Consider the following 60948-nt stretch of genomic DNA (forward strand, 5'->3'; position numbering starts at 1 on the left):
TGTAGTATACAATATACATGATATATATATATATGTACTTATGAATATAATTATTTTCTGTGATTGTATCTTACATTAGTTTGTAGGATCCTTTACTATAGATAATTTAGCTGATCTGTAACAATAACATCTTCATGCCTTATATATCATGTACTGTAGTACGCCGCTAGATTAAAACTGACGTGGAAAGGTAACACATGGCCAGCGAAAGCTCTTTTTTGAGAGCCCAGGTGGTCGTGTGGTCTAGCGGGACGGCTGCAGTGCAGGCGATTTGGTGTCACGATATCACAGTAGCATGGGTATGAATCCCGGCGGGGGAAGAACCAAATTTTGCGAAAGCAAATTTACAGATCTACCATTGTTGGGTTGATGTTTAGACGAGTTGTATATACATTATGTACACAGCCATGTATCACCATCATTGAAGGCGATCCAATGGATACACCTGTTGTAGAGTTGTCACTGACTCAGACGTACTTATAATATATCGTAATAGTCGTGTAAAAATATGGGTTGTAACTTTGTCTTTTATCTTCCCTTTTTTATGACAGTTTTGACTGAGTACGCATGTACCATATATGTTGAATCCAATAACCTCAACAACAGTATTTGTCCATTTGATAATGTTCAGATACTTTTTTGAATTTTAGATGTGATAGTGAAGATGGCTGTAAACTAAGAGACGATTTATTTAGAACTGGATTAAAACATTGTACGTTGTTTATTTGTCTATGAGTCTATCTATCTATACATAAACCTTTCAATCAATCTTTCAATCTGTTGATCTTTATTTCCATCGATTTTGTGTTTATTTGTCTGTCAGTCGTAACTACTCATTTCTGTTTATTTAATGAATGGCTATTATTTATTTTGAATTTATTGAACCATAAAACTAATTTTTGACTCTTCACATTGAATAATCCGCGAAGCGGATTATGTAAAATTTTATGTTTTATGGTTCAATAAAATCAAAATAAATGATTGCCATTCATTATAAATAAATATTTATCAAAAATAAGTCTTAAAGAACTTTTTATATTATTTATATTAACAATAACAACGTACACACAAATTGGCGTATGAATATACAACGTTAGAGTGGGCGTGTCGCCATAAAAATTGACAACATTGAAAATAAAACTAATAATTTAACCAATCAGAAGACGGTAAATACACCAAATTTATTTATATATCGTTTATTCATATATCAACCTCAGTTAATTTACCTAAATATGACTACTGCAATTTAAATCTGTTATTTATATTATCATGAAATGTTTTAGATTATACTAGAATAAAAAGAAAAATGAATATAATACTTTTTAGCTACCTTGATCTCAACAGTGGAATCTATTGGCAACGTTTCTTACACTAGTCCCAACCGACGTCAATCTACGGTATCTCTGTACGAAAGTACATCGTCTAAAGGTAAATTACTTCATTTATAGATAATTTATACAGTATACCGATGATGTTATCCTAAATGGTACCAATAGATCGTACAAACGAATCTAAATAATCGCATTAGTTACAAATAGACCACACGACCACCTGGGCTCTCAAAAAAAGAGCTTTCGCTGGCCATGTGTTACCTTTCCACGTCAGTTTTAATCTAGCGGCGTACTACAGTACATGATATATAAGGCATGGAGATTTTATTGTTACAGATCAGCTAAATTATCTATGGTAAAGGATCCTACAAACTAATGTAAGATACAGTCACAGAAAATAATATGCCGCATGTGGAGCAGGATCTGCTTACCCTTCCGGAGCACCTGAGATCACCCCTAGTTTTTGGTGGGGTTCGTGTTGTTTATTCTTTAGTTTTCTATGTTGTGTCATGTGTACTATTGTTTTTCTGTTTGTCTTTTTCATTTTTAGCCATGGCGTTGTCAGTTTGTTTTAGATTTATGAGTTTGACTGTCCCTTTGGTATCTTTCGTCCCTCTTTTACAATGCACCAGTGCATTACGTAATGTTATTTTCCATTCATTCACAAAAATCCCACTTGATTTGTGTTGTAGAATTACACGAATGTGTTCGTGTATAATTTATTTGTCATTGTAAGTGAAATCTTTTAAGTAATTGAAGTAGTTTTTTTCAAACGGTGGTGTTATTATTCGATTATACAGGTTTTGTTATGCAGATCATGCCAGTAAAATCAGATGACTCGTAATTAAAGGAATGCGTCAGCTACAATTGAACTGCACATCACGGTGGGATACACTTTTCTGTTTATTCTAAAAAAATATCCTTTGATTTGTATTTGACCGTATTTTCCAATTATATTTAGCTAAGACGTTATGCCACCTGTAAAGTTAAAAGTAATTGTCCGTGATTTGAACCGTTCAGGTAGTTCGTTTATTATGGAAAAATTCAAGCTGGTAAATACCATTGCCCAAATAGTAGCCATTTGAATGCCGATTTCATTGTACAATTTAATAAATAAATACGTTATCGATCAGAAATCAAAAATGGTGAGGATGTATTCCTAGAAGTATAAGTATTAAAGTCAAGATCACGTACCATAAATGCTAGTTCCATTCTTAACTAAAAGTTCATATATATAAAGACTATATACATAGTTGGTTAGGGGCGACGTGATTAATGTAATTTCCTTCTTAAATCAGATTGTAATTGACTATTATTAAAATTGACAATATTTAATAATGGTTTAACGTTTTTTATAGACACAACGAAAGCACCGAAGTCTACTTTACAACATGTTTTACATACAAATCTGATGTTAGAGCAAAGTAGTGTTACTATGATAGAACATATTGACATGAAAGCTAATAAATTCAAACCAAATAATGCTAACAGAATTCGAACGGTACAAAAAAGAAAAACGTTTTGATCATCAAACAAGATCTTTACATCATTTTCAACATTTTTTTAAATGTATCGATACGGTAGTTGTTATATACGTTGCATGTTAGGGAATCATAACTTACTGTAGCAACTTATCAAGGCTTTCTACAACTGATAAGATTATATGAGGCGGCATTTATACATTAAACCTCTGACATCGACGATGGTGATATTAATGCACCTTTTTGTAAAAAATGGTAATGGTAGTTATATTTCTAATTTGATTTGTGTATCATATCAGTTCCATTGTTCTGATTTAAAGCAACACTTTAGGTTCGTATACATATTGTCATTTATAAAATATCGAAAGTAATACGTATTTCAGATTCCTTTACGAATTGCAATGATACAGAGTGTTTGCCTAAACAAAAATTAACCAAGGGTTCATGAAGTGTAGTTGAAGCCATTCCTTTAAAAAGTTTGGACGTAATAATGCGTTTATTGATAGATAATGAATATCCGTGTCAGAGGTGACTACGAATATGTTACAATTCTCGTAGAAACTTGTGTCATATTCTGTCAATTGCGAAGAGCACAATGTGTGCTGAATGTGTAACAAGTTTTCCTAGAACCTGAGCTTATGTTCAGTTGTCGTTAGTCACTACAAAAAGCATTTTCGTCATTTAATGTGTTTAACGGGAAATCTTAAATTTCCAAAAATTGAACAGTGCATCATGTGCATGTTGTCCATTTGTTTTTATTTCGTTTGATAATTTTGTACTCGCACTGCCTCCGTTGTATCAATTTAATTACATGTATCAATGTTATTTCATCTGGTCTTTCCTTTTTAAGTTTTCTTTGTGCTACAATGGAGTACTTTTTTTGGTTCAACTCCCACAATAAATCGTAGAGAAAACCTTTCGAATCTAATATATCTATTGTATGTTGAAAATTCATGCAAACAACAATATGCGCCAACTTGGAGTTAATTTATGACTTCAGCATGTGTAAGTCAAATGTTCCAAAGATATTATCATATGTTTCCATAAGTTTTTTGTATTCAGTAAAATTAAAAAAAAATCCCTTTTCTATAATATATTTTCTTTTCTTCGCAGGTTTGTCCACGAGGGAGGTACTAGTGTATTCTTTAGGATCAGCCGCTTTTGGTATCGTATGTACCTTTATGTGTGTTGCATTTATTTGTTTCCATAGGTGTAAGACCAAACAACTGATTGAAAATTCTACCATTAATTCTGAAAACCAAGTAAATGATGACACCAAGAGTTGTTACAGCTTGTATGAAAGTATTGATGAAGACGCCATCTACGATGACAATATTTTAGAAATTGATTCTGAATATTCTGCAGATTACTATTGCAAAACAGAATCAGAAGTATCTACCCTAAATTCTGAAAAATCCGGTTATCTGCTTCCCTTTACGGCCGTGATTCCGCACCGTGGACAGGATGAACATTTGTATTGTACAGATGTTAGGAGTGTTACAGGAAGTAGTGTTTCGTCTATGCGTGATCATAAGGGAAATGACTCGAAACCCATTAATCAGTATGAACAGTTACAAATAGAGCTATCCAAACAGTCGAAGTCTGAATATACAAATCTCGAGGCTGTCTATTATTTGGAGCTTATAAATATAAGAAAAAGCTATTCAAATAATAGTTTTACAGAAACGGTGCAAAACTGTTGCGACTCAACTGTTAGTACTTTAATGAACACTTTTAGAAAAATTCGGAAATGCTATTCAAACAACGATATTCCTGGTCAAGAGATTTTAAGTGAATGTATAACTTCAAAGAACAAAACCGAAAATCGGCGGTGTTATTCTGAATAAGCTTTGTTACAATTAAATATCTGTTAGATACAATCGTTATGTCTACTTATTAAAGTGCAATATATTTGATTTTTATTTTTTGTCTTATGTATTATAACGCCAGTTTTAAGCTACACTTTTTGATTCATTTCCTGGCGGCTAGTTTTTTTTTGGTAGAGACAGCCGGAGTGTCCCGAAAGAAAACCGACCTTCGATAAGAAAACTGCCAATCAAAGGCAATTAATTCAAACTAAATTCTAAGTGTTGACTGGCTAGTGATTCCAGTTGTAACTACTAAGACTACTCTGCCATCGACTCCTAAAACATGTTATAAACAATATAATATTATATATAATAGTATGGTTGTTTTATAAAATCATTATGTTAAAAATGATACCGAAATATTACACGAGAAACTGTAGGTTGTAAACAGTTGTCAAAGGTACCAGGCTTATAATTTTTACGTCTGTTTCGTCCGCAAAAGACTTATCAGTGACACTCATATACAAATAGTTAAAAAAAAACAAAAACAAGAACATAGTTAAATAGCATTGAGGACCCTAAGTTTCAAAATAATGTGCCAAATACAGCTAACGTATTCTATGCCTTGAATAGGGATAACCTCAGTATCTTAAAAACACATAATTATATAAACAGAAATTTATCCAATTCTTTCAGCAACGAGATTAACTAACCCAATAAAGACAGCTCTTTGACCTATAATGATTTTTTCTTTTTACAAATTATGACTTAGAAGGAGAGTTGTCTCATAAGCAATCATAGCCCATCTTGTATTGGTATATACAGCATGTAGAAAGCAAAGAAAGATATCGACATGACGAGTACCTTAACTGCCTACTGTTATGGTATAGATAGTAACGAAACTTGTAATCTACTCAATCCTTATCAATAATAGGCAGATGCATAACATTGAAGTGTTAACAAAGTTTGCAAGACCTCAAAACCTTTTTTTTAAGTATGATACTGGAAAAGAGCATCCTGGTATCCTAAAAGTATACATATTAAGCTTATTAAAATAGATTAAACTTTTATTTTGGGAATAAGACTAACAACAAGGGATAGCATTTCTCTCACATTTGTTCTTTAAAAAAGTATCTGGATGATAAACGAATTAAAAGAGGGACGAAAGATACAAGAGGGATAGTCAAACTCATAAATCGAAAATAAACTGACAACGCCATGGCTAAAAAAGAAAAAAGACAAACAACAGTTCACATCAAACAACATAGAAAACTATAGAATATACAACACGAACCCAAACAAACACTAGTGGTGATCTCAGATGCCTTGGAAGGGTAAGTACACCTTCTCCACATGTGGCACCCGTCGTGATGATTTTGTGATCACAAATCCGGTAACTAGTCGAATTCGGTAGGTCACATTCATGAAAGGGAAGAGTAGTTTAGTTAAGACGTAAGGAACATTACCGATATCAGTTGTGAAACGGTTTTTCCGTAACGGTCAACCAACTCGTGATGGCGTCCGTAAAATTTACGAAGTGGTGCTTTCAAATTTACCATTTGAAACTCTTTGTTTAATAGATTACTTGTGAGTAGCAATCCTCTATCAAGAAAATCATAATAGGAAATGCAAGCCCGGGAATATCGTATCAATTGGGATATATACACACCGTATGCAGGTGCTGCTGGAACGTTGCTACTTATAAATGGAAAGTACATAATAGGAAAGCTTAAATGATCTCTTTTGTCGAAAAGTTTTGTTTTCAAGCGAACAACATTGTCAATTTATAGGTGTACATGTACGTTGAGATGTGAAGCCGACTTAACTGTTTCTGTTGTATCCTTTATCTCCAGTTCGATGTGATAGAAGATTTAAATCATCATTATTTCAAATCCCAACGATCTAATATATTTTTTTATAACATATGCATCTCGACGGGTGCCATATATGGAACAGGATATACCTACCCTTTCGAATCAACTGAGAACACCCCAGTTTTTGATGGGGTTCGTGTTGCTAAGTCTTTAGTTTTGTATGTTGTGTCTTCTGTACTATTGTTTGTATGTTTGTCTTTTCTATTTTTTGCTATATATAGCGTTGACAGTTTATTTTAGATCTATGAGTTTAATTACTAAAAATAAATAGTACTTTAAGGTCAAAATACGTCCTTTACAATGCGTAAAATCAAAAACATCAAGTCAGCTTTAAGAGGGCCCGACAATACCAATAATCAGCAATTCTAGCAATTCAAGCACACATATTAAATGCTGATTGATGACACACAACAATGATAGCCGTGTAATTCGTTAGAACACTGGTGTCGCATTTATCCCGGTATCTTTGATAACTATTTGTCAAAGACGGAATGTTTTGGAACATGACCAGTTGTTGATACCCCTTTATTATTGATATCAAAGAAGGACATGCCAAAGGATTAATACTAAAAGAAATACGTATGAAAAGAATATAGGCAATTTAAAACCGTATGAAATAGTTGAAAGTATATGTAGTTACATGGACCTTTCTCAGAAGCAAATAAACCATCAAAAACGTAAAATTGGGACAAGGGCAAATATTACTTGATGTATATAACACCAATAGCAATATCAGCAATCATAAACATGATGAAATGATTAGATGTAATTTAAGTTACACAATTGATACAATTATTGATAATAATCTAATGATTGAAACAGCTTGAAATTGAAATATATGAAACACAAAATGTAGACGACTGTTTCATTTGTGTTTGTCTACCATTTATTTTCATTTTATCCATCAATGGAAAAAAAACATACTGTACAGGCATGGAAACACGATAATTGCACAAACAAATAGCAAGAGAGGGGCAAACGTTACTAGATGGACAATTAAGCGCATACATTTTTTGTACCTCGAAAAATTAACTGACAACGCCATGACTAAATATGAAAAAAATAGTACAGAAGACACAAGACACAACATAGAAAACTGAACACTAAGCAACACGAACCCCACCTAAAACGGGGTGACCTCAGGTACCCCGGAAAGGTAAGAAGATCCTGCTTCACATGTGGCACCCGTCGTGTTGATCATGCAATTGCAAACAGGAAAAACAATAATTCGGTAGGTCACATTCATGAAAACAGAAGTGGATTGTAATAACGACGTAAGGCCGTCTTTGATTGCTGATAAAATAGTGGATAATAATTAAGAAAGAGGTTTCCCGGAGCACTTGGAAAATCCAGCAATATACCGTGGTTTGTAAGGACACTTATGTAGTTTAGGTATCGAATACAGTGGTGGAAGATCCAGTTCTTCATCTTTGGTTGAAATTCCATAGAACCGACTATGATTATCCAGGATTTCCTCTTTGGTAAGCGTCGTGAGGGAGGGTATATGTTGAGTTTCCATGTGAATTGTTAATACCTCATTCATTTTTCAAGCAGTTATTGCAATGAATTTTTCACACAAAAATGATTTTATTTGGGCTTTATATAAGAGTAATTGACAGATCAATTTCGTAAACGTATGATTAGAAGTTACATACGGAAGCACGGTATATTATTAAATACCATACACCATGAATAACGAACATTTTATATCCTGTTAACTTTTACACCATTACAACGTAAATACCATTATACAAGATACAATAATACATATCAATCGGAAATGTTAATCTGTTCTATTTTTAATTTTATATCGTCACTCTTTTGGTTACTAAGACTAAAACAAATTAAAACATTAGGTCACGGAAAAAAAACCCCAAAACATCCCGTTTTAAAATGAAATTTAATGAATATGTTGAATAAAGCAAAGAGGAAGAACCGGGGTTCAATCCACCATTTTCTACATTAGAAAGTGCTTGTTCCAAGTCAAGATTATGACAGTTGTTGTCAATTCTTTTAATGTGTTTGGACTTTTGATTTTGCCTTTTGATTGTGGACTTTCCTTTTTGAATTTTCCTCGAAGTTCAGTATTTTTGTGTTTTTACTTTTTAAAGACATTTTTTTTATTCATCACCATTGTTTGATTAATCGTCTACATTGAAGATTAAACTACATGTCCACCTTTTTAATTCCCAAAATCCATAAACGTATACATCCATTTGTTGTTCAAACTCATATGTATCTCTTATATGCCAATAAACCTGGCAAAAGCCGCAATACTACATAAAATTATACAAAAATTATACAAAAAACGTTCTTTTTTTTTATACCTAATACGTAAATATAACTGAAATGTTATCATGTTTACCAAAGTGTAAGGATTAGAAAAAGAATAGAACATGTAAAAAAGAAAAAGAAACAATATATTTATACATAAAATGTTACACATCATATTGACGAGTATTTTACTGGTTGGTTGGTATTATCATTTGTCAATGAATTATATTGGGTTTGGTCAGTCGAATGCAGTTCTGGTAAGGAATAACGCCCTGCGATGTGGAAATGTGTCAATGAAGGTACGAATGCACTACTTTCAAATTCACAAATTAGTTCTGTATAAACATATGCCGGTGCTGATTTCAATTGTCCTTGCTCTTGTTGAAGTTGTTGATATGGATGAATATATCCAGAACCTGTTTCAAAATATTCTGACGAGGAAGACTCTCCTCTGCTGTTATAAGAGTTTAGTCGTGTACAATGCATTTGTGGTTCTTTGATTTCCGTATATGTTGAGCAAGAATCGAGGTATCCATAATTTTCAGATTTTGTAGATGAATTTTCTGATCTTGATTGTTTTTTATCATGTAGATTTTCTGCTGGATTTGATATGTGCATACTTTTGTAGATGGCGCTCTCATCGATACTTTCATAAAATCTTTCATTATTACATGTAGCTACTTCGTTTTCGTCGATGTTCGGATGGACATTTTGACGTATTATTTGGTTTGCCTGCGATTTATATTTGCGAATGCATACGAGTAGTAGGACAATAGATATGACTAATAACAACAATATAGCTGATCCAGCTGTATACAGAAATATATCTGGTTTAGAGGGACCTGTAAATGGAAACAAAAAAAAACATTAATATGATAACAAAATTGCCTTTTTGTGTAACAAAACACACTGATTCAATTTATAAAATAAGATTTTGAATTTCAAATGAACAAACTCAGTTCAGAATAACTATGTATTGCTAATTGAAGATTTGTTTTCCCTTTTTCAATCCTACAAAAGAACAAAAAATAAGAACTTAAAATATTTGATGTGTCGTACAGTTTTAAATGTTAAATATGCAATGTATTAATAAGATGAAGTTTTAAAAAATCCATGTATTTCAGTTGGACGATATTGAATTAAATTAAACAACATACCACTCATTTCAGACGACACATTCTTCAATATACACCCGCTTATCGTGTCACATCTGTAAAAGGAAGGATGCTTTATTACCATAACAGCATAAGTGTATCACAAGTCAAAATAACTAAGTAAATGTTATTATGTCATAATGTATTTATAATTGTATTACGTTCGAATTGAAATGAATAGATCTTGTATGTATGCTCTTAGAAAGTAAATGATACATATAAAATACCAATCAATACACAAATATTGACTAACAAAGGACTGTGCTTTGTAATATCAAATGAACAATGGATTTATGGAAAATGACTTCATATTCCCGAAAAAAAATCGAATCATATTGTAAGCCACATGGAAGTGTGTTCTCCTCCTTGAGAAAGTATTAGATTCGATAGCTGACCAGGTCAAACTAACAAGCATAATTTGCATGTGTAGAATCTGCACGATAAGTTCAATGGCCGTCGTTTTGGGGAATAAATCAAAAAATGTTTTATACATTATTTATGTATGTGCCTGTCCCAAGTCAAGAGCCTGCAATTCAGTGGTTGTCGTTTGTTTATTTGTTACATATTTGTTTTTCGTTGATTGTTTTACACAAATAAGACCGTTAGTTTTCTCGTTTGAATTGTTTAACATTGTCTTACCGGGGCCTTTTAAAGCTGACAATGCGGTATGGGCTTTGTGCATCGTTGAAGCCGTACGGTGACCTATAGTTGTTAATGTCTGTGTCATTTTGGTCTTTTGTGGATAGTTGTCTCATTGGCAATTATACCATATCTTCTTTTTTATATTGAAAAAATATATGTCTTTGTAGGAGATATAATTTTATTTGAACTTTAATTTAAGCATTGAGTGTCGAAAAACATTTGTCCGATTTTCCATCAGAAAACCTAGCTCGCAATCCTGTGTGAATAACCTATTCGCAAAATTGTAACGCGTTCTTTACTGGAATAACCAGTGCCCATCTTTTCGAAGCATCCGAATATTCTTCTGTTTTCATTACGTTTTTTTCCAATCTTTGATTTTCTTCGCGATGTGTGGTATACATAGTTAGTTCTATTTGAATGTGATTTTTTTTGGAAATTGAGTGGTATGTTATTTTTTTCCCGTTAATAATGCAATGGTTATTTAAATTATCCGAGAATAACAAATATAACATCAAACCAAATTTGCCTATATAAGAACTCTAGTACTGTTTGACACAAATTCTTACCATTTATAACGTTCAAACAAGCGCTAGGTATACATACCTTCAGCTATTTTTTTTACTTTTCGGCGACATGACTCAAGTATACTTTTAGTATGAATGCTGAATGGATTATCACAACTGACAATTTTAGATAATCCGCTTAGTCTCGATAACGGCTAGTTCTATCTTCCCTTTTGTCGTGTCGGATACCATTTGATTGGTCTGTTGATGCAGTCATCCATAACATAAATAAGTCGAATAAAGAAGACATTCTTGCTATCAAATGACATTGAATAAAGGTAGCAAAAAAAGAAGAAAAAAATATGATTTGGATAAATTACGTTACCTTTCCATTATCTTGCAGTTACATGTATTATCACATTGTGTGCCATATGTTCCCGGACTGCATGGTTTACATGGTTCTTCGTTGCTCGACATTGGTCCAGGTTCACATTCTATGATTAAATATTTAGTCAGTATAATGAGTCATGTTTGTGAATTATCTCATAATACATCGGTGAACAATGACTTTTTAAATTTAAATGATCTTAAGACAAAATGTAATCGGCAACGGAATCAATTATTTTTCAATATTAACCGCTGTTGAACATTTTCTACAAATACTGAGTGTTTATAGACTTGAAAGCAGAAATGACTTGATGTTGAAATCATTTATTGCATTCTTTTAAGAAAACAAAACAAGCTGTTACAAATAAAGGCAACAGTAGTATACCGCTATATAAAAAAACTCGTAAATCTATGGACAAAAAACAAACTCGGGGTAACAAACTAAAACTGAGGGAAACGCATTTAATACAAGAGAAGAACAACGACACAACATTAAAATGTAACACTCACAGAAACGGACATCAGACAAAATCCGACGAGAATAACAAAAATTAATATAACATCAAAACCAAATACATGAATTTGGGATAGAAAAGTACCGTGACACGTCTTATGTTTTCATTGTTTAATTTAAATAACCATTGCATTATTAACGCAAAAAAAAATTGAATATATATGATTCAACACGAGTCATGTCGTTCTCATATTATGAATCACCCAGAACGATAAAACATATTGACACATGAGTTATCAAGTAACACATTTGTACATGGCTTCTAATTTGCCATAATGATTGTACTTTTTGTACATCCAGCATATACATTCCAAACAAAACATGCAGTCAAGTTTTAGCTATAGAAACACAAAGTATGTTACATGTAAAGATAAAGTCTATAAAAACGGAGTTGCTGCACAGCATTCAACTTGATAATAAATATTGTATATGACTATAATACTTAACACTGTAGTGTTGAGAGACAAAACATAACTGTATAGTAGTGAGCGTCAGTTAAATCCCAAGGACGATATTTGGTTGAGACATGCTTGTTTTGTATTTGTCTCACAACCTTTAATTATGTTCCATGATGCTAAGTGCAAGTTCTGATATACATTGACAACAGTAGTATACCGTTGTTCAAATGTCACAAAGCGACTGATAAAAAAACTAAATCCTGGTCACAAACCAATACGATACTTTTCTAAATCGTAGATTTTACGGACGCCATCACAAGTTGGCCGACCGTTATGGAATAACCACTTCATAGATGATATCAAATGTGTTCCTTATGTCAAACATTTGTAACTACAAGACCCTACAATTTTCACGAATGTTACCTACCGAAATTTATTTATCAGATTAGCAATACGCCATATGTGGAGCAGGATCTGCTAACCATTCTAGAGCACCAGAAATCATCCCCAGTTTTTAGTTTTGGTTCTGTAGCTTAGTCTTTACTTTTCTTTATTGTGTCTTCTGCACGGTTATTTGTCTGTTTTTCTTTTTTCTTTAACCATGGCATTGTCCATTTATTTTCAATCTATGAGTTTGATTGTCCCTTTGGTATCTTTCTTCCCTCTTTTCAATCGATGAATTTATTCTAATCATCTTTTACAGATTAGTTTTGTTTCAATACAAAAGAAAGGGAAAAATGGTACCTACTGTCACGACTGTATATGAACTGCCTGAATGTGCCGACCCAATTAAAGACGTCGTCTTTCATCTTCTGAGGTAGACTTTCGTTCAAGTTCATCAATTTACTCTGCAAGTTTTCACAATAATGTTTTGCTTTTTTGAACGGCAACTTTTCGCCGGCATGTGTATTAACTATAATGAGAAACGACATAATATTACGTACTGGAAATTTAAAATGGGAATTATTGTTTTATTATAGAAATTAAATCTAAGTATATAGTCTACTTTGATTTGTTATCATAGAAAATGAACGACACTGATGAGTTGTATGTAGACAAAACGCTCGTCCAGTGTATAAAGTTATAATCCTGGTACCTTTGATAACTATTTACACAACTAGGTCGATGCAACTGCTGGTTGAAGTTTCGTCCCGGAGGTTCGATGTTGACATGAATATCAATTATATGGTCATTTATATCAATTTCATGTTTACAAAACTATGAATTTTTCGAAAAACTAATGATTTTTTTTTGTATAAAAGGCATAGATTACCATAGCAGTGTTTGGCACAACTTTTTGGAATTTTGAGTCCTCAATGCTCCATCATTTTGTACTTATTTGCCTTTATAACTATTTTGTTCTGAGCGTCACTGATGTGTCTTATAAAGACGAAACACACGTTTGGCTTATAGAATTATAATCCTGGTACCTTTGATAATTACTTGATTTGTTAAGTTACGGATAGTCATAGGTACATTCCATGAAAACTAAATCGGGACGCTTTGGCAAGGAACTCAGTATATTTTAAATAAAGGACGAAAGAACTAGTTTAAAATAAGCCGATGGCCTTTGTGGTTCTGAAAATATATATTGGAAACCTATACATGTTGTAATTCATGCATATATTCTTACTTTACTAATATAGTATTCAAATGAAACTTAAATAGGAAAATCAAGACACTTGATTGGTCAAGAAATTGTAATTAACTGTCATAAAATAAACTTTTTCTTAGGGATGTGAATGATATTTTTTTCTTGCATGAAGTGATTTTTCTCGTATAACTAAACTGAGATAATTTTTGCAGCTAATCTAGTACCATAAGTCAAAACGACGAAATTTTCATTGACTATTCGTTTATTCATAAATGACTTTAAAAGGTTGAGACGATGCACATTTCATTCTTTGCAACGGATATATGTGAATTTCCAATAAATTATAAAACACAAACACTGTTTGCATGACCATACTCATGTCGGTAGTTTTTACTTCATTCTTGAACGTACACTTATTTTTTCAAATATTTAATGTTTGATTTTGCGAACTTAATGAAAGTGTTAACATAGAGAAATAGGTAACACAACTCTTAGTAATTGAATATTGCCATTATCATTTAAACTAGATAGTAATAACCCACCCACAGAATGCATGTTTAATTCCCTTTTTAACTATAACTGATATCAAAAAGTAAAAAAATACATTTGTTATGAAACCAATTAAAACATATATATTTCCACGAAACAAGAATATTTTTAAGATATCTAAGTGATTAATTTAAAATGTAAGCAGAATGCAATACTGGTGAAATTCAATTGTAATGTCTACAACTGTTGTTGTCAACTGTTTTTTGTTGTTGAATTATATATAAAGTAAATACAAACAATGTCCACTGCAAATAAACGAAACAGCCTGTTCACATGACATTTGTTTAAGGTGTATTCGCTTTTCATCTGTAGTGGCAGCCAGACAGTCAATATCGTTGTCCTTGAGATCGTCAGACAAACCTTCAAGACATATAACGTCAGAATGATAAACTAACAAAAAAACAACACGTAATAGCCGATAAGAACAAAAAACTATTGCTGTACATAAAATAGTTGATATCGAATACAAATAAGGGTACATGCATGCTCTTTTTTTGAAACAAGTTTGTGAGGTAAACATAAACTCGTTAAATCAAATTTAGGTAGTTTTGCATGAGGGTAGAAAAATTAAGGAATAACTAAATATATATCTGTTAAATCATGCAGAAACAGAAGCACTATCAAAAAGGAGCTTTGAATCAAAAACACCTAAAAGATATTTTGGTTGTTGTCTGAAATGTCCATTACACATATTCAAAGAGACTGACACATGTTTTTTGTTTCATTTTTGCGTGATAACCCTCAATGAATTTTTTTTGTTGTCTACGACTTGAAAACAAAATTTCATAAGGGTAGACTAATTGCATTGCATCAAGTCATAATTACGTCTTATTCCCTAATGAGATGTAATAAGATATGTAAAGTATACAATAAGCATACTTCACGAGGCACTAGCTAGTTCTTTAGTCGACGTAGTTGGGAATATGATAATCCTGCATGGTAAATCGGAGTAGAATTTCGTTTGTATTTTAACTTACAAATGTCCTGATGACCATATCCAATTAAACATCCGTATACCATAGGTCTAAATAAACCGAAAGCTAAAGGTTGAACTAGTTAATCACCATTGAGATGTTTTACCACGCTATTTAAAAATACTACGACCATGTTTCTACTAAATTCTTACCTTGTTCATATTTGTTCACATTGACATAATTCCTGTCATTAGATCCACAGTACATGCTATCTGTATAATCAGGACACTTTCGATGACATCGGTTCGACCAACCTTTCATCAAGTTCCTAAATGTATCTTCGTCGAAACAGTAACATTCGAGATCCTAAACAAAGATTGGTTACTGTTAAAACGTGGCCCTTTCTCTCCCAAAATTTATAATTGAGCGTGAGCTATACGGTGAATAAAGCATAATGTATTAAAAGTGAAGGTTGTCCGATAAGTTCGGGGAATGAATAAAATCAACAACAAAAAAGTGTCACGTGTTTATCATTTCTTTTGAATCAAGTTATCATGGTTATGTCCTGACTCTAGTGCAACCAACTGTATTAGGAATATATTGTTACTTTACAATTAACTGTCAACTATGAATGTAATATACAAATAAGGTGTTCGAATATAGAATATAGAAGATACCGAGAGACATTGCAACTTATGAGTAAAAAATAACCTGTCAAAGCCATGATTGAAAAGGAAAATGACCTATAGACAATCAACATTACACACAAAAAACATCAAAACTAAAGACTGAGCAACACCAAGAGCACTAAAAATTGGGATGATATCAGGTGCTTCGAAAGAGTAAAAAGATCCCATTTGTTATGCTTATGTATGAACAAACCCCATAAAAAGTATAAACCGGTAGGTACAAATAGTGTCCGAATATATGCATTTAATATAGTATATGCTATTTGCATATGTTCGCTTAATATCTAAGAATCTTTAAACCTTAAACTGTAAATAATAAATTCCCAATAGAAAGTATATAGTGAGCATTATTCGGTAAATAAAACATATAAATATGCTAATACTTTCACCAAAATGTATTTTGAAACCAAATACTTACAAGAACAGCGAAGAAACTCCATTTCTCACACTGTATAGCACAAGTCTTAGGTTGGTTGTTTGCTGTGTATGTCAATTGTACTTTTGTCATATTGGTAAATTCCTTTACACTAAAACAACCTGAACAAACAATTTGGAAATGAAGTTGAACTTTTATAACACAATTTTGCTTATCTGGCAATAAGTTTGTTTACCCTATACATGCTACAAATTTGAGGAAAATTGTCGTTACTACAAATCTCTAGTTAAGTTCTTATTTTGTAGACAGTGCATAACCTCAGAGAAATTCCAATTATACCTGTTTTACAATAAATTTTGATGGTGTTGGATGTGAAAAAGTTATATGTTGCAAGACCCCACTTTAAATTTTGGGATATCAACGATTTGGCTTTTTTGACAACAATTACAATCAAATTTGAACTTTTATGTACTGAATGGTCTGGACTGAATATTCTTGCACGGTGTGTGTATATAAATGTCAGTTTAGAAGATGCAGCAGACTATCAGCCATTCAAAACAGGATATTAAACACACATAAATCAACAGATTTAATTGCATAGCGCAACTTGCCTTACTTACATTATATCATCACTTTGTTCTCTTTCCGCTCTTGTAACAGTATGATTGAATATTTATACAGTTTACAACAAGCTCTTTGGAACGTTTTTTGTTATCAATTCATTAATTCGTTTTGTTACTTTCAAAAAGGATAACCAGAATTGTAAAACAATTATTATAAAAAACAGTTAATATACATCTTGTACATCTTTTATATTTAAATTTTCTCTGTATAGATAACATATATATTAGAAAAGCACACATAATAAGTTGTTGTTTAATGTAATTACCCAAATGAGTCATCCATTTTGTTTTCAAGTTGTGCAAATCCTGTATTGTCCAAACTGCAATATACAAGTATTTTCTATCGATTTTACACCTTTATGGTTTATATTTAAAGTTTTAATACATCAGACCCTAATAAATCAATTATGATAAAACAAAAGAAAGTATGCTGTTATAAACATTTCACTTATGAAAATTTACATTCGTGATGGTACGTTTTTTTTCTATTCGCCATTTCTCAATGCTAAATATGCTTACATGTACTTTCAAAATAGACCACAGAACTACAAACACAATGACTTACTTGTTTTCACCAGTAGTTACTTTGCATTTTAAAAAAGTTCTGTTTAAAGTTTTGGTTAATCTTGAAATCATTCATAAGTACTATTGTTGTCAAAACATCTATGAATTAAAAACCAAGATAATCTAACTTAAATTAAAAAGTAGTATATGCTTACCAAACGTGTTGAAGGAAATAAAAACTAACATACAAAGTGATGTGTTGGCCATATGCATTGACTGAAATGATTCAAACTAAAACAATCCTGATTGTGAATAAGGATATTATTATGTCATTTTAATTTTTGTTTTCCTGAAAAGCAAACTTTTTCATTATGTGCCATTTATCGTTTTTATATACATTTTGCAAAAAAAATAATTTGTGAACACTTGAACAATGATTAATATAGTTTGTTTTTTTAAGCATAAAAAGAAACCAATCCATAAGAATATACTTTTAAGTGAAGCAAAGATCTAAATTTTCAATAAAACATACATAAAATTACACTACAGGTATTTACTATTAGCTGCAATTAATATGTTACATTTGTTATATTTGTTTAAAAGTCACTATTCTAAGAGTCCATATCTTGAAATCTATCGACAGGTAAGCAATGAACACACTCTTTTTGCAATTGTTGATTCATGAAGTTCACTTGGTTACAACATTTCCTTACCAATACATTGCAATGGATTAATTGTTTTACAGTGATTTGAGCTAAGGACAAAAAGCTCATGAAATTTTAACCGACAATTGCAATGTTCATGTAGTAAAATTTACATTATTTTATTGATGTATGTATTCAATACTTGATTGTCGAATGTAAATTGTTATAGTTTAACTGGGGAAAACCAGATGTTATGTCTCATTTGATTTTGAATCTTCTACATTTAGATCCATTTTCATTAGTTTTGAGCATATTGTTTTGTGATTAATCCATTTTATTTTTCCATTTTTCAGAAATCATCTTTTTTTATAGGAAGTACAATGTACTGTTAAACAGTTATTTGTTACATTGTGATAATAATACAATTGTTTCCTTATTAGTGTCCTGATCATAAGTCCTGATCATAATAGGCAATGATTTTGTTCATATTACTCGTTGGCAATGGCTTAATCATCCCTTTGCACGTGTGCAACTGGTAAAGTTATTGTGATCGGATAAAATTGAATAAGATTTAAAGGGTAATTACAAATACCTCCACATAAAATGTTTATTGTGTTTATTTGTAAATTTAGGCCTTTATATCCCAGCAGATATCCATTGTACATAGACAAATGTAGAAAAATCAGATGGAAAATGTATATCTTTGTAACAGATTAAAGATAAAAAAAAAATGGATACCATTATATATCAGAATGTTCTGCGTTGACCAATCGAATGATGTTTCAAATACCCCTATGTGTTCATGTTCATATCATTCAAAAAAATCAAAACTTCATAAGCTTTTAATATACAGATGTTTGGTGCGTAAATTGACAAGTAAATAAAACACAATAACAAAATCGGTTCTGTTGGTTACATTGCATGACAGTTATTTTCTATTTGTATCATCTTTAATCATATACAACTTATCCCTGCTACATACTATTTATGAGTGTCTTGACGACTTTAACATACTGGAAATCGTGAGAATAAATAACAACTCAACATACATGCGTAAAATTATCAAGATAAACATAGATTTGAAAAAATAAGACAAGATCAACCATTCTGAAATACTACTATTTATTAGGAAAATAATAATGATAGGCTCTTAAAATACTTATATAAAAAGAAATAATATCTGTAGTTTAGCTGTTTAACTGATTTCGAGAGAAAGACAAAATATATAGAATGAGACTGTTTTCTGTTTTGAAAGGTGTATAAGCTAGAATGAAATCAGTACTCTAGTGATGACTGCCCCACCCCTATTTTGACAATTTTATCTTTTATATATGTTTTGTTAACGCGTCGTTGTAAATATAATGGAATTGGATGCAACTCTCGTACAAGTTTGAGGTTTAGGGCTATAAAACTAGGTCAAATCATCCATGTTCTACATTTAACAATCCAAGTACCATGTCAGGAATATAACAGTTGCTGTCATTCGTTTGATGGATTTTGCCATTTGATGAGGGACTTTTTGTTTTAAATTTTCCTCGGAGCTCAGTTTTTTTGTGACTTTTCAAAAATGAATATAAATATAATATTTAATCCACATGACTGTTTATATCTCCATTCAGCCTTAACCAGCATGCAATTTTTCAGGATTTGTATCAGTTGATGCCTTTTTTTAAAACCAGTCCATGAACATTACAAGCTCAGCTTGTAATGCATACATTAGCCTATGAAAATCAAGATTACTGAGCGATAAATGTTTGTATAAGGAATTTTCAACCGTTTTTTCTTTAATTTTTACCTCATTTTTATGCATACTTTATAATGTTTGCTTACTTTCTTCATTCTTTAATTTTTTTTGCCTTGTAAGGTGCACGTTAAATCCAGATCCTAATTGATTAGGTTATGAGTCATGCATACTTATATAGCACCGTCTGCTTCACCACTAGATTTTAAAATGAACCGACATACTTATATACATCAATGCTACGTGCATCAACTATCATAACAGTAGGATCAAACAGAAATTGAATAATGGTAATATGCGAAAAACAGTATTTATGCGTATTATACACATTTGAATATTTGCGCCATATATGAGTTTATAAAACGGTCACGTGATAAACTATCTGCAAATAAGGACCTCAAAATAACAAGGTATAATCTCGAGGGTAAAATACAATTGTTTCTACACAATATTAAGATATTATTTATGACAAAACCTGTATCAAAGGTAAGTTAGAGGTTTAGTATTGACTATGTAAAATATAAATAGGCTAACGTGTACGTATTACATGAAGCTACTTTCGTTTTTGTTGTAAATACCGAATGGTTATGACATTTTCATTTTGTTTGCATTTTATGAAGTGAAAAATGGAGGGAATGGATATTATTGAAAATACAAACATTCATGTTTTCACGTTTGCACCTTTTTATATATATTGTCATATCGAGACCTTTCATCGCTTAATTTGGGAATGTGTTTATTGAATTATTGATTTACACAACACATTAATGAGATAATTTACACATGGCTGTCAATAAATACAAGTAGCAGCTTTCTAAAAAGCTTGCCGTGTTACAAAATACTTTATTTTGCCTTGAATCTTTAATTCTTTATAGCAAAAAAATTGTATTTGAGTTCACAAATAAAGACAACAGTAGTATAATGCTGTTTGCAATTAACAAATCGCCTGAGATAAAAAATGGGACTAACTAAAACTGATGGAAGCGCATCAAATATAAACGGAGAATTACGACACAACAGAAACACAACATTTAAATGTAACACACACAGAAACGAACTATAATATAACATTGGCCCTTTTTTTGACTTGGTATAGGATAGTTTAAGAAAAAAATGGTGGATTGAACCTGGTTTCGTGGCATGCCAAACATCCCGCATTTATGGCAATGTTAAATACAGTGATAATATAACATGACAGAACTGTAAAACAAATAAATGGAAAACATATGTAACAAGGTTTGAAATTTTTTAAAAAGTCAGACGCGCGTTTCTTCCATACAAGACTAAAACAGTGACGCATTGGGCTAGGTGGTCGTGTGGTCTAGCGGGACGGCTGCAGTGCAGGCGATGTGGTGTCACGACATCACAGTAGCAAGGGTTCGAATCCCGGCGAGGGAAGAACAAAAAATTTGCGAAAGCAAATTTACAGATCTAACATTGTTGGGTTAATGTTTAGACGAGTTGTATATATATATTTATATTCAAGTGCATAGTTTTTGTAGAAAAAATTGAAAAAGGAGTATGTAAGATTTTACAAAATGGCAAGTTATAAAGTAAAGTAAATTCATGAGTATTTGAATCTCTTATTTTTACTTTCTGTCTGTATATCGCTGTTCTTTATAGGTTTTGTCTTTAGCCTTTGTATCAATCCTTTAGTATTCAACTGGTTTTAACTGTTTGTTCCTAGCTACATGATCGACACGAAAGGATATTGTGTATTTCATCTATGAAATAAAATCAGTACATTTCGTGGCCTTTTTATAGCTGATCGACTATGTGGAATGGGCGTGTCTCATTTTTGAAGGCCATCCGGTGACATATAGTTGTTAATTGTTGGTGTCAGTTGGTCTTTTGTGAAGAGTAATTTCATTAACAGTTCTACCACATATACACTAAAACAAGTCAGATTTTGATGTATGATGTACTTTTAAATTCATGTTCCATATTATAGGTAGGTTTGATGTATCCCTGTACACAAATTATAAGCCAGAATGTTATTGCTTTCGTTCTTTGCTTTGTATTGTGTCTATTAAACGTTTTGTACATAAATTAATGACGTACCATGTCATTTCGAACTCTTTTTAGGTTGTAATGTGGTATGAATTTTTCAATGAAAAATACTGAAAGGTTGATGTTTATTATTAGTAGCAAAAAAATTGTCAAATTAATCTTTTCAATTTATCCACAAGTCAATAAAGCAACAAATCGACCAATACACTCAACGACCGACCAAACCTTTCATACTAAGAAGTTAAATTGTCACTTGATATTATGACATTATAACCAACATAACAAGCAATCCTCCCAAATATCATGTTTTACTTAGAAAATATAGGAAATGTATCAATCGTTTTTAAATACATTTGTTGTAATATATGTTATTTAGTTGTTGTAAGATATGTTATTTAAGTACAAATTGTTGTAAGATATCTTATTCAAGTACAAATTGATGTCAACATAATGTCCTATAACATGTTGAAGCATATTAATGTTTTCATTTATTATACGTTTTGCTTTTTAAGGATTAAACGCAGTTCACATCTTTTCCTTTTTTAAATTTTACATATAGCACGCTAACAGTTCATTTGCCAGAAGTTCTGATATCATTTGGATTAAATAAAACATAATCTGTCGCATGCAACTTTAAAAAAAAAAAAGCATTTTCGGAGTTCCATTTCATGTATTTAAAAAAAGAGACGTGGTGTTATTGCTAAAGACCAACATATCAACCAGTTAATTTTTTTGAATTAGTTTATATTAGCAATCATGTGTCACAACAAAACAGCAAACATCGATATCTTCTTTTAACATGATTAATTAATGTATAATAATGTTGTTATCAGATATATCTATAATCACGAAGGTACAAACTTTTACAAATGGCTTATTTCGCAGGACTTTGTTTTATTAATTCTATATAATTTCTCTAATTATTTATTTCTAAATGTTTCCTTGTAGTGTCGTGATATATATGGCATCCTTCTCCAACAGTTGTGGTGTGTGTGATCTCCGACACATTACCAAACCATCCGTAGTCTGGTGTACGGAATGTGACGAAGGACTTTGTAAAGACTGTCAGGAACACCATAGTTTGTCCAAGTCATCAAGAAACCACAAAACCATTGGAATTGAGGAATACCAGAAATTACCTAGTGATGTACTAAGGATCACTCAAAATTGTGATAAACACCAAGAAAAGTTTATAATTTATTGCCGGATTCATGAAAGTCCTTGCTGTGGAAAATGTGTAATTGAAAGCCACAAAGAATGCCGGGATATCGAAAATTTAGATGACGTCATTAAAAATGTCAAAACCTCAAATGCTGTATACGAGATCGAGGAAACATTGATTGAAGTAGCCGAAAACTTACAGAAAATCCGTCAACACCAACAAAAAAATCTGTCGACATTGAAAGAGAAAAGAAAAGAAATTGAGAAAGATATTCGAAAGACAAGAGCAACGATCAATAACCATCTAGACAAACTACAGGAAGATTTATTGAAACAACTTTATGCCGTTGAAGAAAAAGAGAACTCGAAAATTCGTCAGTTGATGGCTGCATTAGAAAAGAAAGAAAAAGAAATATCAGATAAACAGAGAAAAATTGTTAACATAAAACAACACGCAACGGAACTTCAACTGTTTCTTTCAATTAAGCAAGTCGAAGATGACATATCTAGCAAAGATGATATTCTGATCTCACTACTCCAAGAAGACAATTTAAAGAATCATTCTCTAAAATACAAACTCAACACTGCTTTTCAGAACATCTTGACCGATATCAAAAGTTTTGGAGATATCCACATTGAAGCAAAACCATGCGAAATTGTTCTTACGTGGAGGAAGACCAGACAAGCACAGATAATTGTACCAGTAGTTCAAACAAGATCCATTGAAAATATCAAACTGAAACTGAACAATACAATAAAAAATATAGGAAATCGCATTTTTGGCTGCTGCTCGCTACCAGATGGTAGGATGGCGTTCACTTACTACTACGAATATGCAGTAAAAGTATTCAGCGATTCAGGATTTAAAGTCTTCGAGGTCAAGACGCCATGCAACGCGTTTGATGTAGTGTATATCAGTGATAACAATGCATTAGCTGTTACATCTGGTGGTACACCGAAGAAATGTATTACCATTATAGACTTGGAGAAGAAAGTAATAAAAAAAACAATTACACTCGATTCGTATAATTATGGAATAGCACTAAATGATAATCGATTAATTTGTTCTGGTTTAGACAAAGGGATACACATGATCAATCCATGTGACGAGTCTACAAGTATCATAGTCAGAGAAAAAATGCCAAGTGGCTGTTACATTGCAACTTTTGGAAACCAAATATATCAAACAAACCGTCTGGTTCATACCGTTACTTGTTATAATCAGCAAGGTAAACCGCTATGGACTTTCCAAAACGAAAGAATTCTGAATTCTCCCCTAGGTATTGATGTAGATACGAATGGTAATGTGTATGTTGCTGGATTTGAATCGAAAAATGTTGTAGTTATCTCCCCTGACGGACAACAACATAGAGAATTATTGGGAACAAGTGATGGTCTGTCAAAACCGTTGTCACTTTGTTATAACAAATCAAAGAATCAGTTGCTCGTTTCTAACTATGAAATCAAGGCTCAATTGTTTGATTTTGTTTGAAACTATTACTGGAATATTGCTTCTTTCATTAATGTATTCTTCTCATTGTAGATATTCGTGTCGATCATTTTTCCTCGAAGTGCAGTTTTTTTTAGTGGTTTTACTTTTTACGTTTGAATTTATAAATTTTGTGATGATTTGAAAACAAGATAACTCAGTTGAAATTAGATAATGTATATGTTCATATCCCCAGCTATGACAGTTACACATTGTTATCATTGGTATCGCATTTTGTAAATGTATGTCCATCTGTCAACAATTACTTATCATGCATTCATAGAATCCCGGGAAAAAACCTGCACTACTATTGCAAATGTTACATTTACGTATATTTTAATACTTATTCGTGTTTGTTACAAATTTCAATTATCAACATGCATGGTAAAGACAATTATACATACAGTATGAACATTAACCTAAAAATTTAGACAACCGTCTATAGTACATGTAGATATGAATTGAATAAAAAAAACAAAAAAAACTTAAATGTACATTTGTCCATATGGTTCATAACTGTTTCTTTTTTCTCGTTTTTGAATATAGATTAGACTGTTGGTTTCCCGTTTGAAAGGTTTTACATTAGTAATACGCTGGAGATCTTCATAATTTGCTGTTTGATGTGAGTCAAGGCTCCGTGTTGAAGTAAATAGACCTTTAATTGGTTACTTTTATAAATTGTGACTTGGATAGACGGTTGTCTCATTAGCACTCAAACCACTTCTTCCTATATATATATCTATGTATTGAAACATCACTCACACTTAAAATAACTCAAAAGATATATGGAAAGCCAATTGTATTTGAATAAAGATATCACGAGTTAATGTCCAAGATATTCATAGGTTGAATTGATATAGTTAGTATGATACAAAATTACGACACTGAAATTGGAATGTAAAATTTACTTAATTTAAGTAATTATACGGAATCGTAAATGTGACACGAAATATCGAACGGGATACTTACTTTATTAAAGATAATCTCTTCTACATAAATTGTGTATCGTTTTAACTAAATAATAGGGTTTTTCGATGTACATGTATATAATATACTGAAAGTCGTTGGCTAAAATATCGTCTTTCAGCCATCATGCTTTTCTGCGGAGTTAGCAATGCAGGACCCTTAACAAAACGTACTGAACGGCTTGAGTTATGTAAAGAATGATAACATGGGACATAAATTATAGACAGGTACCAACAAAAAGTACTTTATCCTGCAATTGGGTGCTCTACTATACAGATACAACCCTACATATATCGCTATGCTGTATCTGTATACTATACAGATATTGCTTTCAAGCTCCGCCCACTGCCGGACTGAGTATTGTTTGAACCTGCGTGACCTCAATCGCATTCCAATGACGTATTAATTGCGAATTAATGATTTCTATTATACGTTCTTTTTGTTTTCAAACATTTCTTTATAGCAAAAATAATCAAATTTTTTCATATTACATACACATTTGAACGACAATCTTTTCCACGATGACAACTATCGATTTCAAATCTTGAATGCGTATGATTGTGTAACAAACAAACCATGTCAATTTCAACATGCATGTTTGGTGAATGTCGAGTCTGAAGCGTAGGACAACTCGTACACTCCTGTTTCAAATTGGACATTGTTTTGTTATTTGTTTTTACTGTTGAATTTAGTTGTTATGTTAAAAAAGATAATTATTCACCCTGAGCGATAAATTATTGTTGACCATTCGAGATTCTTTTTTGCGAACCCGTCTTCAACTGAATGTGTGATTACTGTATCGTATTACTGCACGCGCCTCAAGGGATTTTAAATCGAAAATAAATGCAAAACATGCGTTTTTATGTCTTTCAACACACAAATAATATACAGAATTAATTGCAAAAAAATAAATAACTTAAGTGTCTTAAAATATCAGCTGTATCTGAACTCGGCTCGAAACAGCTGTAATTGCTCGCCAAAAGCTCGCATACACCTGGTTTCCTAGCCTCGTACAAAAACAGCTGATATTTAAAGACACTTAATAGTAATGGTCTATGAATTATTGTTATACGTTTTGACAGTCTCTCATAAAGATACATTGCCTAAAAAAATATGGCAGCCTGCAACCCTTTCTTCCCCTGAAAAAGTACTTTTACATCACAACATATAATCACAGTGTATGTAATAATCAGGTGAACGGAGTTTTCTTTCCAATATCAACATAAGGCAGAAAGACACAAAGTATTGATCTAGGTACACATGTAATAAATTTAGTGTAAATATATCATAACAGATTTACAAAAAAAAATATACCTTCGTCACGTTCGTAATCACTTTGTCAATTTAATTGCGTATAAATGTACATTTGACTTGTGCAAGTTCTTTTGATAATGAGAACAAGTTCAAATGAGTGGATATTAGCAAACGTAGCCAACATTAAACTCAAGAATGAAAATAAGAAACAGAATACTGCTGTATAATCAGGTTAAAAAGGTCATGAAAACAATGTGGAAATTTTCAAAAGTGAAAACTAAGATACTTAGTAACCCAGACATATGGAAGTCTATAAAAGCACTCGAGATGTGTATGAATAATTGAAAAAAAACTGCCACGTTCCAGACTTGGTACAGATATTTTTCGAATACAATTGTGTGTCAAAAACCTATAAAAGTGAATGATCAAATTTCGTTCTTGAAGTCTTAGTGGTAAAATTCAGTATATGTAATATTCTTTTTTTTTGTTTTTTTCAGTTTAAAGGACAACCTTTGATATCTATAATTCAAGAGACACTGTTTCAAATCATATTTTTATTTTGATATCAGCACATGGTAAACTCCTAGACGTCCCCTAGTGTTTCTGATGCATCAAGATACCTGTCTCTTCTACCTATAACTCGCATCGCATTTTATACTAAATAATATTAAAAACATCAAATATCCGAAATGAAGATTTTTTTCCGGGATATGTTCAATGTAAGGAAGTTTAATACAACCATAATCGAAAAACAATGAACAAAATCGATCATGTTGGTTACTGATATTTATGTTTTCAATTGTTGAAGTTTGATAAAAAATGTTTCTCTTTATCTAAGGTAAAAAAAAATCCTTTGAAAGTGTTTAGTGATACGTATCAGATCAGCAGAGGTGGTTCACACTTCACACTGCTGATACTGAACTGGTTGCAACTCTCATACCAAAAATATGTTGTACTGTTAAAACAATTCAGCGAAGCATTCTGAAGCACACATCACGTCTTTTTAGGAACATCCACTAGTTCTAAATAATGAACAGTATGTAGTTCTGTGTCATTACATTTTGGTATTGTCTGCACTTCTGTATGTTCATGTTCCAGTTGTTTGACAGAATGGGTATATCTAGACGCAACCTTGGGAAGTTTCGAAACAGAATACGTGCTACTGCTCTGATGAAAGTTTATTTTCGTGCAATAAAAGTGTGTCTCCTTTCTTTCAGTAAATGTTGTGTATGGATGGAGGTATCCAGAATTTTGAATTCTTGAAGACAACACTCCGGACCCGGATGTAGTGTCGTCACAGATAACTTGTTCAATGATACTTTCGGATGAACGATCAATCCTGGTTATTTCTTCTTCGTTGGTTGAATTGTCATTTTGTTCTGCAATTGTCTTATCTTGCTGATGTTGTTTTTCTTTACGACAGCATAAAAATATAGAAACAGCAGATACATTCAATATAAGTAATCCACCAAATCCAATTGTATACACATAAACTTCTCGTTCAGAAAGACCTGTTCAGTTAGAATATAATATTTAAAAGATTTTTACATCAAAATGAATTAATACATATCCGAAGATGTTATTCCAGAAAATATGTCGGGTATGCACACAAGTATCTACAGATTAACAGTACAATACTATTGTATCTAAACATATCTATTTTTTTGTTGTATTTGTTTTGCCATGCATGAATGTATCTTGTTTATGGTTGCTTTGATATGTTTTTTCTTCTTTTCTAACCATGTTCTATATCTTGTTGTAATTAATTCTAAAGTACTATCATTATATTTTGTTATTTGCACAATTAGATAAATCAGTATCAATTTCTGAACATAAAATATATTTTATTTTGTGCGGATTCAAATAACATTTTTTTTTGTAAACAACGAATTTGAGTGTTTTACAATGGATCATTTTCTACATTTGAAAATGCCTGTTCCAAATCAGGAATATGACAGTTCTTGTCCATTCGTTTTTGATGCGTTTTGTTATTTGATTTTGCCATGTGATTATGGACTTTCCGAATTGATTTTCCTCTGAGTTGCGTTACTTTTTACGTAAATGATTGTTTGTTGATGAAAACTAACATAAAAGGAAATACAAATCTTCCTCAATCCACGAAAACTATCAAAAATAATCCACAGTATCAGGGGTATATTGAATGACTTTATTTCGTATAAATAAGTGTTCATACCTTGATTTACGTTACATGTGCTTTGATTAACCTTTGTCTCAATATTATCTTCGTTTGTTATACTTAAAATACCCGGCGTTGTTTTATCTGAAAAAAGGAAAGGGTATTTTAACCACTTGTAATATCTAAATGTATGCATGAACATGCACCTTTGAAGTTCTCTGCAATTTCTAATGAAAGTTTGTACGTCTAGACTAGTTCGATAAGGATGGATCTTGTCTTTTACACGTAAAGCGTTCGCAAATCATCTGATACCATTTTGTGTCATCAGCAACCAAAATAGTTTGATAATTGCATTATTTGGAAACGTACAGTGTTTGGTTCGTTTAACTAAATGTTTAATGTTCTTCAATATTTAACAGAGATTGCAAAATATACAAAATAAATCCTTACAAAACGAATTGCATTTACAAGGGGCAAATATCATATTCAAATTTTATTAAGTTTTAATAAGATACAAGTACATACGATTTTATCATGCGAGGCCGTGCGGGTATGAAAGGTCACACAAAAATGTTATCTACTCTAAAATAATATCTGTTGTCGAATTACGTACACACTGAAATGTTTGACCTGTACAAGAATATTTACTCTTTTGGTATTTGGTGCGACTGTCATACAAATGAGAGGTTTCGCGCTATAAAACAACGTTTAATCCACCATTTTCTACAACTGAAAATGCCCGTATCAAGTGAGGAATATGACAGTTGATCTCCATTCGTTTGATGTGTTTTACCATTTGATTCTGCCATTTGATTAGAAACTTTCCGTTTTGAATTTCTCCGAGTTCAGTATTTTTGTGAATTTGCTTTATACTCTATGGGAATCAGCATGTCATCAGTTATTACATTACGTCTCGTAATATATGTGTTTCGTACAATGATGTATTGCGTATACGTACTAACTAATCCAATTATTACAGTTTCGACTTTAAAAAGATGCTTGTGTATACTCCATTTATTATTTAATGTATACGTCTATGTTATTATGTAAACTTAGTTTTGCATATTCGTACCTTTGTGTATGAATATTGCAGTTAGAATTGCTTTTGTCTGAATATTGTCTCTGATTTTCTTGTCAAATAAACCGGACGTTGTACTTTCTGAAATGAAATAAGAGTAGTACTGTAAATTCAGAAATTATTGCGTGCATTTATTATTTCGATTTTGTCATTTAAGGCTTAAATGCGATTTTAATTTTTACGATTTTGAGAAAAATCCTATTATATTCATATAAATTATTTCAAAATGCGAGTTTAAATTATTGTGTTTACAACTCAGTCGCATTTTTCGCAATAATAAAAACCTCGCATTGATTTCTGAATTTACAGTATATGAACTCATCATAAATACCAGGACTAAATTTAGTATATACGCCAGACGCGCGTTTCGTCTACAAAAGACTCATCAGTGACGCTCGAATTCAAAAAAGTTAAAAAGGCTACATAAAGTACGAAGTTGAAGAGCATTGAGAACCAACATTCCGTCTGAATACTTCTTTGTTCTATATAGAAAAGTCTAAGAAGACCAAGGGTAAAAATTAAAGTAAACTCACACTCAATTACAAGCACTTTTTTCTTTCTAAAATACAAAGTTCTTCACTATCGATATCGGAAGACTTACACACTGGCATAGTTCAGACTTTTATAGTACTCTATTAATGGTGAAAGAATCAAAACATATGTTACATGTAGAACATAAACTGTTAGTGGTTCTTTTAGCAAAATAAAAAATGAACAGAGAGATGGTGGATAATAAAGGTTGTACGACTGTGCCCCCCGCAGAGCTATAAAAAAATCAGTACATTAACGGGTTTTACACGGACTCTTTTTAGATGATACACGGACACTTTTCTTTGAAAATAATCACTCGTGCATGATCAGTGAGTTCATGGGCACTTTAACTTTCAAATAGATTTGAACTTTTTTGTTCAAAGACTTATTTCCTGTCTTTTTATTGAACAAAATATTTACGTTAGCATCAATATCTTTTTTCAAATATTTTCAGTAAAATACTATTCATATCGGTACACTAAGGCATTTTACATTTAAGTTAAAAAGGGGGTATGGTATTCTCCTTAAAAAATTATGATGGTCAAGTAGATGACAAATTAATGTTTTGTATGATTCCTGATTTTCCGAATACCATAAATAGTGCTAATTTAAACAAAAACATTTGGATGATGGCGTTGAAAAGTAAATAGTTAATATACTCAAAAAAGAACAAACCGCTCCCTTTATGAAGCAAATAATTCGGTCAATAAATGCTTTCTGCAATATATGGATATGAATAGTATTTTAGACAATGCTGAAAGTAAAGAAATGATAATACTGACGTGTACATTTCAATTAAAATAAGACAAGAAACAAGTTAATAAATTAAAATCTTATCAAAAGATAAAATCTTACATTAAGAAAAAATCTATTTTTCATAAATATTTCATTCACTAATGAAGTAGGAAATTCATTCTTGAAATACATTTATATTGTTATCGAATTTATACCAGTGGCGGATCCAGGTCCAAATCCAGGAACAAACAGGGGGTCCAACTATAAATGCATTGATCATCCGAAAAAGGGTTGTTTCAACCACCCCACCACTGAATATTAAACTAATGTATTTGGCAACAAACGTTCGATTTTTACGTTTTTTTTATAGGGGGATGGGGGGATTGAATGGCACATCCTGCATTTTTTCGTCAAAAAGAAAGATGACAGCCTGTTTGTCTTAAAATGAATTAGCACCCCCCTCTTTCACCGCTTTCCGTTTCATCCTTAGAAATCAAACGTTATCCTACTTACCACTGAAATATTTCTTCAATATATTACTTTTTTTACGAAGTTTCGTTTAAAAAAGTCTTAAATGTGTACAACCTTCATCTTTTACTTGAGATAGTTCTTTTTTTCATTAAATTATTAGATTCCTGATTTTTTTTTCATGAAAAAAAATCTCGGTTGAAGGGAATGAAAAAGAAATGCGTTTACACTATAACTTACATTTACTGCTTTATGGCTATCTATTAAAGTTATCAAATGTTTGATCTTGCAAAATGTATTATTACTTTCTTTCAACGTCGTACAAGTTAGATACAAACAAAAGTAACAAAAGACACAGGCCGGAATCGACCAGCCGAATAGTTTTTTTGCAATTGTAGTCAGTGACTACTTGTGCAGAAAAACTATCCAGCAACGGGTGGTACCGGCCTGTTTCTTTATTACCTTTGTATTTTATCTAATACAAAATTAATACTTATAAGCGAATAATAAACTGACAATGCAGTGGTTTAAAAAGGAGAAAGATTATCAAATAAACACACAACAGTACACAAAATACAATATAGAAAACGTAGACTAGCAACAACTCTACAAAAAATAGAGGTAAACTCAGATGCTACAGAAAAGAAAGCAAATTCTGTCACACATTTGCCATTCGTCGTGTTTCTCGTGAATTTGATTTATTGCTGTTGATGAATGAGAACTCAAGTAATTCCATTTCATTATTCAAAATTGTATACAGACAGATACCAGGAATCAAAAATTAATTTCAAGAAGCGCGTCTCATTAGTATGACTCATTGAATGATCCTTAATAAAAACAAATATACAATTCCGAAATCAAAGACAGAATTTTTAATGAATTCAATTTGATGTTTGAAGAGTTTTAGGTGTTATAAATTCGCAGTGTTTTGGTTATTTTTTTCCATTCTTAACAATGAATTGGAATTCAAAAATAGATGTACATACCCATGATACCGTGACGGTAGATACGTTGTCTAAATGTTCCAATCCAATAAGATACGTTGTCTCCTGAATTTGGAAGTAAACTATCGTTCAGCATGTTGAGGTTCATTAATTTACTTTGCAAGTTTTCACAATAGTGCTTTGCCATTGTGAACGCCAATTTGTCTTCAACAGGTTTATCATCTATAACAGCAGACGAAAGTTTATATAAAAATTCTATCATACAAAGAGAGGAACAGTAAATAAAAACAATCAATTGTGACAAAAAGTGTTGAAAAGCGACACATTTTATCAAAGGTCATAACAAGTGTTTTTGACCAAAAATATAAGTGTGAAAATTGATAATTGTTGAAGCTTTTTTTAAAATATCTGTGCCACACCCTATATCTAGCATGATCCATGTTTATATAGTCACAGTTTTGAATGAAATCAAACAATAATTAGAAACATACATCGATTAAATGAAATTTCAAACATGTTTTTACATTTTTTTACAACTTCTTTTATAAGAAAATGATCTTTTCCTTTTGTTATCAATTAACAATCAAATGTTTTTTTTTAAAGTAGAATCACAATGGTGTTAATACTATATCATAAGTATGAGACCATATTTTTTTTTTATTGAAATGTATTAGTTTTTAAATACAAACTATGTCTACTACATATAAAAGAAATATCCTGGTCACATGGCATCTGTTTAATGTTCATACGCCCTTCTTCAAAATTGACAGTGAGACAGTCGAAGTTCTGATCGTTGACATTGGCAGGCAAACCTTCAAAATAAAATTCTAATATGACGTGCTTCTTTCGCTTTGTAAACAACACCGTAACAAAATTATTGATATATTTATACACAACGAAGACTCAGAATGATAATAATGGATGTTACAATATACCTCCCACGTAAATCGGTATATATCAGCACCTATTTACAAACGTTATGCTGATCTTTTGTTTTTAAAACTGAAATTGAAATAAGAATACATAACAAAAAGAGTTAATGCACAAGAGCTTTCAAAAATCTACAAATTAAAATAAGATAACACTCTGCGAAAGTTCATGAATGCTGTTAGAGCATTTAAGTCATTTCAGAACATGACGTCATAAAAATGAAAACGCTAAATCTGAAGGTTTTTCTGTAACGTAAATCATTGAAATTCGTAAACTATTACATTAAAATGATACTTTGAGGTATTTTTTTTTTATTTTCCATTCTAATGGATAATTTGCATATATTTTGATTTTAGTAAATCAAAAAAGTTACTCCTTAGTTACCAAATGTCATCTTTGGATTTGACTGTAGCTTACGAGAAAAAAAAACATATAGGTTAAAAAAGGCAAATGTTCGCTAAAGTTTTTAATTGACCGTGTTTGTCCTAATAGAATTGAAATAATTCATGAACGTCATAGATTTGTTGAAGATTTACACATGGCCTGGACCATGATATTCGTTAATTTCACCCCTCACCAACGCTCATGATAAAATGTGAATTTCACAACCCAATTCAAGTGTTTTTCAACAAATCTATGGCTTCCATGAAATATTTCCTCAACATTATACATTTGAATTTGATGCCTAAATTATTTTTTATTGTCTATTGAAGCGAGTATCTTTAATTCCTTGAAACAGCATCAATTTTGATTGTTTGTATCATCATATATTGAGTGATTTGTTATTAGCAAATATCTTTTTAAAATTGTTAGCAGTCTAGTATCATTAAAATTTCATACTATAGATTTATTTATGTTCGTGGGTACCAATTTGCATGGTTTGAGAAGACATTGTATTTTAATGGATATGTATTTTTCGTGGTTTTTGCAAAGTATTCATACAAGCATATAGAAAATGTATACGGCGTTGAATATCCTTTTTTTTGTTCTTCTGTTACCCACGAAAAAAAATAAACATTGTTAACTACAACTTTACCTTGTTCTCGCTTGTAAACATTGGCATATTGCATATCAAAAGATCCACAGTACATGTTATCTGTGTAGTCTGGGCAACTTCTATGACATCTGTTCAACATATTTTCCCTCAAGTTCTTTAACATTCCTTCATCGAAACAGAAACATTTGTAATCCTAAAACAAGAACATATATATCATGTATAAAACAAAAACTTTTTTATTGACAATGTGACAACTATTAACTTGTTTCTAACACACGTGGATGTTAGTTATACAGAAGCATACTGCCTTCGAAATTCGTCAAATACTTTAAAAAAAATTCGTAATTTTTATATAATACACATTGTTTCGAAAACCGGAATTTTAAAACGGATATTGTACATGTATAGACGTAAATCATGTTATAATACTATACGGAAATAAATGGTTAGTAAACGTACATCATCTAATAATACTATACGGACATAAATGGTTAGTAAAATTAGTTCACAAACCTTGAAAATAGTTATATCTATTTTTATAAAACGTATTCGGAACAATAACGTACCAGTAAAGCGAAGAAATTCCATTTCATGCAATGTCTTGAACATGTTTTAGGTTGGTTGTCGGTTATTCTTGTCAATTGGACTTTTGTCGAATCTGCCAATTCGATTACTCCGAAACAACCTAAAATGATAATAATAAGTTAAAATAAAGCTCCAATTACTGTTTACATAATGCATCTTTTCGTTGATTGACGACGATTTGAACAATGCCACGATTTCAAATTATTTTGTATGGTACAAATTCTCATCTCTAAACTAAAATTTTGCACCTTTGTATTCAATAGTTCATGAACTAATATACATTTCTTTTCAATTTTACTTGTTTAACAAAAGGGTCTGCAACCGACTGTTGTTTAAAGTCATAATGTTATTTGTTATATGCTGAAAGGAGTCTGTCTACAATTAATCGAACCAAATTGTGACCTTTTCGGTGTTTTATAGTAAAGTTGATATTTTAGGTCATTGTATGCTAAAAGTGAACCTTGTCCAAAGTTAAAAAAACAATATGTGTGTCAAACAAAATATAATTTGTACAAACTTACATCTTTTACACTACACATATACAACTCCGAGTACAGAAATTATTTACTACGACAACAGTGTATGTTTATTTTGCAATGTTGTTTGTTTCAATGTCATGCATCGTAATACATAACAGATAAAGGTATCATATATTTACCTAAATGAGTCATCCATTTTGTTTTCAAGGAATTTAAATCCTGTTTCGACAAATCTGAAAGAAAAACATTTCTCAAATTTAAGTTGTTTTCTACATCAGGCATAGATTACCTAAGCTGGATATTTATGAATTTTGGTCCTCAATGCTCTTCAACTTCGTACTTTATTTGACCTTTTTAACTTTTTTGGATCGAGCGTCACTGATGAGTCTTTTGTAGACGAAACGCGTTTCTGGCGTATATACAAAATTAAGTCCTGGTATATATGATGATTTTATTTAACTACATGTTTGACCTTAATATTAAAACAAACTGAACAGGTTGAGGGAATTTTAAATGTTTAAAACATAACTGCTTATGATTTAGATATTTAAAAAACACAATTGCAACATAGAGGTGCCATTATCAAGGCACATCGTTTTATCAAATTGCCACTGGTGCATGTATGCATTGCTTTTTATACAACAAAAGAGCGATGTGATGCATTGACATACAATAAAAACTGTTCTCTGCGTAGCTTTCTCCGTACTATTTTCTAAAAATGTTAACAGCTGTAAACAGTATTTTAAAAACAAATCCGTATATTGACATGAATAAAGGTATTATTCCCCATCCCTACCACTCAACCGCTAGAGAAATAATTTCTATATTAAATAATGAATTATAGATATTGACCTGAATTGCTTTCTTCAAATGATCATTGTTGATACAAATAAATAATGCTTTTGTTCTTATTGTATTCAACGAGTTTATACTTACTAAACATATAGCAAATAACAATAATGAAGAGTGTAGAATTAGCCATTGACACTTAATGGTACCAACAAGCATACATCCTATCATTATATGTGTATGCAGGAATGTCAAGTAGGAAATAATTACATCATTGTCATTAATGTTTCCAGGAAAAATTATATTTACAAAACAAATTGTTTTTCGAAAGCTATATTTATTAAGTAAAATAGTATCTAACATGATGACCGACATTTTAAGAGACATTTTTTCAATTAACCTTATTCTTTTAATTAATTGAAGTACATTTCAAACATCTTAATAATGACGAGTTGGATTCATGACCAAGTATGTTTTATCTCCTTGTCATGTAAGATAAAACTATATACAGATAAATCCACACGGGTTTATATATGTATATATAATGACATGTAAATGTAAAATAACTTTTACAAAGTAAAACACCTCTTATTCCTGTCTATGAACTGAGGAAATGATAGAACAAATAGGTTCAATCCACCATTTTCTACATTAGAAAATGCATGTATCATTCAAGATTATGGCAGTTGTTATCCATTCATTTGATGTATTTGGGCTTTTGATTTTGCCATTTGATTAGGGACTTTTCCTTTTGAATTTTCCTTGGAGTTAAGTTTTTTGGTGATTTAACTTTGTCTTAAATATATTTGCAAGAGTGATTATGGGAACACCCTTTCCAGTTTGAAAACAAATGTAGACAGGACGTAATAGTGATATTAAGACCCCAAAACTTACTAACATCTTTCAAGAGTACATTTAGTTCAATATGTACAGCAATTCTTTATCTTTGAACAACAATTAGTGTCTACAATCGGGATGTTGTCATAGTATAAAAATGGACAAAAATTTGAGACATTTAAGACATGCATACCATAGTTTCGTCAATTTCTTAATTTGCAATACATTTCATTTACAGATTTGGTTATTTTTTATTGCCAAAGGTTCATGTTAGGTTTATAAATATTTTGATATGAGCGTCACTGAAGAGTCTTATGAGAATGAAACGTTGTGCGCGTCTGGTGTACTGAATTATAATCCTGGTACCTTTTATAACTATTACCAGATTAGGCTTATCTAATTTCATGTGTTAATCTGTTATTCATTTAGCGGCCTTTTAATTCAATTCAGCAATTATTCGTATATATTTAACTCGATAAATAAGTCTGTATGTAATATCATTAATTATTATCTATTTGTTTCTGTAATCCGTTTATTGAGTGTGTTACTGATTTAGAGAAATTTGGTCAATTTGAAAAAGAAGATGTGGTATAATTGCGAATGAGACAACTATTAACAAGAGAACACAATGGCACAGAAATTAACATCTATAGGTCACCGCTTGGCCTTCAACAATGAGTAAAGACCATACCGCATAGTCCACTATAAATTGCCCCGAAATGACAATGTAAAACAATTAAACGAGAAAAACTAACGGACAATTTTATATAAAAAAATGTTAAAAAAACGAAAAACAAATACGTAACACAAACGACAACCACTGATTTACAGGCTCTTGACTTGGGACAAGAACATACATACATAATATGGGGTGGAGGACGGGGATTAAACGGGATCACAACCCTCTCCTAACCTGGGACAGTGGTATAACAGTACAACATAAGAAAGAAAAAGGTGTAACTCATCTGAACAAAATTACAGGTGGACTAACCGGTTACTGGTACATCCCAACAACGAAAAGACACTAGGAAAAAGACTAGTCAAGTAGTTATATAAACTGTTCTAATATTTTGATGTAAAAGATTGGATTTAATATTACATTGTCAGTGAGCAGTTCAAACTCTGCTAAACGTATCAAATTATACATTGCGTTTACCAGAGTCGTCATTGGTTGCAAGAGTTATTCCCAGATTCAGAGTCGGTCAAGACTCATCGTATTGTATATTGTATGTGTGTCGTTCCAGGCTAACACATAACCCAGTCACAAGATACACTCAATTCCTATTAGTGGCATTATGAAGAACAAAACAAATGAAGATGTAAACTATAAAAGGAGGTGAGACATTATTACCAATGCGACAAAAGGTCATCGAATACGACAAGCACAAGAATGTAAGGAATAACAGCTCACAGCCTTTTATCTGCAAATAAAATTCATACCATATTTTGAACATTAAATACGGTCATATGAAAACAATGTTTAAGCAAACACCGACAACTCATTGCCAACAATGCCATGTTTCGAACATAACGTATAATGCAGGGTAGGTCATGAGGTTTATTCCAGTCAATCTAGCATAAATTTGACCTTTACCCAAAGTTAATTGCAACAGAAAATTTTAAAGTTTAAATCTTTAGCATTATACTCAAAATATGCACAGATAAAAGTCCAATGAAATCTAACTTGAGGAAGACTAAAACAATCACCATTTAAATTTTCCCTGGAGATTTGCATTGAAAAGGGACATAACTCTTGCAAAAAAGGCAGAAATATCAATAAAAATTGATACAAAATTTAAACTTTACCGCTTCTATTCATCAGATGTGATACCTAATTTTCACATTATTTTTTTTCAAAATGGTTACAAAGTTTCAAACTTGTAAGTTCTCGAAAAAAAATGCAGGAAAAAAATCAAACTACCCATAACACTTCGGTTTGTACATTTCATGGGCAGAAGATTATATAATTTAGTCATAAATACGCATAATCCCATCAAAGTATCATACCAAGGAGTAAACAAAGACTCACAAAATCATTATATAATCAAAATATCTGAAATCAGATTATGTACTGGAACCTCTGGTTGATATTTCATTTTATGGAATATGTTCTATAAATATTAAAACAATTTGTCCTAGTTTTGTACCATCAGACTACTTAAGCAAGTGTTTAAAAAAACACAAAAAAAAACAAAGTACAGATCTGTAAGAAAAGAAAATCATATGAATTATATTTTTTTGTTTGTTTTGTTGTATTTATTTATACCGTTTTTGGTCTGTTTTCTGCATTGTTCAACATTTCAATGTCCTATTATCTTGACCGTCTCTTAACAAATTAACTCATTAAAGATACCAGGATTACATTTTGTATTAATGCCAAACGCGCTTTTCGTCTACAAATGACTCCCCAGGGACACTCGAATCCAAAAAATTAAAAAGGCCAAATAAAGTACGAAATTGAAGAGCATTAAGGATGAAATTTTTTATAAGTTTTTCCAAATACAGCTGATGTAATCTATTCCTGAGATAGAAAATCCTTAGAATTTCAAAGAAAATTCAAAAGTTTTGTGAACAGTTTATTTATAGATATGACCATATCAATGATAAATAATAAACAGAAGTGCTGACTACTGGTCCTATGATATCCTATGGGAATTAATACTCAATCAGCATTGGCATCGACCCATCATGTATACCAGGATTAAATTTTGTATTTACGTCAGAAGCGCGCTTCGACTACACAAGAATCACCAGTGACGCTCGAATTAGAAACACAACTACTAACCGAAAATTGAAAAAATGTCTAGCATTCTAACCAAATATGGAATACAAACCGTTTCCATTCGTTTGTTTTCACCTATTACAATCCTTGAAATGAAAAGGGGGAGACAATGTCATGTATCGATATTTCACTACTTTTATTCTATATATTAAATCAAACGAAAAAAATTATAGTTAAAAAGGAGCAAGAAAATTTGCACTCCAAACGGGAAGTCCATTACAAATTAAAAAAAAATCACTATCATTCACTAAAGCAAAACAAATGCAATTTTTATACGATCGTCCTCTTTTTAAAGTTCTGTATAAAGATCATGAAAAGATGGAGCGGTACCGGGAAGCAATCAGTCAAACATGAGTCAGGCATAATTTCATGTGTTTAAGACACGTCTTATAACTGCTATGTACCTTATGTACCTGAACAAATAACTAAGACCTTCTATTTTTAATGAATTTTTAGATAAAAAAAAAGAAACCAAGAATTGGCAAACGGTTATTTATGACTATCAAATTTCCCAATGTATAGCAAAAATAACGAACTGCAAGGAATATTAGAAAGAAGGAGGTTCATCAAAAATGACAAAATCAACCGTTGACCTTGAGATCTAATGGAAAAAAAGTGTCGTACTCCTCACTTGGTACAGACATAAACAACAGTAATGAATTTTTGAACAACAGCATATTATTAAAAGTCACAGTATAATTCTAAACCAGTAAAATCAGTATTATTCGAGATTATTCATGTCAACAGTTATAATAGTTCTGGTTATCGGTACTCTTTTCTGTACATGAACGCTCTCCCCCTGCAAAACGACCAGTTGTATCAGTGACTTCATTCAGCGTGTTTTTGATTTTTCCTGGAAATGGGCTTTCTAATTGTGAACTATGTACTATTGCATTAGTGACTGTATCGTACTTGTGTGTGTCAGCACGGGAAATCATCGGCATGTACGTGTCCTTGTTTTGAGTATTCTCGTTTTTAGGCACAGTAGAACTTGTTGTCATTGATATATAAGGATTTAAGTTGACTGTGTTCTCATACTTAATTGAATTTACAAATGTAACTAGTTCCGGGACGTGGTTGCTGTCCCTTTTCTCTCCGACAGATTTGTTAATCGTTGTGCACTTATCATCGACAAACGACATTTTAATGACATTGAATTTGTCATCGGCAATTGTATCATAATCAGCTTCAATGGAGCTCATTCTTGTATTGTTGTGTTGAGGATTTTGGTTCAGACGATTTTTCCTCAATCTTCGGTATAACTTGTTTCCGGTGCATAAGCTCAGCATCACAAAACTTGGCCCAAGTGTTACAGTGAAGAAAATTACTGATCCAATACCATATCCTAAGATAATTCCTCCCCCTGACAAACCTACAAATAGGAAATGTTAAATAACTACTACAATCTTATATATCTGCATATATTAGTATTATTATTTTGACTATTAATATTATTATTATTATTATTATTAGTAGTAGTAGTATTATTATTATTATTATTATTATTATTATTATTATTATTATTATTATTTTTATTATTATTATTATTATTATTATTATTATTATTAATATTACTATTATTATTATTATAATTAAAGATATATTAAAATGAAAATGTTGAACATTATTGAAAAGTAGATTGCTTCAAGTATTATTATTATTATTAAAACTAATATCCTTAATTCATAATATTATTAAAATTGTTATTTTTATTATTATCTTCATTTTTTAAAATTTTTTTTTTAAGGTTATGAAGATTATTATTATTTCTATTACTATCATTATCTGTATCATTAATATCAGTATCTTTATTTCAATAATCGATGTTATTATAACAATTATTTCATTATCGTCATTATTATTATTCTCATTTTAATATTATTATTTTGATTCTCAATAGTATTATCATTATTATTATTATTATTATTATTATTATTATTATTATTATTATTATTATTATTATTATTATTATTATTATTATTTTTATTATTATTATTATTATAATTATTATTTTTATTATTATTATTATTATTATTATTATTATTAAATTAATATATGTGAATATTTTCATTATCATTAATATTATTATTTTTATTATTATAACAATTATTATAATTATTAGTATAATTGTTTTTATTATTACTATTAATATTTTTTTTTTATTATTATCATTATCAGCTTTCTAATTTTATTAACAGTTATGAAGAATTTTTTATTATAATTAAAATAATTTTCATTTTTTTCATTATTAATTATTTTTGTTATCATTTTTATTATAATCATCATTATTATTATCATTATCATTCCTATTTTTATCATTTCTATAAAAATCATTATCTTTATCATTAATATCAGTATTTTTATTTCCATTATCGATATTATTATTATAATTATTTTAGTATCGTCATTATTATCATTATCATTATCAATATTATCAATTTGACTACAAGTATTATTATTATTATTATTATTAATATTAATGATATATCTAAATGAAAATGTTGAACATAAATGAAAAGTCAGGACTTGTCAAAAGCAGACCTGTCCACAGGTCTGGCCTGGGGCAGACCTGTCTTCAGGACTGGTTAAAAGCAGACTTGTCTTTGTAAGAACTTAATGGTCCTTGTTTTTATAAACTTGTTGCCTACATACCTGAATAAATTTACATAAGTAAGGTATTTTAGAATTTTATTATACATAATATACTTATCAATAATATATAAGCTTTTGCATGTTATGTGTATATAATGAACGTAAGTACATAATGCATAAAAACAAACAAACATATAACAGTGCCTCTCATGCAAGTTTTTTCCAGTATTTCTGTCATCGTCTATTTACTTTTCCATTGTGGCGTCAGATATTTTTTAATTATGACGTCAAAATGTTACGGGAATTTTGTGATGTCCAGTAATGGCGGACACATAGCAATAAGGTGTATTGAATGCAGTGGTAAATCTGTTTGTAAAGAACCAGCTGTTATTGAACAACAGATGTAAACATGGCTAAATCTAATGATATAGATTTTCAAAATGATGATATAGTTTAGCATGTTTAGTAATGGCCAACAAATGCCATTGACAATCATGAATCATCCGTGGTACAACATATGCAATAATGATCACAAAAACTGTAATTACGTACTATATGCTTCCGACTTCCAAATTTTCAATGTCTCAAAATGCCTCTATAGGTTTCGAAAATGGTAACATAAATAATAATAGAGGTAGTGATACTATTGTTGGGCAATTATAGTGTACTTGTTGGATTCATGATTTAACTCCGTTATGAAAAATTTTGACTGTTCTAGTTATTTCGTTGTTTCTTTGCCTTTCATAAAACAATTGTCGGAAGTATATGATAACGAGATTATTACATGGCCATTTCCATATCGGCCCGGGTATTATTCCTCGACGTTTATGTCTCGGGCTGATATGGGAGTTTCGAGATAATACCCGGGTCGATATGGAAAAGGCCGTGTATTAACCTCTCTATACCGAATTTGTTGGTGACAATAAACTCTTACTTGCGTCTTCGTCTTCATCCTTTGTTGGCAGCGCCTGTATATTCTGTGTACTTCTAGGAACTGAAGTTGTACATAAAACATTTATTATGTAATTGGTATATACATAACAATCGATCAATACAAAGGAAAGAAACTTCAATTGTGGATGTGTGTGTCTTACAATGTACAGTGTCTGCTTGGTTAAATTCAAGATGTTTTCATTAAATTATATGACTCATTTCTTTTTTAGCAATTGTGCACTGTTTAATACTCGTATTGTCAACAATCGATTAAAAAAAATTAATACATTTTAAGTAGATTCGAATTCGTGAATAAATGAATGAAAATATAAAATCAAATATGTATCAAGATAATGCATTGGACATCTTCATTTACACTGAAAAAAATAATACATTTTGTTTAGTTGCGTAAGCACATTGAGGAAAATATAAAATTAATTATTTAAAAAGAAATATACTTGAAAATCTGAAAAACTACACTCACTGTTAAAAATATTTTCAGGGAAAAAATATAACATCTGAAGTACGTGAACTTATCCATGAATAAACTTATCATAGATACCAGGGTTGTAATTTTATATGTACACCATACGCGCGTATCGAATATAAACGACTCAGCAGTGAAGCTCGAATAAAAAAAATGTTAAAAATGTCGAATAAATTACAAGGTTGAAGAGCATAGAGAACCACAAATTCTTATAGTTTTGCCAAATACAGCTAAGGTAATCTATTCCTAAGGTAGTATAAATCCTTATTATTTCAAAAATACGTAGTTTTGTACACAGTTAATTTATAATAATGAACATATCAATGATTACTCATGTCAACATAGAAGTGCTGACTACTGGGCTCTAGATATCCTCTGGGAAGTAAATCTCCATAGCAGTGGCATACATTGTGTTTAAAGAAGAATGTATTGAAAATATTCAAGCTAGAAATTATCTTGTCATGTTTATCATGTTTAGCTAGCTATTACAACAGGTTTAATCTGCCATTTTCGAGATAATGGCTGTCATGAGTACAATGTACGACATTCGTTTTATGTGTTTGAGCTTTGATTTTGTTATTTGGTTAGGGATTTCTGTTTTGGACTTACCTCGGAATCTGGTTATTTTACTTTTTAGATAAAATAGAGTTAACTTCATAATTTATTCAAGGACTAAAAGTATGTTTAAGAAATTTCGCTGCTCAGTTTCAAAATAAACAACTTTCCTTAACACTAGTATATTTTGATAGGGAATTAAATGAGGAATCAAAAATGCAAATAAGATATATGGGTCAATGTGCTTGTTTTCGAGATATTGCCCATTGGAATTTTGGCCGGCAAATGTTCTCTCTTGATTTTTCATAGCTTTATCATTGACCAGTTAAAGTTCTTAAAAACTATATTTTTTTTTTATAAGACTTACAAATGGCTTATAATTATATATGTAAAGATTTATAAAAAGAAAAATGGGAGTCTTAGGGCAAATTCTTTTATAGTATTCAAATGGATAAAACCAGAGGATTTCGAAAAACTGACAAAAAATCCAAAAAATGGCAAGCAAACATCCTTACGTATAGATTTATTTTATTTCCTGATAACAATTATTTGTTACCTTTGTTATGAAACACAATTAAACCGTACTTTTCATTATCATCTGAATACACCGTTACAGGTTGCGATTGTGGTTCTTTGCTGACTTTAAACACGTGCTGACTAGCTCGGTCAGTAAAGTAAATAAAGTTGGAATCTACGTCTAAGCAGTATGGGGCACGAAAAGGATAAGGGAAGGACAGATTGTTACTGAAAATGATGCTTATGTTGCTCCCATTACAGCTGGAACTCTTAATTGATCCGAGGTGACTGTCTGTCCAGTAAAGTGTACATCTTGGAGCATCATCTAAAACAGCATAAAATGATAGTAGAGTTCAAGATACAGCTTTGAAGCTATATATGCAACGAAACAAATAACTGTCCGAATGTGCATGCTTATTAAAAGTTTAATTTAGAAGTCAAGAATAATATGTTTACGCAGAGAACAATTCAATTTTTTATCGCAATTATATAAGCATTTTAGCGGCTGTCGTACAGGCGAAAGGTTTTATTAGCAGTGAAACCAGGTTTAATCCATGATTTGTACACGTAGGGAAATGCATGTGTAAATTCAGGAATATGAAAGTTTTTTCCATTTGTTTGATATTTTTCATCTTTTGATTGTACTATTTGTGATGAAACATTCTGTTTTAAACTTTCGTTGAAGGCCAGTATTAGTATCATTTCACTAAAATGGAAATGTGATTGCCATTGAGAGATCTTCCATCCAAGATACATTTTGTTAAAGTAAACCATTTGAGGTAAAAGTACGACCTTCAACATTGAGCATACATACCTACTGCTATATCATACACTTTGCCTATGCCCATACTTTCAGTAATCAACGTTTGTCTTTCGCTTCCATCTAACCTACATCTTCCAATAGCGTTATGATTGTTGTCAGTATAACTGAAATACATCATTCTACAATACAAAAAATGTGCTTATCCTTAATACCATAGAAAATGTCCAGAGACACAATATGACATTACTAGTTTGTGGGATGTAACAGATTGTGTCAGCTAAGTATAAATTGATCCTTACTGTTCAATCGCAAAATCGATTCCGAGATACCATTGCATTGGATCTGCGAAGAGTAAATGAAAATAGAAAGGTTTACACAGTGACATTTTTGCAAAAGTAGTTCAAATTTCAATAAATTTGATTTTTTGGGGGGAAAATTTGTTTAGATACGAGCAGGAATCAATGTGACCGAAACCACATGAGTCAAAAACCGAGAATCAAATTAATCGAGGAGGGTTAATTCGGTATTTAGCTACAGTGGCATATCGTTTATAACGGAACATGTATATGTGTATCCTCCTTTCTTTACGCTGTATCAAATTTATAAAATGCAAGTTGTTAAGGTTCTATAAACGGAAAAACACGATATTCATAACAAAACATAAGGTTTAAAAAATACCTTGTTCTAGAGTGTATTGCAATAGCATGCGGGTATTCAAGACTACTATTTAAAATGACAGTGACCTCTGATCCGTCTAAGTTACATCTGAATATATTGTTTAGTAATGATTCTGTCCAATATAGGTGATTTTCTATTTGATCTAATGCAATTCCTGTTGGATTTGCTGGTCTGACCACTGTTTCAACAAGATTACGTTCATTACTTGGATAACGGATTCTACAAAAAAAAATGTACGTTCATTGAATTGATCATCGTGTTCTAAAATGGTTGTCATATTGTCAAAAGATTCAAGTATGAGTTTTCAATTTAAAAAATCCATTGTGTTAGATCTAAACAAATATTTTATGTAAACCTGCAGTGTTAAACGTCCACCTCAGCTTTCATGACTATGAAGAAAAAGCATGAGTACCGAAGGAAAACTGTCAATCCTTCTTTATGATGTTTATTGAAGAAAAGGCAGAAATTATTATGGATAGAATAAAATATGTTAAGATGAATAGAGATTAAAACAAAATCTACACAATACCAAATAACAACAAAAAGGCAATTGACAGTCTACAAGTCATTATAAAAAAATAAATAAGTGAGCGACATAAACTACAGCAAAAACAACAACAATGATGATGATTTCAAGGTCTTCAGAATAGTACTCAGATATTGTTCAATATGTGTAACTCGTCGTGTTGCTTAAAGAAAGAAAGTACTGTTACGAAGCACCATTTATGACCGAACTCAGTAATGACCCGTCGAAAAGGCATTTAATTGATCAATTTAACGACATTAACTGTTATCTTGATAATATTTTTTCGTTATATAATTAAAAATGTTCTAAATATACTGCAGAAATTTACCTCTTAACTTACTTTAAATAAATCAAATTCATACGGTAATAACTGTCCTTTCCTGGATTTAGATATTTTGGTTTTAAACGGGAAACTCTACACTACAATTTACGTCAAAAGGGACAATTTTTCGTTTCCTCTTGTTAATTTTCCATTTTTAGATGATGATGTTCCTTTGGCACCATCTTACGGTGTTTACATTTCACAGCTCGTTCGTTATGCCCGTGTCTGTTGTGACGTTTTTGATTTTAACGAACGCAATATATGTATTACTGTTAAATTATTAAGCCAGGGATAGCGTTACCATAAATTACTTAAAACTTTTATAAAAATTTCTATAGATATAAAGATTTGGTTTTGAAGTTTGGTTGTACCTTTACTTATTTTAAACGGGATAGAACATCCTCATTTTTACGGAAATGTTGTCAACTGTGCTAGGAAATTTAGAAATGATCCTTGTAAACTTATCGTTCCTTTAAATAAACACTGTGATAAGATCATTGAATATTGTATTTTATTGGTATAATATTAATTTTGTTATCAGTAAATTCAAAGCAAACAAATATTACTAGTATGTTATACACATATACACACTCATGGATCTACAATCTGTCAATACCTGTAACTGGCATTGCACAAGGTCATGTATGACGTCTTTACACTACATTCATTGAATGTTGGATGTGTACGGATTGATAGTTTAGTCTTAGATTCATGTTTTTTTTTATTACTTTTAAGTCGCTTTGAACTACCTGCCAAATAACTGGGAGTACTCTCAGATCTGTTCATAATGTCTTTTTATTGTCGGGATGGACAAGTACCCGGCCACGTCCACTTGTATTTTTGTCCATCTGATGAGTTAAGACATTTTCATCTGATTTTTATAGTTCGTTCTTATGTTTTACTGTTATGCAACTGCCCAGGTTAGGGGAACGGTAGGGATCCGGCTAACATGTTAAACCCCGACACATTATTTCTGTGTGTGCCTGTCCCATGTCAGGAGCCTGTAATTCAGTGGTTGTCATTTGTTTATGTGTTACATAATTGTTTTTCGTTATAGAAGTAAGGCCGTTAGTTTTCTCGTTTGAATTGTTTTAAATTGTCATATCGGAGCCTTTTATAGCTGACTATGCGGTATGGGCGTTGTACATTGTTGAAGGCCTTACGGTGATCTATAGTTGTTAATGTCTATGTCATTTTGGTCTCATTGGCAATCATACCACATCTTCTTTCTTTTATATTTATTCATTTCTTTGTTGTTTATATATCTTAAGTTGTTTTGGTTTAGAGCCACACATCTCGTTTTATTTTACATTTGTCATTTCGGGGGCTTTTATAGCTGACTATGCAGTTTGGATTTGGTTCATTGTCGAAGGCCGTACTCGGTACATCAACGAACTTTCTTCATTTTTACCTAAATATGCTGTTTTTGCCTATTTCGGTCCAGTATATGTAACTAGTGTTTTTGTGATAAGCCATAAACCACGCTCTTCCTATATTCCTTGAAATAGGGACTGCATTTCTGTTGTTAACATCTATCAGTGATATTCCTCCGCTTTTGCCCGACAAATCATTAACATTTGCAACTAATAAGTGCTGTCCCACAACTGTTGAAATAAAATACTATTAATGAAAACGAATACTTATCGTGAATATTTAACGTATGTACCCTATAAATAAATAGACATAACTCTTTTTTATAACGAAATAGTTGAAGAAAAAATATGAAATGTCCGGCAATTATATTTCTCATCATATTTTTGTGTGTTTTTGTGTTTCTTGTTAATGAGGTTACACATATACTGTTTTTATCTATATATATAAAAGAAGAAAGTGGTGTTTAGCTTGACACAAAACATCGGATGTAAACATGTAAAACTGTTTTTAAAATTACCAATAAGCAGTTAGTCATGTTAAAATCAACGCATTCTTTCGCATAATAGAAAACTAAACGATAGACTAGGATATATCTGTTATGCACTTATAATTAACAGATATTTGTCCAACATAAAATCCACCAAAATACAACACTTCTCAAGTTCAGCCTTCATTTATCTAGAGGACAATAAATTGTTCATTGTTGATATAATTCATATAATAATTTTTCTATTCATTTATTTCTATATTTTTCTTTGTATTCTTTGAATCGTGGTCTTTGTACAGATTAAACTCGTTAAAAATTGTTCTAAGATTTAAAACAACTTTGCAATTATATTGATTCATCAGGCTGAACAGAGCGTGAGTGTTTCAGACTTTTGTTTTTCTATGTTCAACTCAAATAGGAGTTTGCTTTCCAAAACCCATCAGCTGTACATTTCAGTGAGCCTTAAAATATCTGAAACTAGTTTACAATGATTTTTGTTATCTAGTTCATATGTACCTAATTTGTTATTTGCACAATTAATATACACCTCGTTACATTATTTTCTGATCAGCGCGTCCGTCTGTCTATCTGTTTCGTTTCGTGGTAAAAAGTTAAATAACCAAAAAACTGACCTCCGATGAAAATTCAAGTCCCTAATCAAAGGACAAAATCAAACGACAACACAAATCAAACGAATGGACAACATCAGTCATACTCCTGACTTGGTACAGGCATTCTCAAATGTAAAAAAACTGGTGGATTAAACTGAGTTAGAGCGCTTAACTTCTGGCATGTATGACAGTCGAATAATTCCGTTATATTTTTGACGATGCGTGAACAAAACAGACATGGTAGATTAAATTATCAAAATAGTGATACCGTCATCATCACCGTGTCACTATCCTAGTCAGAACAAAAAAAAAAAATTATCAAACAAAGAATAACTAAAAAGGAAATATAAAATTCAACAACCACATGCATTGTTGTATACGTATTAGAATCAACGCATGGCGAGGTTCACGTCAACTCGATTACGAAGTCACTTTTTAGATGTGACTGAATGCTACGTCACACAGGCAGAGATATAAAATAGTAGTGTCGTTCAAAGTATTTGCAATACTATAATAAACACAAAACACATAAACACATTATACTAGAACAATAACATATATGTCGGGATGTTTAAGGTACACAACTACGTCCTATTTACCAAACAAATACAAAAAGTATACTTCAAAGCACATCACCAAAACAGAAAGATATTACACTTGTGAGTTTTGTGTGGACGAGGCGCGTTTTTGGCGTATTGAATTTCAAAACTGATACCTTTTGTTATCTAATAATCATGTGTTTCTTTGTCTAATACGTTCTCCTATTTATTTGTATTGTAGTCCTGAAATATTATGTTGTCATTTCAATGTTATATTTAACATTGCCATTAAAGTGCGAGGTTAAGCATGCCACAAAACCAGGTTCAACCCACCATTTTTATCTTTAAAAATGTCCTGTTCCAAGTCAGGAAAATCGTTATTGCTATACTATAGTTTGTTTCTGTGTGTGTATTCTCTTAAGGCTGTGTTCCCGTTGTGTCTTTTTTTTCTCTTATAAATTAGTGTGAATTCACATTACTATAAGACGTGTCACGGTACTTTTCTATCCCAAATTCAGGTATTTGGTTTTGATGTTATATTTGTTATTCTCATCGGATTTTGTCAAATGCTTAGTCCGTTTATGTGTGTGCTACATTTTAATGCTGTGTCGTTATCCACTTATATTTAATGCGTTTCCCTCAGTTTTAGTTTGTTACCCCAATTTTGTTTTTTTTATCCATAGATTTACGAGTTTTGAACAGCGGTAAACTACTGTTGCCTCTATTTACAAACAAAACTTTGATATTATATAATTTTGTATATCAAATTATTTTGAAATCACAATCGCACAGTAAGATAATTGCATTTTAAAAGAACAAAAACATTACAACGGGATGTTTTATAGTACAGAGTCATGTCATATGTGGCAAAGAAACGAGAAAAGCCACACGTACAAGGCATACCAGCAAATAAAGAAAAGGTTTGGTCAGAGATGAGTTTATGTTCTAATTCAAGCTAGGTACGTTTACAATAATCTGACACTTTCTGCACATGTTCATTTGGTAGATATTTGTATATGTTTAAGACCAAATAGGTATTTGACCCAATGATTGAACTACATTGTATCTTGAACAATGTACCTAACGGTACAAAAAAAAGGCTTGTTTCTTGGTAAGATTATATATACCAAACAATTCAATGAGAAACTACGCACACAGTTTCCGACGTGGTTTTCTTACTTTATGTTATAAAGATGAATAACTTGATAAACAAAATTTGTAATCAATTTCAAAATCAAATTTCCGCCTCCCTAAAATGAGATTTCATATAACGGAAATGCTGCGAGAGATACATTATATACAATGTAAACATACTAGAAAGCGGAAGAAGTCACCAAGATACTTAGTATTTTTCTTCATACGTTCTCTTGTCATTATTTAACAATACAAGTAGCTGTCACACATAATCAACTGTTATCTCGAGTGAAAATAAATACCACCTGATGACATCCATTTTTTATAGTCCAATTTAAACATCATTTGTATAAGATATTCATGATATAAGATACACTTAAATAATTCATAATATAGAACAGTAGATATAGTATACAGTAGTTTATGAATTCATAGTTTTTTTTACGGAATTCGGTTTTTAAATCTATATTTGGTAGATGAGCGTCTAATTATCTCAAATTATATATACATCGTCCGATTTGGAATACATTCTATATGTTCTATGTGTTTTTCGATTTTTGTTAATGCCATGTTTTATGTGTGCATAAAAATAAAATAGGGGATTAACATTAAATCAATATTATCAAAAGGTAGATGCATTCAAACGTATCATTCCTACGAGGAAACACACGTTAATAAAATATTAAACCAAAAAACCTGATGAAAAATATGAAACTAGGCAACACAGCAATATAGGAAACAAGAAAATAAGAAACAAAAATATTAGCAAAACAAAACGAAAAACAAATCATACAATCCCCATACTGAAAAAATAAAGCCACACAGTATAAGCGTTATGCAAAGTATTTATTCCAATTCCTTCTCATGATTTTATTATGTAATTTCAAGATTACTTTTTTCAAAATATGAAATGATAAATTCTTCTTGCAAGTTGCCATTATATTACACAAATAAAAATCATATTTTACATCTAATGATAGTATTATGAGTATAACTAACCTGCTTGTAATTGAAAATTCAGAAATACAAACAAAATACATGCTGTTAACGATGCCATTTCCGACGTAAATATCTATCGTGATACCATTAAAGATATGAACACCCCTAGTCAAGAAATAGTTATTAAAAGATTTATTATAAGTTTAATCTTAACTCTACATCGGATTACAGTTTTTCCTATAAACAAGGAAACAAATTATTAATAAATATAAGTTCCTGATAAACATCTCCTGCTTGACGAACATTGTTAGTGACTATCTTCCATTTCATAAGTTGATGTGAACATACAATTTTTATTATCTCACTATAACAAGCATATGTAGTCGTACAAACCACTTGAAAATCTATATCTATATATTAATGTTTTGTATTATTTTCGTAGTTTTCTTTATTGTACATCATTTACTATCACTATTCAATTCACACCTCAATTAGATTGGGATCAATTACAGAGAAAAAAAAACGATTTCTATACGTTTTAATTATCATATTTAAGTTTAAATAATACCTGAAAACTGACCAGGATAAATTGCGGAAAGAAGTTTAAAAAGATAAATCGATCTTCACTAATTGCAGTGTGGTTTGGAACCCATACATCCCGACATTGTTTTATTAATTCTATGGTGATTTTTATTCTTTTCTTTCTTAAATGTATGCTCTTCAACTTCGTACTTTAATTGGCTTTTTTAACTGTTTTGGATTCGAGCGTCACTGATGAGTCTTTTTTAGACGAAACGTAGGTCTAGCGTATATACTAAATTTAGTCCTGGTATCGATGAAAAGTTTATTTATTGTACTATTATTTTGTCTTTGTCTTTTTTGAAATGTTTAATTGTGTATATAGTGATTGAGGTTATAACAAAATGTTTACTGCTGCACCCCTACTGTTGACATATTTGCATATTATGTCTGGTTTTGTTTTACCACATCGTTGTCAATGTAGTTGAAATGTATGCGACTGTCTAATATATCATGAATATCAAATTGGAAAACAAAAATGAAAACACTTCAGCCATAAACTAAACCAATGCAAAGACAAACAGCAGTTCACAAATCATGTACAATAGACATATCTCCAACCAAATCAACTCAGATTTAAAATGTCCGAATTCCGATAGCACACACAAGTTGTAAAAGGAGTATGTTCGTAAGGTCCTAAAATGGCCTTCTTTTTATTGTAATTCGGATTTATTGACCAATATCACAATTAATTATAGCTAATAAAGTGATAAGTTAGGAACTAAGCCATTTTGTAAAAAAAATACATTTCTGCGTCATTGACGTCATGACGTCACAAGTTGTACTCATATTGATTTTTCACATGTCTTTAAGGCAAATTAAAACATTTATTATCTTATAACTATGAACTTTATAAATGGGACCAAATATGGCCCTTACCGAACTTACTCCTTTGATAGACCTTCATGATTTTCAATTGAATGATACATTAATGATTGGTGTTGTTATACAACTCGTCATTGAACGATTATTTCCCATCAGTACGGAAATTGGTCATCAATATGCGGAAATAAACAAATCAACTCGTTCACATGTAGATAGTTATGCATCGATGCTAATTCTTCCATTTGTCACTTTAGCTAATATGTTTTGGAATTTCCTATACTATATGTGTATGTGCCGTTTATCTGCCAGTAAAGGTTCAATTGTGCAGAATTGCTCTGAAAATTCAAGGTATGAGTTTTTCATAAACTTAATAAAGCAACTGCCATACTTCTTCGTTAGAAGTAATTAATCGAATAAGTCCAGTTTTAGAAAAATAGATGGACACTTCTTTTCTACATACATTTTGTAGGAAAAACACCCCTACATGCATATGATTTTTAGAATATATTTGTTTATTTACTTAGGATTGCCTTAAGGTAATTTGAAATATACATTCAACTAAAAAGTGCATAAATTATTACAAGGAACATTCAGCAATTGCAAATCAGACAAGTAAATCGAACGAGACAACGAGAAGTAATAACTCAAAACAACATAGTTTTACCCTTGTTAAAATCTCCAAAAACCGAGACGGGATACATCGACAACGTAAATGTGTCTTATTATATAGGATCCATTTCTATGGAATTTCAGTCTCAAGTCGATTTCTTATGAATATTGTGGTATATTAAGACCACAAACACTTGTTCACTTTTAAAACAAATGAAATATACCAGAGGGTTAGTCGAATTCATATATCGAAAATGAAGTGGCAACGCCATGGCTAAAAAAGAAAAAAAGACAAACAGAAAAATATTGTAGTAGTACACAAGACAAACCATAGAAAGCTAAAGACTTAGTTACAACAACCCCTTCAAAACTGGAGGTGATCCCAGGTGCTCCGGAAAGGTAAGTCAATCCTGTTCCACAAATGTTTGAAAGTTTCGAGGTGAAGGATAATATAGAGAAACCTTTTGGATGCATTTGACATTGCTTTTGAGACATCTAAACTTCGTTGTGTACCCAATTTAAATTTGTATTTATAGAAAGAGAAGATTGTAGTTTTGTAAGGCCGATTATACTTTAAACATCGTCCTGTATTTGAGCATGTCCAGCATAAACAGTGACAGTAGAAACAAACAAAATATTTTGATATTTGTTACTCATTCCATTTGAAGTTGATGTAGTATATCTTTTTCACCAAAAAGGGAAACAAATCATCTTTATAGCTGTCCAATGTCCCAATTAGATAAATATGGTTTAACATAGGCTTCGAAATTACTCAACGTTTTAATAACTTGTTTGCTTATAGTGCATATGTATCATTTAGATGAAACACGTCTGGTTTATTCCATTATACAATATGAAACGCAATATTTGATGAATTATTACAATTTATCAAACAGTTCACGTACACTGATAATTGATACACTCTGAACTCTCTTAACAAACCATTGTCATTGCAGTTTACCAAGTACTTTTATAGTATCGTATACTTATAGAGAAAAATCCAGATCTATTATTACAATTGATATCACTTTTACGGTCAGGATATAAAATCTTCATAACATATTATAATAGAAAGCCTCGTAATAAGTGTACGTTATTTATTTTACATGAATAAAATATCAACATGTAGATGAAAGTTAACTAAACTAAATTCAACGGAAATCCTATGCATTGAAAGTTATAACATGGTATATGGCAAATGCAGAAAAATTGACAACAGTATTCAAGGTTGATGATTCATATTTCATGCATGATTTTAAGTTCTTCGAAAATATTTTATAACGCTTTATATGGAATAAGGAAATATCATGTAATAATAATAGTATATATCCAGCATCTAAAAGACCAGTCTCCAAAAAAAAAACTTCGGCTCTCTTTTGTAAATTGTTATCAAAGGTACCAGGATTATAATTCAGTGCGCCAGACGCGCGTCTCATCTACATATGACTCACGAGAGACGCTCGCATCAAAAAAGATATATAGCCAAACAAGTACAAAGTGGAAGAGCATTGAAAAGTGTAAAATCCCAAAAATTAACGTTGCGTCAATTGTGACTTTATTATTATTTTTTCTTTCTGAATTTTGATTGATTACTGTCGTAACTCGTGGAATACCAATGTTTGACGATATCGTTGGTTCAAGTGAACCAAATTTATAGATTTAACAAATAGCAAGTCCGCTGTATGGTTGAATGCAGACGTTTTAACAACCACGAAACCTATTATCCACAAAAGAGCAAGTTTATCTCAATCAACGAAAATCGGTACCAACGAAAATGAATAGATCAATATAAATAAAAAAATTACATACAATATATATCCGAAACAAGGAAATTGGGCTTTCTAGTATGAACACACATCTGGTGAATACTGATTTATAAACAATATAATGTGATTACCTTAATGAAAAGACGTCCATAGAAGTGTCATATTCAGGCATTTAAAATACCTTAAATGTAAATATTAGAATACACCTTCATTTGAAACAGGCTAAGAAACATGAATCAAAGGAGTCGTTTCGGTAAGAATTTACTCTACTTGGAGTTTAATATTACTTCTTGATTAACATGAACTAAGTGTTACAAAATGGAACAATTTAAAGTTAAAGATAATACTATGTAACATGAGTAAGGAAGTGCAATATGACTATATTTGTTGCGCTTTTTAATCTTTCTCTTTAAATAGGAAAATACAATTAGATTCATGGGAAATTTAAGATAATCGTCAATGTTGTATCCATTTTCAAGCTTAAAGAAACATAAAGTGCAGAACCTAATGATTTGCTTACGAAGTCGTAATGTGTGTATTAAAAAATGTATCTAAAAATCTCATGTGTCGACATGTTCGTGGTATGTATGGAGTCGTATGACATGATTCTATTTATTTTCAAATTAGGTTATGTTTCTAAAAGAAAATTGTCAAAACATATGATTTTTTCAAAGGGATCATTCGGTCGTTGTTTAGGGTCTAACTTAAGTTAAGCATCATGGTGTCCGATTTTTTTAAAAACTGTATGAAACAATAAAAAATATTCCCACTAAACGGACAAGAAAAAAACTAACCAAAAAATATCCAATAACAAATAATTGGTTTCAACTTTGATGCTTTCGCACGTTATACAGATGATGCTCCATGCGCATCACCAATAGTGAAACTAAATCAAGTACAAATACATTTAAGAGTTTCATTATGTTATGTCACTATCAAGACAGTTAATATCATAGTGTGGTTACAGTTGGATGAAAAACACATCAGTAACACAGATATTCCATACTGTTAATTAAATTAAAAGGTCGTTCATAAAAAATTTAAAAAGGAAAATATTATTTCGTAAAAGGATGCTCAAGTATTGCTAAAATAACTTGGATTTGATCTTTTAATAGGTTTGATGAGAAGGGATGCATGTCAAACCAGACTTTGATAGTCAATATAACTTCAGGTAAGCTTTTTAGAAAGCCTTAATCGAAGAATTGAATAATTTGTTTAACAATGCAATAAGAACATGGTCAGTAAAAATATAACACGCCTCGCAAACGGTTGCCACGTCAATGTTGTACTTTATCTGTGTATCTTACAAAATAATATAAAGAAATAATTTGATGAAAACTGTTACTTCTAAATTAAGATAGTTAACATTATATTGTCAATATAAGAGGCAGAAGTTTGCTCGTGAAATGGATATCAATTGAGCAAAATACAGGCGTTTAGAAACCTGTTTCAATGTCAGTCAAACATGGCTTCCTAATAGGTAATATTTTATTCACCATTTCAATAAATCCCTAATTTATACAACTACAACAAAAAGTAGCATAACTTTTCTTCAAACAATTATCGATACTCTAAGTACCTCTTATTATCTCTATTTGATACAATTTGTAGAAATTGAAAGCCCTCCAAGAATCATTACATATCCACTGCGATACATGTATTACAGTGTTGGAGACCAAGTGGAACTACCATGCACTGCTGATGGCTTTCCAAAACCAATGTAAATAACTAGGCCAAAAATCGTTATATATATATCGTATAACAAACATGATGAGTTATTGATCATGAAATACATATAAAAAAATCATGAAGACATAACAATCAATATTTGGTGTACACTGACTGAATACACCGCGTAGCGTGTTATCTTAAAGTGTGCAATACATGTTTATATTATTCTGAATAGACATAAATAATGTTACAGTTTTCTTTATAATTTAATATATAATTGCATTTTAACCTGTTTTAATTCATGAAAAAACATTGATGACGTCACATTCACATGACCAAATTTTATCTGTGCATGAGCGGATACACAATACACTATCAGCCGTTCATTAGACGCGTAAATTCAACATTTAATTTTATTATGTGTACGAATGTGCTCTTGAAGACATTCGTCAGCTGTTTAAAATATGCGGTCTCAGTTGAACGTAAAAATATTGGAGTTCGTCACGTTGTGTCGCACCCTGTTACAACATGAGAACATGTTTACAACTAATTTCCTAATGCATGTAGAGCAAAACTTTGGTTATCTTGTTTGCTTTGTTTGTATATTGTACAATTATATTATGATAACACTCATTTAAATAAAAAAAAATATGTACAGGTTATACTATGCCTATATATATTTTTTTAAAGATGTCAATCTTATTTACAAAGCTTGCATAAACAATTATACAAACAAAGGAAGCACGCACAATAAATCAGCTGTAACATTGTCACATAGTAAGACAGGATTACTTGACTGACCGTTGCTTTTTTACATACTTTGTTATAAAATTTTACAAATGATGTCTACAAACTATACCCATGACTTCATCGTATGTATTCAAAAACCCGAAAAAAAACTTTACTTAATACGGAATTATATTTCATGCTTTTTATTGGTTTATTTAAGTTTTAATATATGTTGTATATGTTATATGTTCTGTATGTATATATTTTATTATATTTTAAGTGTTGAATGGACAAAAAATAGATTAGTGTTTAATATTAGCGAATATAATGATAGAATGGTGATAATGAATGAGTCTGGTACAATTTTGATAAAGTACACAAAAAAAGGGGACGATGCTATTTATCAGTGTAGTGCAACAAACGAATTTGGTACATCAATGTCCGATTTTGTCAACTTAAAGCAAGCAAAACTAAAACAGTTTAGGAAAAGGAAGGATAAGAAGATATATGTCGAATCAGGATTTTCGTTGAGAATTCCATGCAATGCACCACATAGTATACCAACGGCAAAGATAGACTGGGGATTGCAGGATACCAAAAATGGTTCGGTAGATGCTATCAATTTTACAAGTGCTGTATCAACAGATTTTTCAGGTTATCATTTTATCAATAAACATTACCGTAATATGTGTCATGTCAATTTATTAACAATAAAACCATTCGTTTTTATCATACATTGTGGTTTCATTTATATTCCATTCGTTGTTATATTCGTTGGATACTGATTTTTGTGGATGTCATGGGTACAGAGGAACCACGAATTTAAATATTCAACGAATTGCAAATCTTTCAAGGGATTGCATACGACTTTTCCAAAGTCACGATAAAAAAATATCTTTTCATCAAACCACGAAAATTGGTACCCACGAAAATAAATGAATCAACAGTACATGATTGTTATTGAATATCCGAAAACAGTCATAAGTGCATCCCCAATAGAAATTGTCTTCTTATTCTTAAAATACTGTAGATATATTAACAGAAAAAATGCGTTCATAACAATAGACATATATTTTAATAGTGACCAAACAAATACGTTCCGATTAAAAATGTTGTTTAAGCTGTCAGATTATGTGGTTGCTTTATACTGTTATGCCACCTTCAATACTTCCTTTGATATGAAGACTAAAAATCGTACTTGATAAAAAGTGAATTCAAAACCACTTGCCACAAGAGGGGTTTGAACATGAGCTGTAAGACTGGGTGTTCATTTATAAATATGACATGCTAAAGACTAAACGACAAATAAACATACTTAAAAAAATTTCAATTATTTTTTTCATTTTTTTTCTAGGTAATCTTTTTATTATAAATGTCGATGAAAATGACTATCACGGAGGAAAATCCTACATTTGTATAGCGACAAATACAATTACCAACGAACGAGTATTATCTTACGGAACAGTTGTTCAGCCTCCAAGAAGTTGTGATTACTTTTCATGTAAGAGCTAACTTTTGCATGTTAATAGCATGTTATATAGCAATTGAAAGTATAGCTCACCATGTTTTAAGGATTTTCTTTATTGTATATTTCTAAATCTAACAAAAGGGCGACAGATAAAGAATAAAAAACAAAAATCAAATTGAAAAGAGAACATCAAAGACAAAGTAAAAGACAACGAAAGAACAAACACTACTGGTTTATGTATCCTTCCAAGGATTTCACTATCATTGATGATGCTTGTATAAACGAATAGTTACGCGTTTAGCAAATATTAAGTTTTCAAAATTAATAATAAGCGTGTCGTATAATGCATAGGAATCCCTTTTTTTGTGCTATTTTTGCATTTATGGAGCGGTGTGAGATAGATATTTTTCATCACTAGTGAAATATATGTTCTCAGCAAATGATGAATCTTGGAAAATCTTTGAAAATCTTTGAAAAGGAAGTATAACAATCATTAGAGAAACAAATACATTTAAATCTAAGCGTTTGTTGACAGACGTATATATAATATTAACTAATCTCTAACTTTTGTCGTAGTCTGTAGGCGAGACTGGTCGTAAACATGTACCTCTTCATTTTATGTGGTTCTCAGGAAGCTCAGTTGTTGGTTTACACGGACGAAGGCTTATTTTGA

General features: G+C 31.1%; 2 protein-coding genes and 1 long non-coding RNA gene across 3 annotated transcripts; 1 reads left to right on the forward strand and 2 right to left on the reverse strand.

Annotated features, from left to right (window-relative positions):
- Window positions 1-20381: 20381 nt before the first annotated feature.
- LOC134683189 (uncharacterized) lies at window positions 20382-24756 on the forward strand. The gene is made up of 2 exons (XM_063542331.1): window positions 20382-20410; window positions 22959-24756. Exon 2 carries the CDS (start codon window positions 22972-22974, stop codon window positions 24661-24663), a length of 1692 nt encoding a protein of 563 aa, XP_063398401.1. The 5' UTR covers window positions 20382-20410; window positions 22959-22971; the 3' UTR covers window positions 24664-24756.
- A 10512-nt stretch (window positions 24757-35268) lies between these two features.
- LOC134684080 (uncharacterized) lies at window positions 35269-36792 on the reverse strand. The gene is made up of 3 exons (XR_010101163.1): window positions 36701-36792; window positions 35944-35997; window positions 35269-35385 (listed from the first exon to the last, which is right to left on the reverse strand). It is a non-coding gene; the product is annotated as an uncharacterized LOC134684080 (long non-coding RNA).
- A 4120-nt stretch (window positions 36793-40912) lies between these two features.
- LOC134684818 (uncharacterized) lies at window positions 40913-52873 on the reverse strand. The gene is made up of 7 exons (XM_063544126.1): window positions 52689-52873; window positions 48956-49148; window positions 46697-46915; window positions 46074-46197; window positions 45515-45580; window positions 43699-43870; window positions 40913-41544 (listed from the first exon to the last, which is right to left on the reverse strand). Exons 1-7 carry the CDS (start codon window positions 52744-52746, stop codon window positions 40913-40915), a joined length of 1464 nt encoding a protein of 487 aa, XP_063400196.1. The 5' UTR covers window positions 52747-52873.
- Between the last annotated feature and the right edge of the window lie 8075 nt (window positions 52874-60948).

Source organism: Mytilus trossulus, chromosome 9, assembly GCF_036588685.1.
Source record: "Mytilus trossulus isolate FHL-02 chromosome 9, PNRI_Mtr1.1.1.hap1, whole genome shotgun sequence".
In the NCBI taxonomy this organism is placed as follows: Eukaryota; Metazoa; Mollusca; class Bivalvia; order Mytilida; family Mytilidae; genus Mytilus; species Mytilus trossulus.

Coding starts and splice junctions, on each gene's coding strand:
- LOC134683189 (XM_063542331.1), top strand. CDS start 22,972: ATGGCATCCTTCTCCAACAGTTGTGGTGTGTGTGATCTCCGACACATT.
- LOC134684818 (XM_063544126.1), bottom strand. CDS start 52,746: ATGGCATCGTTAACAGCATGTATTTTGTTTGTATTTCTGAATTTTCAA. Junction 45,581..46,073: donor GCAAAGTGTATGATATAGCA/GTAGGTATGTAT, acceptor ATGCTGTTTTAG/ATGATGCTCCAAGATGTACA. Junction 43,871..45,514: donor ATCAATTAAGAGTTCCAGCT/GTAATGGGAGCA, acceptor TTAACCAAGCAG/ACACTGTACATTGTAAGACA.